The sequence below is a fragment of the Wolffia australiana genome, chromosome 11, assembly GCF_029677425.1.
Source record: "Wolffia australiana isolate 7733 chromosome 11, ASM2967742v1".
Classification (NCBI taxonomy): Eukaryota; Viridiplantae; Streptophyta; class Magnoliopsida; order Alismatales; family Araceae; genus Wolffia; species Wolffia australiana.
The window spans coordinates 1,395,724-1,467,812 of NC_135845.1; the positions used below are offsets into that span (position 1 = coordinate 1,395,724).

Sequence of the window (72,089 nt, forward strand, 5' to 3'; positions counted from 1 at the left end):
TCTTTTGTTAAAAATTTTAAATATTTTCCTCGAAAATTCTTGAATTTTCCAACATTAAAAACATCCACTTACCCAATTAGTATTATACATATTTTAAATTTGCCCTTAATTCACTAATATAGATATTAGGTATATAAACCATGTTAAAGAACCAACTCGTGTGGGCATCTTTTTTTAATAATTTTAAAAAAATTCCTATAAATTTCTTCAATTTTCCAACATTAAAAACATTCACTTACCCAATTAGCAATATGCATATCTTATATTTTCACTTAATTCACTAATATAAATATTATGTATACGAACCATGTTAAAGAACCAAATAGTCTGGGCATCTTTTGTTAAAAATTTTAAACATTTTCCTCTAAATTTCTTGAATTTTCCAATATTAAAAAATTCCCTTATCTAATTAGTAATATACATATTTTAAATTGGCACTTAATTCACTGGTATAAATATTATGTATGTAAACCATATTAAAGAACCAAATACTGTGGGCATCTTTTGTTAAAATTTTTAAATATTTTCCTCTAAATTTATTGAATTTTCCAATATTAAAATTATTCACTTACCCAATTAGTAAGATGCATATTTTAAATTGGCACTTAATTCACTGATATACATATTAGTTAAATATTTTAGATATTCCTTAGTCCCCATAAAAAAATATAGGTTAAATGTTTCCCAATTAAGGATCAAAATAAATTATTTATGTGGGCTTAATCTATAAATTTTTATTCTCGTATAGTTCTCGTACACAAATTTGGACAATATAAAGTAATAGGGGCATTTCTCTAATATTTTCACACACAGGCTTCTTTTGCGCGTGCAACGTAATACAAGCCTTTGTAAGTAAAACGGCTGGACTGATTTTAGAAATCTACCATATGGGATTGCGACGGATTTCTAAAAAAGTAGCCGGATATCAGCTACCGATATCCGGATATCGAAACCGATATCCGGATATCAAAACCGATATCTGGATATCGATAACCGATATCTAGTATCCGAGATCCCCCTCGTCCGTAGATCACCAGTATCCGTCACCGATATCCATCCAATCTTCAAATGATGGATATCGGTCAATATCCAATATCAGGCTCTATCCCAATTTTATTGCGGATATCGGATATCGGTTGTCCCATTTCGGATATCGGACAGATATCGATTGGGCGAACACTACTCTGAAAGCCCATTTAAATATCCTTAAGACCCAGGTCAACTAAAGGCAACAATTGTGGAGTTAACCCTTAAAGGCAAGAATTGTGGAGTTAGCCCTCAATTTGAATTGGAAAGGGCTATTTTCGAATCTGGAAAGAAGGGAACATGGATCGAGGTTGTAAATCAAGTAATCTTAGCCCTCCAAACCCTTGGAATTAAATCCAATGGCTGGGAGAGTTAGGCCACTTCTATTTAATTGCTTCTCCCCTCTCTTTGTCTCTCATCTTGGATTTTTTTCTCCCACATTTTTTTTGGAGGCCTAGTGCATCATATTTCTTTGGCCTATTCTTGTTATACAAGAGAGAGAGAGAGTTCAAGGGTGATCAAGATTCTTGGGGAAAGAGCACCACTTGGCCCTTGGGGGAAGTGACAATAAGTTTCATGTGATCTCTTGAATGTTCGATTTGAATTTTCACACATTTTTATCTAGGTGAACATTCCAGAAGACTTTAAGCACTCCAACATGTCAAATGTCACTGAAACACTTGTCCTCTATCAAACGTCATAGTGTTTTTTTATCCGCTACTCATTTCTGTTGGAATTTCACATGCGGCCTAAGGTTCTAGTAGTCCTTAAAGGTTGTTTATTTCCCCAAAAAAAATACAATTTTTTTTTGTAAAAATGATAATAAATTACTAGAACTTATTTTAAATAATATAAATATTTATTTCCATTATTTAGTTGATTTTCTGTTTGGAAATAGTTTTAAAAATCATGTAAAAAATTATTTTAAAATATATTTGAATTGTAGTTCACTCTCCCATTACCTGATCCTTGTGGATTCAACCCTTACTTACCCTATTCAAAGTAAGGAAAATTTTATAAATATTCTTGCATAAATCAGATCCTTAAAACATCTTATTTAATGCAAATTCTGGTTTATCCCCTTAGCATCTGCAGCTATTCTTGAAATCACAACACCCCTAGTTGATGTAATGGACAGAGTGTGAGTGGGGGTGAGAGAGGTAGGAGTGGGTTACAGAAAATGTATCTATGCATCTAGATTTGACAACTAATTGCCATTTGTTGCAAGCCTCATGCACCATAATTCGACCCACATTGCTAGAAATCTGCCCATCAACCCTATCATCTTCATCTTCGAATGTTCTGCATATTGACAAATGGTAATGAAATATGAAGGGATAGATGATAATTTTCATCTATCCAGAAGACCTGCTTTGTATTACTCATACAAAGTTTCTCTAACCTGTCCTTAAAGTCAATATTTTGTATCACATCTATTTTTATGCATATTTTTTAGCAAAAAATTGCATTTTATAATGGGGAACATCTTTAACACGTCTGGGGATTGAGAACTGAACATAACATTTTACAGAAAGAGTTGATGAGAAGAGTTGTTTTTTGGCAAAAATGATGCCAAAAAATATTTTTTATCTTAGATTATCTTGATAACATTTTATTATCATAGTAACATATTTCATCTTAGATTAATTCCAGTTAAATATTTTATTTTATTAATAATTTATAAAATAATCATTTTATCTGTGTGAGGAAACAAAGATCATTACATAGGGAAATGTGATTTTTTTGAACAATTTTGGGTACAACTATTTGTAGATAAATAGGGAGAAATCCAAATCATCATATAAAGCTTGGATGATTCTTGAAGGTCTTTAAAAACCTTTGCACATTAAATTTTGAGCATCAAAAATGAAGAATTTAGATAATTTTGGACTAATCCAGTTGGCTATAACTATAGTATTTACAGAAAGATGATCTTTTGACTAACATGGTTCCCAAGGCTGTATTCTTACTTGCATTATATTCAAGGATTTATACTTATGAGAACTAAATGACAGAACAATTTGCTGTGTCTGCAGTATCTTCCAACAATACTAACATGTAAATTAATAATAAAGGCTGCATAAATATGGGATATAAACTCATTTTATTATTATCAAAGCAGAAGATAAGTCTGTACATGTGCTTAAATAATCTTGTTATCAATGATATTATAAATTTAATTAAATCACAGCCTTAGTAGGTTTTGTGATGAATCTATTTGATGAATGTGTATTGGTTTTAGTGGGAGTAGACAAATGGTAATTTTTAGCTTAGACAACTGCAAGAAACTCTTTGCCAAGTACTTTGATTTGAAATATTTTAAAAATTACATATCGATTATTAGGCACTAAGATATACTGTGATTATAGAATAATATTTTGTTTCTACCTCTGTGGTTTCTAATGATTTAAATAATTTAAGATGCTTGATACCCATAAGTTCATAACACAAATAGGTTTTCTCAAAAAATAGTTCTCATTGAATAATTTGAAACTTAAAAAATATGTAAATCATTCTATAAGAATAAACTATATGAATATTTATAGGAACCATATGACTTGAAAGTCTCAAACTGTAAATTTGCTTCACATTTTTAATGCAACCATATACATTATTATCCATTTGTTGTTTTAGAGGGACCAACCAGCAAGAAATGATCATGATGGTTTCATATTTTCCCCTGTTTTATTGAGAATAACTTTTTAAAAATTTTCCAGTGCAAATATTATTAGGATGTAAATGATTGGTGGATCGAACAGCCTTCTGCATGCCCACCCAATTATCACATAGATTGCAAGTGCACTCAACCTACCGTCGAGAAATATATGTATGAATCAGTCACAATCAGAAATGAGAATCTTAATAACATTGTAAATATAAATGGATACATGCTCACATCATGTTCAGATCATTGTGAATTGAAATTCTGATTTTAGATGATCCTCTAAAACAATTAAATCATTGTTAGTTTTTTTGGATTAGCTGAAATGAGAATTTATATCATCAATAAGTGATCACAAAGTAGTTGTAACATCTTCGATCATTGAAAAAAACTTATAGCATACTGTGATGCATAAATGAGGACATTTCTAAAAAGCTTGATAATTGTTGATGAAAACAGTGTAATAAAAATCTAAAGTGTAAAAGATATGTTATATAAGGGACATTTCATCAAGGATTTTCAGAAAAACTCCATGATACCATATTTTTCTTATAAACCGACTGTCATTAAATAGTTTTCCAGGAGCTGACTGTTCATATGGATTTAATGAATTACAGTTTAGTGCTCAAGTGTAACAATTTGCACCTTTAAAGCGGGCGTTTGGAGGACTAAATTTTAAGTGATCATTTTTTCATCACTTATCATGTAGTTTCCATGGTACTCTGGCATACTTGATGCATGTTGTTCCTTGGATGGGTGCATGCAACCATTATTGGATTTGTAAAAATATTATGTGACAAAATTCCATTTGGTTATATACTAATTGATAAAACACATTTTTAAACAATGATATAAAAAAAATGAATCCTATTTGGAAATGCTATTCAATAACAGGTAAACACACACACACATTCTTATAGTCGAAGATTTTTGGGTTAAATTTCCTTCATGGAAATGGTATATTTAGTTATGCATTAGAAGTTATATTTTTTCTTCCCGTGGTTTATTCAAGTTCCCTTCCACTTATATGATGGGACTGGTTTGAATAAGATTAAAGAAGTTAAATTTTTTATTTAGGGGCACATACTCAGAGTCTTAATATGTTGTCCCATTGTGTTTTGACCAAGGCTTGGAGGCAGAAATCCAACAATGCATCTGTTCAATTTTGATCCTAATCTCTCCTCTCTGGTTTTAAAAGGTTGAGATGGCATCCCATATGAAGTGATTTATCCTTATGTATTTGTGTTTGGATCTTCCATGATTGATGTATGAGACAATATCACTTAGAAAGAGATAAAATAAATGAAACCAGACTTTTTAAAGATAAATACATCAATAAATTCCATGACCTTTGTATGAGATGTTTCAATGATTTAGATGCCATAATTCTAAACGTATCTGCATTTTATTCAACACACCATATCTCCTTGTCTTCTCCTCAATCAGCATAACTAGATATTTGTGAGCTTCTTCTCATCATTCCAGTCTCTAAAATGGGGAGGGTATCAAGGAGAATGGTGATGAAGGGAGAACCAAGGAGAAAACTGTGCTGTTGTATCTCACCTAAAACTCAGTATGCTTTTATACAATGTTTTTTTATTCAATATTTATTTTTTAAAGATATATCTAAATTTATAAGTAACCCAGGAGGCCTATGTACCAAACTAGTTAATTACTTCACTATACAGTAACTCATTAGCTTTCCCAACTAATTAACTACATGAAACATATACATTAACTAATCTTGGATTTATTTTCCCTATGAATGAGTGTAAATTTCTGAAACTTTGAGAACCCAAAATAAATCTAATATTCTAAGACATACAATGAGTTAGGAAAACTGTTTCATGAAGTCTATTTGTCACTCCTTACCCTATACATGTAATCCCTCAATACTTGACACTCATAGAATTAGTACGGGAAAGATTAACTCCCAAAGCTTAATCAATCATCTTATGTTGGACTGATCATTTTTCTAATATTTATACTTTCATGGAAAATAAATTCATCAAAACAGCTTCCTCAAATTTGTCTCTTAATATATTGAGAGAAGATGATTTCATGTCGACCGGACACTTTCCTCACTAGACTTGTCGTAACCTAATAGTACTGTTTGTGGTTCCATGATCAGGGTCTCATAGGTCATAGTGAAAACACAACCATTTATCCACATGATGTCCTGGGTGTATTACGTCTAAAGACCTCTTTCACAATTTTCATGTAAATTGACTTTGTTGGCATTAAAGAAAAAATTGCATTAAAGGATTTAACCAGATTAGTTTAGAGCATGATTTCTCCCAATGGGCACCCTGGATCCCTTAGTGTCTCGACACCAATGGCTGCAAGTTGAATATCTGTGACCATATAAGGAAGAGTATATAATGTTATTGTGTTGGGGAATTTGATTGTCCCTGAATATCATAAAACTAGGAATCTCTATGGGTTATAAGTTAAGAGTAGTGATGGAAATCTCAAATCAAATCCTAACTGCACATGCCCTTGGGAATCATTGCAAAATCCCAACGGACTAATAATGAATATGATTTATATGAAATAATGTGATGGAATTACTAGGTATATGATTAATTGAACATCTATGCTGTTGTAGTTTTTAAGTGGTGTAAAATGATTCACCTGACTGAGACATTTTTTACTCTAAGATTTGCTATTTCACTATACTGATATGATGATTTGGCTCAAGGTCTTCTCCTTTAGGGACTATCTCCTCTTTTATCCTCGCTCTCTATAATATGGGATCTTATTATGAACCATATATGATTATCTATCTGGTAATCTTAATCTTAGAGGCCCCATTCAGATCCCCTAAAGTTTCCCTCAATATCATGTCTCCCAAATATCATCATTTGACATAAGCAGTTCGTAATTTGATCACGTATTTGGTCAAAACAACATACTTCCTGATTCTTTAATGCACAAAATCAATTTGACAAGTAATTTTTGTGATGGAGGAAGTAATCGTGCTCTGATATGATACATAAGTATTATATTATTAATGTTGGTCAACAGGTTCCAATAAACTGTGATTTCAGTTCCTGTAAGACCATACACATCTTAAATAATTATGAAAAATATGATTAATTAGACCAGTTTCATCTCATCAATAACATAAAAAATAGATAATTTTTTTCTCAACCAACCGTGAAAACAAAAATGATCATCATGATGAATAAAAAATAATTTCACTCAGTTCCCTTATGGTTGATCTATATTTAACATTTTTAACCATTACAAGATCTTTGTCACATCCTCAAGGTCAACCTTCCAAGCATCTGTGATCCTCAATTTTTCATAAAATCCATTTTCTTTCCTTCCAAATTTTTTATCCTTTGTCATACAAGTACTCACCGTTAATATTTTATTCATACATTTCAAAAAGACATCATCATGACTCTGAATGAAATAATGATATGAAACATCCTCTCATTCTGTGAAAATCATATGATTTTTAAAATAGTCAAGGTCATTCACAGAAATATAAGTTTAAATGTCCAAAGATACTATGAGAGTATTAGAAATCATCTCATATCCGTTATAGCTGCAGAAATACCAGTCACAAATAACATATTTATAATTTGAGATAATTTCTTAAAAGATTTCAACATTAAGGATTTCCTTCACAAATAAATGTCATTTACAGACCATAGACTCATGTTAATATCACAATTTTCCAAAATTTCTTCGTTGTCATCTACATATATAATGTGTTTTAAAGAATCATATTTAGTAATACAATCACTTGAATAATATTTTGAATTTCCATAAAAGAAGGGCTCTTGCAAGAAGAATATGACATGATGTTTGGGATGTGGATTTCCTTCAACTTTTTGTTCGACCAGAATTCATAATGTTCTTTGTAATCTCTTTCAATGGCATCATCAGGAACTTTGATAAAAAGGACAGATGATTCCATTGGCAATGAAAAGGACTGTTTGTTCTAGGCATGAAATTACTGGATTCTGTATTTTTCTCATCAATTGAAGGCAAAGAAGATGAAGCATGTGGCTCAACATGAGGTCTATGACAATAATAACATCTATTGTGAGTCGAGGATAGACCTTGATTTGGACACATGTTGCTTTGTTAGTGTTCCATGAAGTTGAAAACATGATTCTCTAGCTCATCTTTCTCCAGTACAATATTTTATATCCTATCTAGAATTCTTGCATGCTTCTCCATCATCGTCTCCATCATCTGCATCATGTTATCATAATATATTTGATTACTTACAGGCACATGCTAAAATTTTGATTGAGATTGGAAGTGGGAATGCATGGGTCTCTACAGGAATGGAGGTCTATATTCATCGTTTAAAATTTTGCTTCCTTGACTTCTTTCATGCCCCTTTGGTGTTGACATTGGTAAAAATGGATTACCGTACCTTCTCCATAGGTTGGTATTCTCCATTTGTATGGCCACCTTTAAAGCAACCGGTACAAAGATAATTCTGATATTGATGATCAAGGTCTAATTTCAGATTATGCACATTTTTATAGTTATCATTCTTTGGACTATCCATACCAAAGATTTCTTTTGACAAAATTTTAAACTCATTTAACTATGTTCAATAATTAAAGGATTCATCCTATACGCAAAAATAAGTTACAATGAATAATAATAAAATTACTATCTTGATGACAACTATACCCCCAAAATGACACATATTGGTAAATCCAAAATTGGGTAAAATTGTGTTAAATTTATGCTATGATTAATGAAATGTTAAGTATAGAATTCCCTTAAATTGTTCAAGGCAATTATGGGTAAAATCCATAGCTTTAGGTAATTAGAGATTAATTATTGGTAAAAGTTTATGTTAACAATATGTTTAGGTGTGTTTTATACTATTTGGGATTTGAAATAGTTTCTGATGATTTATAAAAAAATCACATTTTTTGGGTTTTATAGAGCATAAAAGCACTTAAATTAAATTTAATAATCTTTGCCAGCATTACAGTGGCATAATTTGCAGGTGGTTCACTAGTAGAGGCAGAATTTATAGCCGGCAACCAACCATTGAGCAACATTGAGCAGTGGACAAACAAGTTTGTAACTATTTCATCAGAAGGAACTATTTCAGTGGTGTTTGATGTGTTGGAAAGAGTATTGTCTAAGTTATAAAATGGAATGTTTTCCTAGAACAAAAGGTCAAAACCCTAAACATACCCAAGATTACTCAAAGATTGCTGTTAATTCTTTCAAGGTTTGACACCCTTTTCTCTAAAAATCTTGATCAAACTTAAAATTTATCTTCCACACAATTTTATAACAAGAATAAATCAGGGAAATATGATGTGCTAGGCCACAAACAACAAGTTGGGAGTAGAAATACAAGATGACCAACAAAGTGAAGGGAGAAGAGTTTAATTTGAAATACCCTACCTCTCTTAGCCTTAAAATTTGATTTCTAGCTTACATCCATGTCATTTCATTCCCAACACTTTAAAAAAAAGCTTTCAAATTAAAATAATGGTTTAGTTCGACAATTATTGCCTTTATTCAACCAGGTATAAAAAAGGGCTTAACTAGACTTGAAGAAAGAGCTTCTAATGTATTTTGCCTTTTTTATTGATCGTGGCTATGATTTATGTTTCTTTTTCTGCTCTAGGGATTGGCTTCAGCATCTCCTTTCTCCTGCTTGTATCTAAATTTCACTATTTTATTCACCTAAGTTCTATATTTCAGATAAATGTACAATTAAACGTGAGAAAAATCCACTTAAGTCTAAGAACTGCAATGGGGTTTAGTCTTGAAAATCAATAAAATACATAAAAAATAAACTATAATGTCTGATAGGAAAAAAAAAGATAAAAATATAACATTGGTAAATAAACTATACTTTTCTTATTTAAACCATAAATGGTGAATTATGTGCATCCATAATTAAAAAAGCATAAAACGTTTATTATAAAATCACACTTTTATTGACCTAATTTGATGTTATCAGTAACATAAGGTTCATTGTACCCAGAGTGGTTGTTGCATTATTTTCATTCTTTATCAACCTCACCGCTAAAGGACCTTCTCTAATTGTCTTTTGACTAGTCAACACTAAAAAACATCAACAAATAACTGAAAGCACTGATATCAATTACCCTTGACGTCGAATATCTTGTGGAAAAGTATTCATATATCATACAAATACCTGAAACATCTCCACGCTTCTCATTTTTTGAGCTATCTCATTGTGTTGCTTCTTGTGATTCCCCCTCTCATGAACCTTCTAATACAATGAAAGTGTTCACTTTGATCATGTATGTCCGCCTTCCATGGATCTAGCTTAACATTATTTTTTGGTTATCCCTCTATAAGACATGCATCACTTTTCTCTTCTTTAGGGTTATTCATTTTGAAGGTTCCTCTCAGAATTCCTGATCATATTAAATAGTTCAACTGGAGTAACTCAATTCTTGCTTATTTTATACTATTGAATTAGATATTGTTATACTATTGTACATATTAAAGACATTCCTATTGAATTCTTGATGATGAATCTTTTTGATAGATTAGAAATTGTTATTCATACCTAGATTTCATTTAGTATCTCTTGGATAAATTTTTTCCAAATTATATTGTAGCAATCTACTTTATTACGTCTATGATATTAGATCCTGAGTTATTGCAAAGAAAAAAAATTAAGTTAATAATTTTGCATTTATTGCTACTTCCATGTTCATTCTAGTTCGTACTACTATCTTTCTGATCATTTATGTGAAGAAAGTGAGCCAAAAATGAAAATTTTAACTGAGACTTTGATTTCTTATCTTTCATTGAAGAAAGACACTTAAACTCCAAGTATTAAATAGAATGACTGGATTAGAGTTAACACTAGTAGAGATAGTATGGTAGGAAGAAATACGTCTAATAAAATCCTTGAATATCATGATATAAGTTAAACTATATGATGACATAGTTAATTAATTTAAAAGGCCAATAAAGGTTATTTGGGCACTAGAGTCATTAAATTTTCTGATACATGGGACTAGAGGGTCACCTGAAAATGGTCTTTTGGACGTCGAAAGTTATACTTAAGTTTGGGGGTTTATGAAAAATACCCACTTAGTATAAATAGGGGAAGAATTTTTCGAGGGTCTTCCCCTTCTTCTCCCTTCTCCCCACACCACCACTCCACTCGTGATATGATCGGGACAGCGCAATAGAGGGTGAATGGAGCTCGTCAAGGCAAAGGAGGAGATTTGATGTACCATGGATTGAGGAGATTTGACTTGTCTTGCTCCAGGATTCAATAAATCATGGATGCGATCTGTGCATATGTGATTCCTTTCATGTTTTAATGATATTGTCACAATCCCGTAATAAGTTTTCAGCTACATGGAATTCTTATGTTCACCTAGATAGGGGCCTCTAGAACCTGACACCACTTAGGCTGGCCTCTAGGAAAGGTTGCTCGACCTGAGGTAGACTCACTACCATAAATTAAAGCTTTGTAACTCCATTGTCTAAAATATTGGTGCCGCTTCCCAAGAATAAAATCTTGTTATAAACTTTCATAACCATAAGTCAAATGCTAATTTTGCTAATCCTTTCATGTAATTTATGTTGTATTTTCATTGAAATGATTAGAGAAGCATGTTATAAATGCTTAAAATGATTTATTTCATTTTTAGGATTAACTTCAGATTTTACTAAATTTTATGGTATTTTAATGAATTTTTTAACATGAACTTCATAAAAAATTATGATTAAAAAATGAATATTTAGATAAACCTAAATATTTCTAGTGTTTTCTTGTTTTTATTGTGAAATTATGATTTTTTAAAATTTTGTTATATTTTTATGGATTATTCTGACATTAAATAGTTAAAATATAATTTGGATTTATGTAAAAATTTTACAGTTTAATTTTATTTTAGAATAAAATTCTCATTTTCCCAATTTTCTAGTATTTTTATAAAGAATTTTTATGCATTAGAGATGATTTTGGATTTAGGTAAATACTATAAGGGTTTATTACCTATTTATGTAATTATCTAACATTTAATTCATTATGAAGATAATTTTATAATTTATAAAAATTAATTTGAAATTTATTATAGAAAATTTTAAGGAGTTTGTGGGTTTTTAAGTTTGGATATGAAAATTTGATAGTTGTTCTCTTTTTACCTTCTCATCCATAATATAGCTTAGATCTATAGTTAGATCCCTTATCCTTATAAACACACCCTTGGATTATGATTGGCAGAGTGATTTTCTCATTCATAATCAAGTTTGTGTCCATTCGTCCAGGCTAAGAGTGAAACATTGAACTAGTGATGTTCATATCAAGACTCATAAACAAAAGGACCACTGAACATGTTAAGTATTGGAAGATGAGGTTAGTGTGATATGTGTTTTTGTATTTATCATCTTCGTCCTCAATCTCTGTCACCATTGGTGATGATAAAATATACATCAGTTGTGTTGCTCTACCATTTTTTAGCATCTACCATAGCCCTCCCCCCCACAATCCGAGACAGGACCTTCTACATTGGGGACTAATCCAGCGCTCAACATGCCCCTACTCTTGTCCATTCCTCATGAAGAAGAATGATGGAGAGTGGCATTTTGACGTGGACTTTTACACCTTCAAAAAAAACCAACGTATGTGGCAAGTTCTGGATACCCGCATAGACAATCTCTTAGACAAACTCCATGGGATGGGCAGATGTGAATGACTTGACCTAATGTCAAGTTATCATCAGATTCTCATGGAGGCTAATGACGTGGATAAGACAATTTTTTTTTGCATGTCAGGCATTATGATTTTTTTCTCATGCCCTTTGTTCTCAAGAATTGCATCCTCAAGTACTGCTTCTAGCGGCTTATTGTAATATTCTTTGACAACATTTTGGTGTACAACAGGATGCACTTCTCCACAAGGTTTTGAACAATCTCAAGTGACATCAATTATCCCCCAACGTCAAAAACTGCACATTCAATCAAAGGTGAGTGGCCTTCTTGGGCCATTACATATCTGCAAAGCACATAGAGGTAGGTCCAAAGAAAAAAATCCCATTATTATCCATTGGCCACAACTGACCAATCTCGAAGAGTTGTGGGAGTTTTTAGAACTCGTGGACTACTATCATTTGTTTGTGGAAGGCGTTAACAAGTGGCCGTACCGGTTAAAAGAGGAATTGAAGAAACGCACATTGGGGTGGAAGGATATCAACAACAGACTCAATGCTTTGAAGACCAATATTCAGTGAACTGGTTTCGCTCTTCCCTAATATTGGTTACCCTGTAGCATGGAGCTCGCTACATTGTTGATACACAGTTCTCCTCTGGCCAAAAATTTCCTCTAGCAAATTAATGAGTGGGAGCTCATGGCAATTGTGTTAGCAATTAAAAAATCAATTGTTATCTGTCGGGGAATCATTTCACAATCTAGAAAGGCCAAATTAACCGTTGACATATTTTTAGGCAGAGGTGGATTCACCATTAATATCAACATTGGTGGCCAAAATTATGGGATACAACTTCTATATCATCAATGAAATGGGAAACAGAATCAAGCAGGTGAAGTGCTATCTTGAGTGCAACACAAAGTGACCATGTGTATTCTTGCCATCTCATTTGGTTATATTATGTAACTATTAATGGTGGACGGAGAAATTGCGTGACACCCCTTTCCAAGTAAAGTCACAAAAGTCTTAGCAGATCAACTAGGGAACTTTCCAAAGTTGTGGGTTTCAATATCGTGGCCACAACACCCTAATTGTCATCATCAGCTTTGATCCCCAATTTCATGCATATTATCACTTTGTGGTGGAGACCATTTCGAAGAATTATGATCATACAAAATATTTGTCCAGGACTATTACTAGAGATGCACCAAGACCAAAGTTCACAAAGAAATACAAGCATGCAAAACATGCAAATGAACAAAGTATCTTTGCCTATCACCAGCAGGGTTGTTATAAATATTTCTAGTCCCATTACATATTTTTATGAAATATATGGATCTTTGAAGTGGGGTATGCCATTAAAAATGTGCCAACACTATCATAGTGCCCATGAATCACATAACTAAGAACACTTTGTACCCCGTATATCACCCCTTTTCTTTGTAAGATGAGGCAGCTCACATCATCATCTCCCATTGCCAAACTTCAAGGGTTTCTATGATGCAACATCATAAAATATGAAAAAAATGTTCACCTGCCACTTATAAGAACAAACTTTCAAGCTCCAAGGGACTTAGTTGCGTCATAGAAAAAATATTCACCTGCCACTTATAAGAACAAACTTTCAAGCTCCAATGGACTTAGTTGAAATGGAACACGTGTACCACCTCCTGATGGATAAGCAGACAATGGTGGCTAATTGATGTCACAAAGTGTAACTACAGTGTTTTATAGGGGACTGGGTGAGCATTTGGTTTTGTTTCGTTCCTTGGAGTGATTTTGGTAAAACACTACTTTCATTGTCTCCACTGGAACTACCATATTTCATGCACTCTACGAGCAAGATTCCCCACATTAATTTTTTGGGGCTCAAATTAAGGCCAAAAGACCACTAGCCACCAAGCTGAAGTAGTGGGATCATGTTTTGGAGGAGTTGAAAGTAATGTAGTGTTGCATGAAGGATCAAGAAGAAGAGCACCATCATAACTTGTAACTCTACGAAAGCAATGTATTGTTTGTAAGGCTTTAACCATATTATATGATCACTATGTGGTCCTCTCCCATCCCATTCTCTCTCTTGGATGTTTGCACCTTGCTCAGGGATCCCATCACTCTGACAGTTCCGTAGCACGAGGACTTGACAAGATGTGCCTCTTTTGGGCCATTGAAATTGTTTTAGACCTTCTCATCTCTTTGGCTGATTAAGGCATATCAGATACCTTTATTGATATAGACTTAGAAGGAGAACTAATATGCGTACACCATGTTAATTCCATAACTCTTGTAATAATGGATTGGGTGGGGGGAGCTTCAATTACATATTTGAACTTTCCTTTCCATGAAAAGCCTAAATAGAATTTTCCATTATGGATTTTTTCATCAAAATATGCAAGCAATCCCTTGATGGATGGGGTGGTGTCCACCACCACTTTTAAGAGGAAGAAATGTAAGCTTTTGTGTGAAGTTTGAATGTGGGTTTTATATAGAAAACAAGACCAAATAATGAACAAAACATGTATGTTGACACCCGCTTCAGGATAGGAATGAAGGTTGCAATCCATTAGTTCCTCTCTTTTCTGTCTCTCTTAATTTCTCCCTCTTTCCCTTCTCCATCTTACTTTCTCTCTCTCTCTCTCTCTTCTCTCTTCTATCCCTCTCTCCCCCTTCCCCCTTTGGTTGCCTTATAATTTTCTATCTCTCTTCCCCCCCCTCTCCCTTCCCCCCTTAGTGCCCTTTTAATTCTCTCTATCTCTATCTATCTATCTCTTTTGTAACCATCTTGTCGCTCTTCATCATTTTGCCCTCTTAGATCTTGTGCATCTGTTACATCTTGTGCGTCTGACTCAAGGGAAGAATGTTAAGGAAGAAGTACCTCTTCAAACATATAACTTCAGCCTGAATCATCAAAAGTACTTTCATTAAATAATTATGACTGCAATTTGGCATCTAAATTATTACATGGATAACTTGATATCCTTCAAATCTATAATTTACTATAAATGTGTGTTTTTTATTAAAAGAATTGCTACCTGGTGATAAGATTGGATCAGTCAAAATCTGACAGGTCAAAGGTAGCCCATTTTGCCATTATTTACGTGACCCGTAATGGATTGGCCTATTAATGAGTTCATCAGACCATCTACGCGATACATCATCAATCAAGCATCTGTCATGTCTATGGCTTGTCGACAAAAGCCTTACTGCCCCTGACTATCAGTAGTCATCTGTCTTGACCTTGAAACAAAAAAAGGGAACAACAGCTTTCATGACTTAAATTCTTTTATGTTACCTGATTTAGTGACTTACTCCAGCTTTATAACCATGCTACATCCCCTTCGTCATCTGTCCCATCATCTCTTCCATCTACCCCTCAAAAAGGGAACAAAACTGTGGACTTGGTGAGGTAGGGTGCTACTGACAATCCATGTTTGATATCTGTTTTCGGATGTGACCTGTTATCTAGACGGAAAAAAAATCATATATGTGTCCAATAACTATAACAGATATCGATAACTGATAACAGGCTGGGGAAGGAAAACGTATGACAATAATGATGTAATTAAGCAGGTTATAATATCAGATACCGATATCATTAAGTTTGATAACAATACTGATTAGGATACAACAGGGGGTCTGATAAATGATAACAACAGTCGGCCCCTCTCTCTCTCCCTCTCCATTTCTCTCTAATCTCTCGTTATCGTATCACAGATAATATATCATTCATCAGATAGACATGTATCATACATCAGATAATATAAAGGATGTTATATTATTAAATATGTTTCAATATCCAATATCCATTCTTGATATCGGATATCTAATTAGTAAAATCTCAAAAAAATGAGGAACACAAACGATGTAGATGAATTCGATTAAGGATAACATATATAAACTTATGAGTTATCGGATAACAATATCGGATGACGGATTACGGAAACGGATTCCCCAATTATGAAAGAAAGCTGAACAAAACTGTTGAGATATCATCATCCAACACTACATCCAGTTTAGTGTTCATCAACCGAACGGTAGCACCCTACGGTGATGTTACTCACCGAAATGCTGTCCCGTCTTATAACATCATCCGTCATCCATGATCCATGATCCGTCATCCGCGATCCATGATCCGTCATCGTCATCCGTCATCGTCATCCGTATCCGTCATCCGTCATCCTTCGAAGAAATCGGCACAAATTTCGAAGAGAAGTTCATCGAAATTTGATCTTCAGATCGTTAATGGCGATCGTCGATCTCGCCGCAGCTCGCGGATAATCACAATAAGACAGCGAAAATTCGTTTTTGGTTGTAGAAATTTGTCCGGATCGAGCTCCGGCCTCGTCAGGATAAGCTCGACTCTTCGATCGTCACCTTAGTTTACACCCTAGTCTCTCATTTGAAGCAATCTGGCTGTCAACCTTCAACTTTAGGTAGTCGATTTCTTCTCATTTCCGGTTATTAATCCTCTGTTTTGTCTTTTGATCATCATCGCTGCTGCAGTGGCGTTTTGTGCGGATCCGAGGATGGAGGCAGCGAGGATTCTAGCGTGTGTTTTCGTTCTTACGATCACATCGAGATATCTTGTGAGTCTTAGGTCACTGAAATCGAAGATCGCGCTTCATTTTGTTTGTAGAATCCCTCGGTGTTCATTCATTGGATTTTAGGTCCATGGAGGAGGCGATCAAACGTGCCCTGCTGATCTGAGCGTAGAATGCGACGGTCCTTCGAGCGATTCGGATGAGTTCTTCCCGGGAATCCCCAGGATCAAGTACGAGGTGAGATCATCAACGCTGATTTCTCTTTGATTGTTCGTCTACTAATCCAGATTGTTAAAACCTTCCTCAGGGTCCGCAGAGCAGAAACCCGCTATCCTTCAAATGGTACAATGCAGAAGAGGAGATCCTTGGAAAGAAGATGAAGGTCTGATCAAGGATTGGATGAAAAATCTACCATTGATCTTTGTTTTTATTCGGAGTTCGTCTGTGTAGTATTGGATGAAAATTCTACCATTTATCTTCGTTTTTACTCAGAGTTCGTCTGTGCAGATTGGATGAAAATTCTACCATTTATCTTCGTTTTTACTCAGAGTTCGTCTGTGTAGTATCGGATGAAAATTCTACGATTTATCTTCGTTTTTACTCAGAGTTCGTCTGTGTAGTAGTGGATGAAATTTCTACGATTTATCTTTGTTTTTACCCAGAGTTCGTCTGTGTAGTATTGGATGAAAATTCTACCATTTATCTTCGTTTTTACTCAGAGTTCGTCTGTGTAGTATTGGATGAAAATTCTACCATTTATCTTCGTTTTTACTCAGAGTTCGTCTGTGTAGTATTGGATGAAAATTCTACCATTTATCTTCGTTTTTACTCAGAGTTCGTCTTTGTAGGATTGGATGAAAAGTCCATTGTTCTTCGTTTTGATATAGAGTTCTTTTGTGTAGGATTGAATGAAAAATCCACCATTTTTCTTCGTTTTAGTTCAGAGTTCTTTTGTGTAGGATTGGATGAAAAATCACCATGGATCTTCAATTTTATTCAGAGTTTTTTGTGTAGGATTGGATGAAAAATCCACCATTTTTCTTCGATTTTATTCAGAGTTCTTTTGTGTAGGATTGGATGAAAAATCACCATGGACCTTCAATTTTATTCAGAGTTTTTGTGTAGGATTGGATGAGATTCAGTGTCGCATTTTGGCACACGTTTCGAGGGACAGGAGCTGATCCTTTTGGAGCCCCCACCAAGGTTTGGCCATGGGAAGATGGCACTAACTCAATATCCATGGCCAAGAAGAGGAGTAAGAAGCGACAAAGCCATCAAGTTTATCACCTTTGGTTCTTTTTCAAGATGATGATTTTGATTTCTTATCCATGTCGAACAGTGAAGGCGAACTTTGAATTCATTGAGAAATTGGGCGTTGATTGGTGGTGCTTCCATGATAGAGATATTGCCCCTGAGGGCAAAACTCTAGCTGTAAGCTCGTCAACCTTGTTTGTTCTTCTTGTTCTTCATTGATTATTCAGTAATCAACTGGATGGATTCCATCAGGAAACGAATGCCAACTTGGATGAAATCGCTTCATTCGCCAAAGAACTTCAGGTTAGATAGATTGATCAAGAACTTTTTTACGACTTTTTATAGCATAGATCTTTAATTTCTGTTTTTCCAAATATGTTGACTGTTCTGCAGGGAACAAAGATCCGACCTTTGTGGGGGACGGCTCAGCTCTTTATGCACCCTCGTTATATGCATGGAGCTGCGACTAGGTATTTTATATTCTTCGATATCTAGTGACAGTCTTAAACGTTATGTAGGTTTTTGTTGAGGACAGTCGTTTGAGTGGAAGAGAGAGAAGGATAGAACCAAAGAACAAGAAAATCAGAAGATAACAGAGGAACAGTGGCAGCTAGAGGCCAGCATTGCTCAACATTGTATTGTTCACTGTCCTCGATATCAGGTGGATGATAATGAGTCACCCTCGTCCTCATTTGTCAATGCCACTATGATGATGGCAATGATGAAGTCATCATCATCAAGGTCATTTGTCCAGAAATGAGATAATGTTGAAAAAATCGTTTTTGTTACTGTCGTCTTTAAGACAGATGATGAGGATGTTTATGAAGTGACTAATTCACTTCCCCCACCGCCCCCTCCTGCCATTGCTGATCTGCCGCCGCCAGAGGCCTTCTCACTGGTCTGCCGACAACATGACTGCCACCATTGTTACGACCTCCTTGCAGTCTCCTCCTTCATTCGTCTGGGCCAGGATGACAATGACAAAATCGTCATTGTGACAATGATGATGATGATGCAGATTTCTGGATAATGATGGCTTTGTTTGCCTGGGATGGCAAACTCTACTTTCTAGGGAGCATCTCCTGTGCCAAAAATGGGCCTTTTCCCACTGCATCTCCTGCTTCCTTCCTCCTCACCTAATCTGCTAAATGTATAAATCTTATTGTCTGCCTTCCTTAGGGGAGGGCTGCATCTATATAAAGGAAAACTGTCTTAATTGCAAATGACGAAACTACCCCTGACATGGTATTTGTAGTAATTTCGTAATATCTTCTTTTATTGATATCTTTCCTCTGGCGTTTGCAGTCCCGAGTTAGGGGTTTATGCATATGCTGCTGCTCAGGTCAAAAAAGCCATGGAGGTTAGTGTTTGGTGATCGCAGGGCTTATATTCTTGAGTTAATGGGAAAATATTTGTGCACCTGACCATGCTCAGATTACCCACTTTCTTGGAGGCGAAAATTTTGTCTTTTGGGGTGGTCGGGAAGGCTATCAGACTTTGCTCAACACAGACATGAAGAGAGAGTTGGATCACATGGTTTGATCTGACATCTGCATCTGATTTCACTTTCTTTGTTTTCAACTTCAGAATGTGACAAAAATGAGAATTCCTTTGTCCACTGTAGGCTGCATTTCTTAGAGGTGCCGTAGACTGGAAGAAGAAGCTCGGGTTCAATGGTAATAGTTTTAGTTTATAATTTTCTGCCTTGCTGGATGATATGGCTGGAATCGTTGCTTTTATTATTTTCATGTCTTGATGAGTACACTAATTTATTTTCAGGGACGCTTCTTATAGAACCCAAACCCCAGGAGCCCACAAAGCATCAGTAAGCTTTTCTTGATTCTCGTTTTCTCTTAATTTCATCCTTATATTTTCTTTTTCATATTTAAGTTTTATGGATTTTTTAATGTTTTTTTGCAGGTATGACTGGGATGCTGCCACAACTATGTCGTTTCTCAGGAAATATGACCTCATAGGTGTTGCGCTTTTCTCTTTAATGAACTGCGTGATGTAGGAAAAAAAGAGAATATTATAATTAGACGTTTCCTTCTCAACTCAGATGAGTTCAAGCTCAACATCGAGTGCAACCATGCCACATTATCTGGCCATAGGTATTATAACTATACGATTATTTATTACCATACGAAGTAACATTAATTCCTATTAATTATTTTTCTATTTTTCAAGCTGCCACCATGAGCTGGAGACTGCCCGGATTAATGGTTTATTAGGCAACATCGATGCAAACACAGGAGATCCTCAGATTGGTAATGCTCACATTCATATCGATTATTAGTATCATCATCGTCATTCGTTGGTATTATGAAGCTAAATGCTGATTTTACAGGGTGGGACACCGACCAGTTCCTCACAGACATTGGGGAGGCGACACTTGTTATGCTCAGTGTCATCAGAAATGTAAGAAGAAAAAGATGGTAGAGAGAGAGACAGTGATGATGAACATTGGAGTTCATGTCTTCTCATTAAATGCATTATCTTATTTTTAAATAATTTTATGGGCTCTTATATGGACAGGGAGGGCTTGCGCCGGGTGGTTTCAACTTCGACGCCAAGCTGTTAGAACTCTTTGTGATTTTTCAATGATTTCTTGAGGAAATATCCCCTTTTGTGACTCATGAAATTTCTCCTTCCTTTCAACAGGAGGAGAGAGAGCACAGATGTGGAGGATCTGTTCCTGGCTCACATCTCTGGGATGGACACCCTGGCACGCGGTCTTCGTAATGCAGCCAACTTGATCAATGTATGTTCTTTGTATGAAACGGAGTATTCCTTTTCTTCTGAATTATTTGATTTTCAGGATGAATTATCAAATTCTATTTTTTTGGTATATAATATATCATTTCAATTTTTCAAAATTCATTTTTGGAAGAACATGAGTATTATTTTGATACTTTGGGAAAAAGTTCTACCATACCTGATTCTTTGGGGATTCCTCAGGATGGGTCTCTAGAGGGGATCGCCAAGAAGCGGTACCGGAGCTTTGACTCAGAATTTGGAGCCCAGATAGAGGTAATGGATCTTATAAGTGGGTTGAGTCTTTTATTCCGTTGACTTTTGTGTGTTGACTTTTATGGGCTGGCTGACCAGGCGGGGAAGGTAGACTTCGAGACCCTCGAAAAGAAGGCTATGGAATGGGGTGAGCCAGTTGTCGCTTCTGGGAAGCAGGTACAGAAGAAAATTATCCTTTTCTCTTGATGGAACTACGGTCAAACTTTAGAAAAATGGGAGATAATAATATAGCAACATTCTTCTCCTCACAGGAACTAGCAGAGATGGTGTTCCAGTCTGCACTCTAATGTTCTGGGTCAACTCCTCTCTGTGCCCCTAAACAGACAAGGTTTGTAGGATGTCTCCAATAGTTGAGGAACTTTCACAAGGCTTCTCCTAGTAGATAAGCATTGCAGTTTTTTTGTTAATCATACCTTTTGATTATTGCGACTTTTTGTAGTGGTTAACAAGATAGCTTGGAGAGATAGATAGATGAAGGGAGAAAGTGAGAGGATACTAAGCTTTTGTTATGGATATCCTCAAGATCCTATCAAGAAAACTCTGGGAGCACTCAGTGTTCTTTATAGATGGACAAGAATTTATTAACGGTTTTTCTCTTGTAGTATGGTTTCAAATCCCTTAATTCCTGCTTCAGGGAAAAAATTGGCCCAGAGGAAAAGTAAGCGGTCAATGTTTGATTTCAAGGTCAAATGGTGATAGTAGAATAAATATTCACAGAGCCAACTGTCATTGCACATTTGGGTGATTTCAAGATAGTGTGTGTAGAAGTTTTGAAATAAACTTTCATTGCACTTTCGGTTACTTCGAATATTTTGCATTTTTACAAATTTTGAAGAAGACCCTTAAAACGCCTCAGACTTAACCATTGATTAAGTCAGAAGAGACAGGTGGTCTACTTATTTTGACTGTTCAAGCTCCAATTAAAAAACCGATGGTGTCCTCGAAATAATTCAAACAAATGTACATAGGAGATGACGTTTGAGATCCTTGTTCAAGGAAAAGATTGACTTTAAAGTATGTGTTCTCAATTTTGGAAACAAATTACAATGAAATACGAAAAATCAGTTTGTCTGGTTCACGTTCTACTTTAGGAATAATTAAATATTGATTAAAAAGCTGTTAAAGGTGAAAAAACAATAACCAATTGTGCATGAATTTTCCAGTCATGAAGCATTATATAGTTCAAATGAATTATTGCATCCTGAGAATTTATAGTTTCCATTAGCCAGATATTTGATATAGTTATTTAATGTTCCATTTTGACGAAACGATGATATTTATCTTTTCTATATAGTTTTTATTTATCCACGATCATCTTTGGATTCCACATGGATTCTGCAGAACATGCCCATACACTCAATATCACATCTCACAAATAATACGACCATATGATTTTTATTTTATTTTACTGATACTTTTTACGCTGTTTATTAGAGGGTTAGCACATTCTCTCACCATTATAAATTGAGTTGATTTGATACGACCAGCAAGTGTCTCAGCAAATAAATTGATATTCTGACACGTTAGAGAATAACAATTGAAATTATAAACAAATATGATTCAGATATTAACAGCTTTCATGACAATATTGTCTTATTCTAATAAACTAAACCCATTGTATGATGGATTCTGTCTAATATTTTATGGGCGTAAACTAAATTAAGGTAAAACCAAATATCTAGAGGGTGTTTATATCCATGATCTGATTTGGCTGAAAATTGTATCATACTTCATAAATAAATTGTCGTTTGTTTTCACTGAGAGATGAGGGAGAATCTCTATCTTGGTCCGGTGTTGAGCAAGGTGCATCAGCTCAAAATACAAAACTCGGTGAACTACCTGTGTACCTAATCCAAATGTTAAAAACTCCTTGAGATACCATTATGTTAAACAATTATAACACAAACTTTTCCTCATAGTATAACTCATTTATATTTGACATCATTTTGAGAAAAGTTACCAAGCTGGTAAAATTAATCAAATATTATGATATCAAAAGTATCAATGAACACATTATAAAGATGTCTATTTTTTGTCACAACTAAAGATTGATCTAAAGTTATTAAGGACCTCTTCTTTTAGGAGAGATAAAATGCCAGAACCAGAATTATATAAAAAGTCATTGTCTGCATCTGTTTAAAGGGAGACAGTTAACTTGCTACTGTCTCACATTCCGTCATACGTGCTTCTGTTTAATTCTTTGTATTCCAAACACTATTTTTCACATTAATATGTCTAAAAGGGATAGGTGAAAAAAACTCATTCGAAAAGCATATCCATACCATAGGTAAATGTTAAATTATTTATTTAATTCATCAATTTTAATTACAACAGAAGTTTTATTTAAAATCAATGGCATATGCAGTTGTAATGATAGAATAAAGTACCAGCTTCTACTTACTATGAGGGTGGGCGAATTAAATATTTATAATTTATATACTTGTAAGAATACTAATTAAGGTCATACTAAAAATTTAGTTTAAGCTAAAAAATTGGGTTACAAGAAGAACTGTACCACTAAATGTATTCCATTTGAAATAACGTTAAGCTTTATTTTTACCTCTATATGTTAGATGTTTAATAAACTTCATGTAAGTTCCCAATACAATTGAAAAATTAAGAGGCTTAATAATATTAAATAAAATACAACAATCAGATGTTCATTTAAATTATGATTTATATTTGAATAGACCCAGCTCGCTCTTACTCAATATTTTACCTCAACCACCTATACTTCATACTCTCTTTCTATTTCAATATGAATATGAATCTTTGAACTTTATTGATATCTTTTTATTATTTGCACTGGAGTGTGTTAAACTTTAACCAAGTTTAGATAAATTGATATAAATAATCAAGTGTCTTGTGTCTTATTCAGTTAAATAATTATGTGGAATCCAAGTAATAAATACCAAATTACCCTTTTATTTACGCTTGACGAAGTGCTCCATATTAATAAATTATTTATACTCATATTAATATTGTTATCTCATTTCACTAATGTATTTCTAGATATCATTTAATATTTTAATGTCATATTAATGTAAAGACAAAAAGGAATCACATCTAAAAACCTGTATTTTTAGTTAGGACTATTTTTATGCAGGCATAGAATAGTTTTGAAATATCGGAGTGTTTTTTCCCCTCTGCTTGATTGGGTACGTGATTTTTTAATGAAGTTTCCCACCCCTTCTGCAAGAAAAGAAATTATGAGGTATGCATAATAAGGAGTGATGCCTAATATTCTCCGGGTTTTTACTGTGGTCAGAGTTCCCAAGTTATTATGGCCTATGACCTCTGCCTGCCTGTAGTCAGAGTTGGATCAGATAAATATATCATTGAGTTCTGTGTCCAATTTCGTTTGGCCCTGGGAGAAATATTCTTGATACCAGTGTGGTAGTGTGTTAGTCCCCGATCTCATGATCACTTGGAGGAGTAGGGTGGAGCAGAGTCCTCCAGTAAAGAAGTGTCATGCAACTATCCTAAAGCCGATGCATATCTGCATTCATGATTATTTCAATGAAAAGAAGCACATACAGTGCATTAAAGTGCTATTTACAATTGTATGTTATTTATGAGTACAGGGTTAATTTTTCAACCATTGGGTGTAAGATAATATTTCAACCATTGATGGAAATAATGGTTTCTTTAAAAATAAAACTGATAATTTATCATATGAGGGTTAATTTTCTTTCATGAATTTAATCTTTCTTAAAATCTTAGAAATATTTTTAGTAACATCCCTTTTTCTCACCTTATGAAAAAATGTTTCAAGGTACCATCACCTCTTTCATCAACTTTTAAAAAAGAAGGAAAAAATTAGACTATTTAAACATGTTTTAAAATGAATTTGGGATACAATGCATCATTATATAGAAATATTTATACACATCTTGTTATCTGTTATATTTATTTAGTCAAATATTATATGTTTCTATCATTTCCCTTAAAACAGAATCTAATTATGCATCTTTATTACTTAAAATATTATAATTACTGATTAATTAGTATTAAATACTGCCTAATTCACCTATAAATCTACTAATGTATGCTTAAGTTAAACGACCCTGCTACGCGGGCAACCGGTTGCCCCCGTGGAATCTCGGGCAACCAGTACACGTCAGATAAAAAAAAAATGGCCTCTCATTTCTCAATTTTGAAAAAAATTTTGACGTGTACCGTGGAATCTCGGGGTATTCTACCTCCATTTTTTTCTCGAGGGAGGGAGGCGACCAGAGGGCGAGGGAGGGAGGGAGGGAGGCGAGGCGTCTTCTCATTGCCGCCAGAGGGCGAGGCGGGATGGAGGTCCCTTCCTCTCGTCATCCGGTCGAGGGCGCCGGCGCCATGACCGACGAGGAGCTCTTCGCCGTTGACGCCGCCGACGAGAGGGCGGCGGTAGACGGCTTCGACGACGTCTTGACTCCGGAGGAGAAGCTCCAGCTCGACTCTGCTCTGAGTTTGGAGAATTCCGATGATGAGCCGGAGAAGAGGCAGGCCTGGTTCGGGTGGAGCGGCAGGAAGAACTCCAAGGCCAAGGGAGAAGAGGTTGAGAAGACGAAGAGGTTGGTCGGGTGGCTCTCTCTCTCTCGATCTTTGACTCTCACTGGCTCTCTCTCTCTCTTTGACTTTCACTGGCTTTCTCTCTTTCTCTCGCTCTGTGACTCTCACTGGGTCTCTCTCTGTCTCTCGGTCTTTGACTCTCACTAGCTCTCTCTCTCGCTCTCTCTCTCTCTCTCACTCTGAGTGGCTTTCCCACTCTCTTTGACTGTCTTCGGCTTCCCCTCTCACTCTCTCCCTCGACTATCTCAGGATCTCCCCCTCCCTCACTCCTTGACTCTCTGTGGCTCACTTTCTCTTTCTCTTTAACTCTCTTGACTCTCTGTGGCTCACATGTCCATTTTTCTCTTTCTCTTTAACTCTCTTTTTCACAGTCGATGCTGTCTGTCCAAATCACACGTCAATTTGGAAGAAGCAGCGCTCGACAGAGCTTTCTACGTGTGTTCCCAGATCGGTTGAGGAAGAATCAGGAATTGGATTCGTGCTTGAGTTCAAGAAAAATGGACGTGTGATTTGGAGAGACAGCCTCAACTGTGAACTTGAAATGAAACCCATGAGGCACGCAAATGTCTGTGCAGATGCCCAACACCAGACGAGCGAGCGTTCATTCTTTTTGTACACCAAAAATTCATTGCTGTGTCTTTGTACGCGATAAAATAACATCTTCTTGGCCAATTTTATTACATCTTCAAAGGGTATTAAGTTACGCAAAGATAATAGAGTACTCTTCTAGACTCTTGTGAATACTAAGTTTCCAATGCGGTTGAGAGTAATTACGTTCCTGAGGGACCTCATATCCGAGGGACCTCATATCCAATTGGAAGGACACGATAAGAGCTCCAGTGTTGTCCCTTACGCTGTTGAAGGGATTGGAATTTTGAGATCACTAACCTCTATGTTGAGCATCTCCTCTCCGCTCTCCGCTCTCAAGCAGAGCCGATAGAGACCACGGCTCAAATTCATTTTATAAATCGATGCCAGCATGTGGGGCTAATCTTGTTATCTCTGTAAATATTTTTTCTTTATACAAGTCTCCATTCTCCCCTCAACAAGTCCCACTCAAAAAGAGAAAGATGAAGCAATATTTGATCTCATCAACAGCCAAACATATAGAACATACAATTGTTACAACGATGGTGGTAGAGCTAGTGGGAGAAGGAGACTTGGTGTGCTATCTTGGCTCCTCTTCCTTCGGCGATGTAGAGACCCACATGGTGCATTAGATCCTGAAAATTCCAAGAGACGATGTCCTCGAGGGGCGCCGCCAGATGGATGTTGTGCGCTGCCAGCGTCGTTGCGATAAAATCCAGCACGCAAATGTCTGTGCAGATGCCCAATGCCAGTATCTGCGAAATCCAACATATAAATAACTGACACCTTATATTAGGGTAATCTAAATAAATGACACCCTTATCGAGAAGAAAGATAGATATCTCACCACTTTAATCTGCTTAGTTTTCACACATTCCGCGAATGCGTTCGAGTCGTCCTCCCTATTCAATCCGAGGAACCCATCGATGCATGATTTTCGCCTCAACGACACATTCTCTGCCTCTTCTAGCCACGTCAACTCTGCGCGTTTCCATGGTTGTTTACTAAGATGCATACATAGATGGATAATTTCAAAGATGCATGGATGGATAGTTTCAAAGATGCATGGATGGATGGCTAGATTGTTTCAATGATGACTGTCCAGTCTCTCTGGTTTTAAGTTGTAAATAGAAGAATAAGATGAATTCATTGTAGAATTTCAGAGTATTTATGCAATAAGATGGATGCATAAATAGAAAAATAACAAAGATTACCTCTCTCTATTCGACGGAGTTCACCAAAAGACAATCAAATTTTTTACACGTTCTGGCATTGTGCCCTTGCTGCCCGCAGCTAGAGCACGTGACACCCCTCTGCTTCTTTTTACTTTGCAGCTGTTGTGCCATGCTTATGTAGCGCTTGTTCCCTACTTTCGGTCGTCCTTTGCAGCGAGCTGTCAACGGATTTCTAACAATATCTTCCTCTAAATCAGATAATGCACGGTGCGATGTCTGTAGGTTTCTTTCAATAGTTTCACCTAAAACAATCAGTGATGCCTTGTACAACTGGAATGTGCTCTCGGTTCCAATTGAACGTTGTAAAATAGGCTTCGTCAGAGTCGTTAGTTCAGACAGTCGTTGATCTTCGGTCATACCTTGTGTAACCCTGACTTCAGAACTGGGTCGCGTAGCCAGTGCAGTATCGATGAAGACAGACTGAATATCCACAGTTTCACAGACCTTTTTCCAGCGACGGTTAAACATTGAGACAGGGCATGAAAATATGTTATTGTGGCGAAAACAACACAGCATGTGTCTGCATACAATACCGAGCCAAATCGCCTTCCTACAAGAGCACGTACTTTGCTCAATGGAGCCAATGGATATCTTGACGACACGAATTTGTTTGGAAAATCTTTGTGACTGATCAGGAAATATCCCTCATCTTTGGAATCATCTGCAACACAGGTATATAAAAGCGACATTCCTGATTCAGCTTTGGAAAGAACCTGGGCATAATTTGTCAGTATATGAAGAGCGTCATTAATTAGAGGATCCATTGATGTAGGGGCGAACTTGGTGGAAAGCCTAGCTTGGGACAACTTCTCTCGCGATCGTGTTTCGACAGCATCAAAACCATCAATAATGCGCAGTAGAGAGGAATTCGACAATAACGCGGATTTGATCTGACAGTTGACCATTTCCTGGCGTTGCGTAGAAGACACACCTACGACGAAGTTGTTATGGGTGTAGGCGAATGCCCGCAGCTTCTTTTTTCCCTCGAGAACTCGAAGATACGATTTTGCCGCTTGCCATTTTGACTTCAATGTCGAAAACTCCATCTCAAATTCGTCAATTTCTTCAATGGAGCCAAACCTCCAGAATTCTTTCATGAATTCACTGAGATTGGCCCTCAAAGAGCCAGCTAGAGCACATGTGATGTTCTGGGAAATGTGGAATCTGCACAATAGATGGATTGCATTGGGCCAAATGTCCTTAATAGCTCGGGCCAATTCCATATCGCCATCTGTAAACAAGACGATGGGATCGAGATGCGTATAGGATTGAAATTGATGAAGAGCCCACGAGTAGGACTCAAACTGCTCATTGGACAAAAGACAACCAGCAGTCAGTACTGTTAAACCGTGATTATCGATCACTGTGAACCAGACCAGACGCATGCCAAAGCGATTCGTCTTGTATGTAGCATCGATTTGTAAAACATAGTTGAACTGCACATACTTCTCTTTGCCATTAGGTGAAATCCATAAAACTCTCTCTAGGCGAAGTGTGTCATCGTTCAATTGGAAATTGAAGGACCAACCGTGATTGGACTTCTCTTTCAATAATTTGACAAAGTGGTTAGTCTCGCGAGCTCTGCTAGAGGATTTCTGTAACAAATTCTGAACGTCTCTTATTGTCCACGTAACTGCAACATCTGGGAAATGCTCCTGCTCTACCAATGTCTTGATTTGAGAGCAACTGAGCATGCCAATTTCATTTAACTCCAGCATTTTTGTTTTCACTTTGTCCGGAATGAAGCAATTTTGCGGCATTTGAGCCAACTCAGCTTCAGTAAATAGATCGTGATTGTGCTGATTATTCATCTAATACACTTGATAGACGCCCGAGGCTTGATTTAACCGCAGCTTAATTACGAATGGACATTGGCATTTCAATGTCCTCTTCTCTCTTTGGAACTCTGTAGAAACTGAGGACTGCTTCGTCAATGCCTGACCATCGCGAAAACAAAGAAACCTAATGAATTGCAAGTGCTTGGAACTCTTATGCCCAAGGGGGCAGTTGGCGTACTTGGTACACTTCTCACGTGCTTCATCGAGTGTTTCAAAGATATCTCCAACGGATACTTTCTGAGTAATTGGAACACCACTAGACGATGCAGGCCAAGCATGAGCAATTGATGATTCGTCGACGGGAGCAACATCTAACACTCCCGTGCCAGTACTTGCGTCTTCTGATGTCGTAGCAACCCCAACTACAACACCCTTCATGCTGTAAGTTTATGTACTCAGTTTTAATCATGTTGGCCTAAGATTGTAGCCCCATTTCATCAAATTATTGCTTTCCACATATATATTCTTCTACTTGAAGAAAAAGGCGAGCAGGGTAAAGATACGAAGGCAGGAAAATCAAATTTTCAGATAAAGAATAAAATGCAGGCGATTACCCAATCATCAAAGTATAAAACTATTCATTAAATTGCCTTTGTCGCCAGATACTTATCCAGGATCATGGGACTCGGGCGATCACTTAATCATCAGAGTATAAAATCATTCATTTAAATGAATAAAAAACCTCTGATTGTACAAAACTGAATGAAAACGAAGATATCATACTGATACGAATCTTCCTTTAGTATATAAGAGAAGAACTAAATCACTAGTGAGCATGAAAAATGACAGTTATCTGAAGAGGAGCTCACATATACCGTTGGAAGGCTGGGCGACTAAGTCACATGAAGAGAAACTACTGCAAGCACCTTTTGAAGAAGAAACCGAGAGGGGTGATCAAGAGACAGCATATTTGGATATGTTCGCAGGGGCAAACTAAAGAGGCAGTATAACTACCTAAATATGACAATATATAAATGTATAATTATGATTGTATAGCCAGGAAAAAAACATTCAAGAGAAGGAGTGATTCCTAAAGCTCTTAAGAAGTACTTAAGAGAGTGGGGGCGAGTGATCGCTTAGTAGTTAAGTCCAGAGAGAGTTTGTGATAGTGTAACCTCTTCTCTGATCAATAAACTTGTATATTCTCTTTTGGGAATTCTAGTGTGTTAACTATTTCCAAGAAGTTTTTATCATTGGTATCAGAGCCGTCAAATCCTTGGAATTCGGCTTTCATTTGCCGAGTATGGGGAACACTATAATGATGGTCAAAAGGAAGGCGCCAATTTGCAGTTACCACAGACAAGATCGAACAGCAACTTGATTCAAGCAATGATGGAGCAACTTGCTGAACTAAAGACTGAAATCTAGGATCTGAAGAAGCAAAAGGCACCAGGAGCATCATCAGTGTCACTGGTCGACAATGTGAAGTCAGTCCCAAACTCGGAAACTCTACGTTCTTCAGCATTATTCGATAGCAAGTTTAAAAGAGGTGATATGCCTATTTTTCAGGACACAACATCATTGATAGTAAACAACACCTCCGGAAATTGCAAGAATGCTGCAACACTGGCTCAGTTCAGGTATTTTCTCTTACTTCTAGTTCTGGTGTTTTCTCGGAATATCAACAAAAATATCCCACAGTCTTCTCTTCGGTTGTAACCTTGCCGCCAACCAGAACAGTAGATCACGGCATTGTCCTAGACCCAATGGCAAGACCAATCAACCAAAAACCCTATAGATATTCACATCAACATAAATCGTCATTTGAGAAACTCATTAATGAATTACTGGAATGTCGCTATATACGGCACTTGGAGGCTTTGTGTGGATTACAGGGCTTTGAACAAAATAACGATACCTAATAGGTACCCAATTCCATTGGTGGATGACCTTTTTGATGAGCTAGAAGGAGCCATCATATTCTCCAAACTGGACCTGAAATCTGGCTATTATCAAATAAGAATGCACGAAGCTGATGTAGAAAAAACTGCTTTTAAAACTCATCATGGACATTATGAATTCCTGGTAATGCCATTTGGGTTGACTAATGCTCCAACAACCTTTCAAGAATTGATGAAAACTATCTTCGAACACCAACTCCGGTGTTTTGTTTTAGTTTTCTTTGACGATATATTGGTGTATAGCAAAAGTAAAGAAGAGCATCAACAGCATTTGGACGCTGTATTCCAAATCTTAGAGCGACATCATTTAAAGATCAATGCTAACAAATGTACCTTATTCACTGATCATGTGGAATATCTGGGACATTGGATTTCAGATAAGGGAGTAGAAACTGTTGAAAGCAAGATTAAGGCTGTCAAAGAATGGCCAAAACCAGGAACGCTGAAACAGCTACGTGGATTTCTTTGGACTCACCAATTACTACCGACGATTTGTGAAAAATTATGCGGAAAAGGCAAGCCCTCTGACTGCATTGTTAAAGAAAGGCAACTTCCACTGGACTCATGAGGCAGAGACCGCATTTCTTAATTTAAAATTGGCACTATCTTCACCTCCTATACTACAATTACCTGATTTTTCTAAACCATTCATCTTAGAAACGGATGCTTCAGGGACTGGAATTGGTGCTCTGTTAATCCAGGAATCTCATCCTATTGCGTATTTTAGCAAGATGTTGGGCTAAAAGCTCAGTCCAAATTAACTTATGAAAGGGAGTTCATGGCTGTCGTGTTAGCAGTCCAACATTGGAAGCACTATCTACTACTCGATAAATTCCTGATACTTACGGACCAGTTCAGTTTGAAATATTTAAATGGTCAAGCCGAAGTGCCTCCTCAGTACCATAAATGGTTAACTAAGCTTATGGGATTCAGTTTTGAGATCAAATACAAAGCTGGACAAAACAACATCATTGCCGACTCCTTATCCAGGTCTCATCCTCCCGTCCTTCCTCAATGCAACGCTATTACCTTGACACATTGGTTGGATAGGCAACAATTGGAGAAGGAATTGTTACAAGATATTTCCTTATCTGATCTTATTGCGAGTATCAAAAATCAAGATACAGCCCCTGTACACTATTCTTACAAACACGGGTTACTATTCTATAAAAATCGAATTGTTTTGCCAAAACAATCGACCTAAATATGACACTATATAAATGTATAATTATGATTGTATAGCCAGGAAAAACACTCAAGAGGAGTGATTCCTAAGGCTCTTAAGAAGTACTTAAGAGAGTGGGGGCGAGTGATCGCTTAGTAGTTAAGTCCAGAGAGAGTTTGTGATAGTGTAACCTCTTCTCTGATCAATAAACTTGTACATTCTCCTTTGGGAATTCTAGTGTGTTAACTATTTTCAAGAAGTTTGTGTCACATACCGTGTAAAATGTGAATCTCAGTTATTATGTCTATCAAATGAGAACGTTAGATTTGAGTCAGAACACCTGAGTGAACATTAAAGTATGATACTCCACGTGTATCGCAAGAAAATAAAAACCAGCTAAATATTTTCTAAAATCATAAAAAAAGATTGAACATGAACTTCGTCCAAACTAGCATCATCTAAAAATTGCCTAACTGAAGCTTACTCCGAGACCCACATAGATCACATATTTTTAGCAAGCCACTGAATCAGAATACATGGATGAATGAACAACCAAAAAGGAAGAACTCCAGTTTCTCAAGACACATAACTTACCATTCAAAGAATTTTGTGTTTCCACAAATATGAAATAATGCACAGTCGGTAAGAACAAACCACAGTTCTTTGGTCAAATATCTATCAATCATTAACTCCAAAAGATCAGAGAAATTTAAAGTCTGACCTGGGGATGGAATTATTCTGCAAATGTTCACCAATAGTCCCCACAGGAACATAAACCCTGGCTAAAATGATGGAATCTGCTCGCATCCCTAATTACAATATGTCTTCCTGTAGAAAAGTAAGCACGATTCGTTATGTGTCTAGTGAATTTCGGCAGAAAAGTAAGCACGATTCGAGAAGAGAAGAAATTAGGCAGTGTTTTTCAAAGGGAACTACATCGGTTTTTCAAAGGGGATCGCCGGAGGTTGCCGGGGAGAGAGTACGTGGGCAAAAACGGCGAGAGGGAGCTCGAAGGAGCGCCAAATTTTTTTTTTCAAATAAGAGAAATGAGGGGCCGTTTTTTTTTTAGTCTGACGTGTACCGGTTGCCCGAGATTCCACAGGGGCAACCAGTTGCCTGCGTAGCGGTGTCCTAAGTTAAATATGAAACTATAGAATTTCATAATTATACTGTTATCAATAATATTCTTATGATATAAATATCCTCTTATTCTCTAATCCTATCTCCAAATCCTATCATATCACTAATATCCAGTCACTGAGGATACAACTTTCCCCATCACTTGACATGTAAATTCGGTTAAAACCAAACTGAAATTACATCCCAGTAAAGCATGCATAACATTTTCTTGACGAGAATGATGAGAGAGCAATGATGCCAATGATGGGATGATGAATATAATTTTATATCAATTATTATTTTCCTAAATATATTAATATATCTATGCTTCATATATTAAGTTTATTTCTTCCATGTGAAACCATTAATTTTCATATCTCTATCTATATGTACACATCTTATATTTTTATCCTCCATAAAACTTTTTTTCAATTTTTCCTTCTCCTTCCACCATCCTTCATCTCACTACACATGCAATTAACATCAGGAACATACACAATATCCTAAAATAAATTTACTTTTGTGGTTTTTCTAAGACTTTTGAATTTTTAATTTCATAACAAGTTGGATATTAAAAAATTATGTCTTATTAATTTTTTAGTAACATTTAAATTTACTGATTCTCTAAATTTTTTATATTTCTATCTTCCTTTCTCCATAGCATTATTTGATATTTTTAACCTCTATGTGTACATCATATCCACTTTTTCATGCAGTTATATAATCATTTTATCTCTAAATTTTTCTGATCTTTATGTCTCCTATCCTAATTCTTTCTGATCTTATTTAATTTTATTGTTTAAAAACATGTCTTTTCAGTTATTCATAAATTTCATATGAAGTTTCTTTCTGTTTTGTTTTGTGATTATAAAGTCTCGTTTATTTTTTGTCTATGTAATATATATCTTTCTCTCTCTTTCCTATTTTTGAGCACATATGTGTTAAGAGGATACTAATACCAATTTAATTAGAATATAATTATTCATTTTACATATTTATGTGCATAAAAAATGACAATATGCATATGTTATAATGGCTTAAAAAGATTAAATTTACTTTTACTGTCATTTATTTATTATTCTTTATTTTCTGGTTTCTTACATTATTTTCTGACATCAGATCAATAGAGAGATTAATTTTATACGTCACCATATATTTTATGAGATTTATTTGAACACTTTTAATGGAGTGAAGTGGCCTTCATCAGGATTCAATCCCTAGACATTAGTGTCACACTGGCTTTTGCCTATTTTGGGCAAATGATTGGTGGTGCCTACCACTAAAAAAGGCTTTACTATGGCATTGTGATTCACAATATCATAATGACTCAATTTTTGGCTTAATGATATCACTTTAAGTGCAATGAGATATGTTGAAAACATGACAAATATGGGGATTAAAAAATACAAGAAATGCATTTGAATATATGGATACAGGGCAGAAAAAAACAGTCATCCAATTTTTTTCCTATGAATGGTGTTTATAGGTTGGCACAATAAACTAGAATCGATTAAACCAAACTTCCTGTAGCTTTTATCTTTACGGTTATTTGTTTATTAATGGCATACCATCATCTTATTCTAGTATGTATACTTTATTGTATTTTCTGACATTTCAATAAATTTCCTAAATGATAACTCCTTTTGTTAGTTTATAATGTCTAGGTCATGCCTAAGAGGGGGTTGACTTAGGCATTTTAAAATTTTCTAATTTAAGTTACGTCTAGCTATGTGATTTTATCTCAATCTAGTGTTAGATAGTTGAAGGAGATCAACACACAGATTTTGATACAGGTTAATGCTTGGTCCTTACTGCTGTCCTAGAGACATCCGACCCAGAGTTATCAAGGGAAGCTGAAGGTAAACAAAGCCAGGATGAAGATCATCAAGTAGCTACCTCTATCTATAGAGGATCAATCCGAGCCAACTGAAATTGCTTCTATCTATAGGAATCGACTACAAGAACGCTACATACAGAGTCCTATATCTTGGATTCGAGGCCATTGAATACCTGAGGTAAGTTTTTTAATCCAAATTTTAAATTGCCACTATCTTATGATTAAGATGAGATAATTATGCCAAATTAATACTTAAAATACTCGTCTTGACTAGATGCATCTATCCATATAATTTTTCTTTTATGATTCTCTTTGTTTAATCTTTTTTTGTTAAATTTTTAAGCCTATTTGCCGTTAAAATTTTTTGCAGCCCACAATCCAATGCAGGCTGCTGCATCAGCTAGGTGCCAGGACTGCCCCCCTGATGTGGATGCCACGTCGATGGGGTCAGCCTCCTTGGCAGCCTAGCTGGCGGAGAATAGGGTCTCGTGAAGTTTTGATGGACCCTATCTCCCCCATGTCAACAGTCAAAAGCACCCAAGCCATCCGATCTGACAAGCTGGTCGTATCTAACGGCTCGATTAAAAGGAAAACAAATACAAAAAATCAATTTTTTTTTTAAAAAGCCAACGGGCATTTGGGGGCCCCCGACAGCATTAAATGCTGTCGGGGATGAGATCCACAAGCCCATCTAGACCATCGCGACATCCACGTGTCGTGATCTCCACGATCCAAATGATGGACCCATGGACTCTCATCTACCCGTTCAAAAAATATAGTCATTGGCATTAAATGCCAATGGCTAAATAAATGAACCTTTTCACCTCGGGCAAGACGAGCTGACTCCGCTAGATCCGAGGGCTGAAAACACACCTCGATGTGAGATCAATTGCCTCCCAGCCATCGGATGCAACACGTCATCGTCGCTGACTCACTTACCCTACAATGCATTAAATGCGTGTTCGGCTGCCATGCCACCTGTGCCAGCCGCTATTGTTGACCATTCCACTCTTTGTTCACCGTCCGATCCATCGGTGGATCACTGATCGAACAACAGAGATCCGCTGGAGCCTATGCCAGCACAATAGTGGGGACCACCTTCTGAGTCACCTGAGTCTGACAAAATCGACTCGACTAACTCGGATGGCTTTGGCCGAGTTGACTTGACCTTTACAGGCTAAGTTCACTCGGTCGATCCAAGCCGATTCAACTTGGCTAGGTCTGCCCGAGTTGACGCAGTCGGGTCTATCCAGGTCAACTCAGATAGTCTTGTGGGTCAAACCAACGGACTCGGCCGGATTCAATTCGATCAAACCAGTTGAGTCCGACCTGGTCGCCTTGGCTGATTCCGACCGAGTTGACCCAGTCGGCCTGATAGGGTCCGACCCAGTCTATCCAGCCAAGTCTGACTAGGTCAACCCGGTCGAACCGGTCGGGCTCAACCTGGTCGAATCAGTCGGTCTAGGCCAGGTCGACCCAGTCAAACTTGCCATGTTTGACCGGTTTAACTGAGTGGACTTGGCAGAGTTTGACTAGTATGATAGGGTTGACTCAACTGAGTCAACCCATGTCAACCTGGTTGACTTGATCCACACGGCCAATTCTGTTCTAGTTGACCTGATTGATTCGGCCGAGAATAGTTGAGTGAATTTGGTCAACTAGGTCAACTCAGCCGAATCGACTTGGTTGACTCAGCTGAGTCCAAACAAGTTGAATCATATGCATTGACCAACACTAGCTGAGTCAACCTACATGACTCGGCTGACAGAAACCGAGTAGGCTTGGCCGAGACTGGTCGAGTCAGCCTTGTTGCCTCGGTCACACGTGACTATTCTGATAGGGTTATCTCACGAGGTACAAGCGGACTGTAGTCAGCTAGCCCAACCCCTATAGACTCGAACGACATTGGGCGAGTAGGTTCTGCTGACCCGTGTCACGTTGACTCAATTGATTTAGGTTGCGTTGACCCGACAACACAAGATGCAAGCAAAGCGAAGGGAGGATCCGAACTGAATGGGCCACTAATTGACCATACACCTGAGATGACATGGGTAGCGAGAGTGGCTGAACCCTCACAGATGACTATCATCCAATTGATCTCAAAGATTACACTCCCCCCCCCTTACGATGCAACTACCTTGATACGAGGCTATGCGAGGCTTACGAAGAAGTGAAAGCAAGGATTCCGTCAAAAGGCTAAGGGGGCTAAGGTTATTCTTGTTTTTCAATTTCTAGATAGGAGGTATCCGTGTATCCCTATTACCAGGCTGTTTTAGCTTGGGGGGCTATAAACTTGGTTAGGGACATATTATAACTCCGGTTGGATACCCCGGGACAGGAGTAAGGGATTAGCCCTAACCTGTATAAAAATTCTGGGTGTCCACCTCTTCCCTGTATATAATTAGATAATAAGTATAGATATTAGGAAAAATAATAATATAATAAGTAAAATAAAAATATGGATTGGTCTAATTCACCCCCCCTCTTAGACCATTCGTAGGATATTAATCCAACAGTGGTATCCTCCGTGATCATACATGGAGTATTCTCTTCGCTTTTTCCTCTTTCTATGGCATACAAACTAATACAATAGCCTAAGCTATGGCGATACGTGATGGTTTACTCCTTTGCGAGGGAGTGCGATTGGTTGCTTTCTCCAAGGAGGAGATCATGTGAATGGCAGCACCATTTGCCTAGTCTTTGATCGGGCGATTTGCTATGAAGTGTCCCCTCATTGATGACATCATGAGGGTATACTTAACGCCACAAAATTTCCTTTGTTCGGTGGTTATTGGGGCACGCAACCATTGGAGTGTTTTTATATGCTTCCAATTGGAAGCCAACTTCAGAAAGGCTTATACCCACACCACATGGACGATTAATGGCCCTAGTATGCACACCTATTGATGGGAGGCCGAGCAGACGAGCAACTCAATAGATCCTTGCCCTCACTCTGTCCTGGTATGGATAGGCTTTCCTGGCTTACGACCACATATCTTCACGCCCACTGCTTTGGAATCCTTAGCTAGTGTTGTTGGCACATTTATACGTCTCGACAACGACGTACATCGGTTCAATCGCCCAAGATATGCTAGGCTATGTGTAGAGATAGATCTACTTGAGCCCATCCATCGTATGATACTCATTTGCAATGGCTATGAGTTGATTTGCCAGCCCATCGTGTACGAGAACCTCCCACAATTATGTATACACTATATCCTCTTAGGTCACACTCTTCACATGTGTCACCAGATGGCTACACAGGCTGCCTCACCCTCCTCAAAGAAGTACCTCCCCCCTTTGCCCTATGATGAATGCATCGTAGGGACCAAGCCCACTCCCCAAGGGCGTCGACCTAACTAGAAACCGCCTCCACCTACACAGCCCATCCCCACACAACAGAGTGTGACTCCTCGAGATCCTATGCCGGCTAAGCCTATCCCGACCAAGTCTATGCCCACTACTACACAGTGGGTGAAGAAGGGTGCTGATAAGTGCCCCGAAACCTTACCCTGGGCTAAGGATGTTCCTTCCATTAGCCCTCGATCGGGGAAGTGCAATAAGGTTACAACACCCACCCTCACCTCAAATACATTTTCCCTTTTGAACATACTAGACGGACCCAATATGCGGGATTGCACGGAGGTCGGGTGCTCCTCTGGAACTACCCTCACCCCTCCCGTTCCATCCCCTTGGCATACATTCCCCCGCCCCTCATCTTCCTCTTGGCCTACACCCTCTTGCCTCTCATCATCCCCTCGGCCTACATCCCCCCCCTCAGTTCTTCCATCACACTAATCCCCTCCACCACCTCCTCATCGCCCCTCATCATCCTGCTCATCCCCCCTTAGGCGCTTCACCTCCATCGCCACCACCACCTCCACCCTCCCAAAGCCATACCCCGCCATCCCATCCTAGCCATATACACACCCCCACCTAATATACTCACCTCCCTACCCGACCTCCATCCATCCCATATCCCGTTCGATCGAGAGGAATGCTTGACTAATCATCACACTTTACTCACCAGCTCTGAGGATACTTGTGGAGCTACTAGCGGTCATGCTTCCATGGGAGAGGAGGACGATGGCTCCATCACTGAGGAGTCAGACACGGACATGAACACCTCCCCTCCTTCAGGACATCATTCGGATGCCCCTCATACACGTCGCATATATAACACCCGATTGAGGGTGCATCACATGAGCCGATAGCTTTATGATCCCAAGTCATGTTTGGAACTAGTGAGGGATCGACAACCCTCAAACCCAGTCATATCTCCTTTCTCTAATCAAAAAGCATAACCTTGGGATAGTTGGACTTATTGAGCCGATGACTACATCGGATCACTCCCATACCATTGCGAGGAAACTCGAAATGGATCAAGTTTACTTCCACTGCTCTAGCTTTTTTGGAAGAGATTATTCGTTGGAATTACTTGCGGAAAGGACGCAGTATGTTACTTTTGACGTACCGTACCCCCCAAAGCCATACACGCTCACGGTAGCCTACACCTCGCATAGGCATCTAATACGGGAGGCCCTCTGGGAGGAATCCACTCTACATATTCAGGCCCACCCACGACTTGTTGACCTCCCTTGGTTTAGAGCTGGGCATTTCAACTACATACAGGCAGCCAGAAAATGCCAGGGAGGCCGACCACCTAGGTTATGATCTATTCAAACATTTAATGGTTTCATTCATCAGGCATCCGTCATGGAGCCTCCCACCATAGGTGAGAAGTGGACATGATGTAATGAGCTCCAGGCATATATACCATGATGTAATGGTGTAATAGCACTGCACTAATGCACTGCAGTATCACGATTGAGATCCTACCTAGATATTACTCGGACCACTCACCAGTCCTCCTTCCAAACTTGAGTACTTGAGTACGCCGCCCCCCATTCCGATTCAAGCTATGTGCTTAGAGCATGATGACTTTCATCATTTTGTACACAACCATTAGAATGGAACGATCTCTACATTGTCTATGGAGAACTTCAGCTATAGACTGAGGAACCTCAAGGTCCACTTGAAATGGTGGAATGGACATGTACTTGGAGATGTACACACACTAGTCGAGGCACTCAAGATGGAGCTAGCTGTTATCGAGCGACAACTACAGGATGGTTGGACAGACGAAGCGGGAGAGCGCAAGCTTCGGCTTAATGAATAGCTTGAGGGAGCTATGCGACAACATGAGATTTTCTATTTCCAGAAATTGTGTATCTAATGGCTGGGCGAAGGTGACAGAAATACAAGTTTCTTTCACGCCTCAATCGGCCATAGAGCCGGTCCTTATTATACAACCCTATTAGGGATGTATAACTAGGATCCTGTACAACTAGCTACAGCTGGAGTGGAGTACTATCGCTCCCTCCTATCCTCACAACCGACTGTCTTGAGTGAGGACCTACTCGCCTCCATCCCTCATTTGGTGACCGACCAAGAAAATACACAACTCACAGCCCTTCCTACATTGGCAGAGATCAAGGAGGTAGTCTTTTCCTTGTGTCGGAACAAGGCTCCGGGACCGGATGGATTCTCAACAGAATTCTTGATAGCATGTTGGGATATCGTAGGCACACACTTGGTGCTCTCTATCAAAAAGATCTTCACACGTAAAGTCTTACCTCGAAGCTGGAAATCCATTTTCTTGGCACTTATACCAAAAGTGGACGATCTAGCATCATTTAGAGACTTTCGTCCTATCAATCTTTGTAATGTATGCTATGAAGTTGCATCTAAGATCATTACAAATCAACTAGGGACCTTCCTTGATAGACTTATCTCACCTGAATAGTGCAGTTTTGTCAAGGGATGACAGATCCATGACAACATCATGCTAATTCATGAGTTAGTCCAGTCTTTAAGCACTCATATTTGAGGTTCGAATGTCATCATCAAATTGGATATGGAAAAGGCTTTTGATCGAGTTGAGTGGAGTTTCCTTACCGAAGTATTACGTTGCTTTGGATTCACTGATGCATTCATTGCTCTCGTCGATGCCTGCATTAGAGAGAACCACTTATCTACCTGGTGGACGAAAACTCAATCGGCTTCTTCATGGCCACAAGGGGTCAACGACAAGGTGATCCCATCTCACCAACCCTTTTCACATTGATGGAGGAGGTCTTCAGCCGATCACTCACACGAGCGATCACCCGCGGCCTAATTGAACCATATTTTATGAAAAGGGATGTCCGATCCTCTCACACTCCTTATTTGTAGATGACGCCATCCTTTTCCTTAACGTATATTAAAAAACAATTAAGTAATTCATGAGTGTTCTCACTACCTTCGAGCGGGCTTCTAGCCAGCTCGTCAATGCCTGAAAGAGCAGCTTTATGGTTGGTCCGTCTACCACTGTAAAGCATTCTCAAATTATCCAACACTCTACTCGATACACACGAGGATGTCTCCCTTTTGAGTATTTTGGATGCCCTATCTTTCTCGGACGCGCTAAGCATCATTTTTTTGATGCCTTGTTGGCCAAAATGAGAAAGAAACTAGAGGGATGGAAACTTTGTTTTCTATCCCCTAGAGGACACATCCAACTTATTCGACATGTTCTCAAGGGTATCCTGCTACATACCCTAGCGGTTCATTCACTATCGTTCATAGTCCTCCGCTCTGTGGAGTGACTTTGTGGACGTTTCTTATGGTCAAGTCACCTCTAGGGAGAGAGTCGCCACCACTGCGTTTCTTGGGAGAAAGCTTGTTGGCCGACGGAAGAGGGGGGGTCTAAGGATTAGGCGCCTTTAGGATTTTTAAGACATGCTTTAGAAGAAGCTCGTGTGGTATATACGTACAACGCACTCCCCATTGGGGAGTTTTATCTTAGTCAAGTATGGCGAGTGGGCTCACAGAGAGATGGATATCCGGAGCCATTGCAAATGGCAGACTTGGTAGCAACATTGGCTAGAGATAGCTAAGGTCACACGTTGGCATTTTGGCCGAGGTGCGGTTAGCGCCTAGTATGACACATAGCTTGCAGACGAGCCCTTAGCCCATCAGCCCTACTTTGTACCACATCACCTGCGACTGACAGTTGCGCAGTTGCTCATGGGCAACACACACCACCTTTGGAAGCAGCATGGCCTCCCAATAGACATGTCATCCCAAGCTCAACGTACCCCCATTGGTACCACTCACGATAGTGCTATTTGGATGCTTACCCTTGATAGATCCTACTCTTGTAGAGCTTCTTGGGAGCATTTCCGTGAGAAATCTCCCATCCAGCCCTATGGTCGCCGCATCTGGCCTTCGACGATCATTACTCGTGTCTCCTTCTTTCTTAGGAGACTCCTGCATCACGGCCTCTCAATTGATGATCGAGTGACCTGTATCGGTCACTCTCTCAGTTTGCGTTGTCATTGTTGCCCCTCATCTCCCCAAGCCGAAACTATGGAGCACCTTTTCTTCCATAGTGAGACACCCCTAGATTGTTGGAGCCAAATCACACAGCATTGGCGTCCACTCCTTGGAACATCCTCTACTTTGACACTGTTAGTTGACATGCTTCATGCAAGCACATGCTCCCAATGGCGGCTTGAGCATGTATGGCATGACATCATGCGGTGCCGCCCTCGCACAACTAGCGTTCATCACCAGCTATGTGAGGGAAATCAGACAGCAGATGCCCATGCCAATCACACGGTACACACACAAGCCCCTACCTCATTTTTTCTTTCTTGGCAAGAACTCCCTCCAACCGCTTGTGGATGTTACCGCGTTGAACGCCTTGGCTTGTCGGCTCTTCGCATGCGTCACACGCATCGCACGCTATCGAAGGAGGGGCCGAGGGAGTGGTGGATTTCATGGAGCACTAGAGGCGGGAGAGCTCATCCTCTCGCTTGATAGTTTGACTTGCCGCACACCTCAACGTTGCCATTAGCGGACGACGGGTTAGACTGTGCACACTCCAAGCATCGCATCTGCTACGCTGGCTCCACACACTCTTGTTGGCATGAATGATCATCTTTCGGCTATTGGCCTCGCGATTGTTGTATTGCATGAAGCACGAGAGGTGAGAGCGCTCGCTCTCTCGCCTGATTGATGTCTTCCCCACGCACCTCATTGATGCCACCTGTCGACGGCCAGGAGGTCTCCGCACACTGTATGCATCATCACCTTCACGAGGGGATCTGGAGAGACGCTGGCATGAGCGACCTTCTCCGAGCACCTACCATGTATCACTTTATGTATCTTCTCTTTTTCCTACACATGGGTGTGGACGTGTGGGATCTGAGTGTAATTGGGATATTTATGCTCGCTACACACCTATAAACGTTGATAAAAAATCTACTCATATATAAAATCCCCCTGGGTGGCATCCAGGGCACTGCTGGATCGGACTACGGGCACAACCGCAAGGTTGGACGTACTCGGTACTGTGTTTTTTGCCAATAAAAAAAACCCAGAGTTTTTGAAGTCCCTAGCCCAATATTAATTCCCTCCAAGTAAAAACTCTTGGTAAAAGGGAGCACACTAGATATAAAAAAATAGAAGATTTGATGAAGAGCTCAATGTTTTTAGCCCCCTTAGCTTTGTCAGATGTGCAAGTCCTCCACCTCCTCACAAACCACACAGGTTGATCTTTCCTTGTCCCACTTAGGCTGGTATAGATGGGGTCCACAATCCTCTAAATTTATTAAGAGTTCATATAATAATCAAACAACTTCACAGAGAGATATCAACGATTTTCAAGTGTTAAGTACAATTATTTGACAGATAATCTGTTTTGAAGATAATATGTTATGTATGGAAGACAATATATATTCAGGAAACCATGTCCTCAACAATATAAGAAATATAGATATCACGTTAATGTATCTTTCTTATTCAGTAACATTTCTTTCTATTTTCTATTTTCTTTCTATTTTCTCTTTATGACATATTTGCTTCTCAATCTCTTCTATCTTTTCTCAATCTATATCCAAGAAAATTTCCTTTCCTCTAAGTCCTATCATACCTAAGAACTGCAATGTGCACCTTTTGATGATTAAAACCTCATATCTTTGCCTCTTCTCTTTTCCCTACAATTTTTGTTATTTCTCTTATTCTTTCAACTTCCATATTCCTCTTAGTAAACCTGAATCAGTTCACCAAGAGAAAACAAACCCAGTCGTACAAGGAATAGAGAATGAATCCTTGATTCTTCCTCTTCCCTTGGTTGTCTTACGAGATATAATCACAATGGTACCAAAATCTTGAAGGCCTTCTCTATCTTTCTTGGGAGATATTTCACCTAATCCAAACATTAAATATATCTTTAGACATCCAAAAGACAATTTCTATGTGACCATATAGGCCCGTGTATCATTCCAGTTAATGAATCTAGTGGCCCAAGAACCTTTTTTTTTGGCCTTCTAAATTAATTAACTATATCATTAAATATATTAATCAATGTCAGATTGATTTAACCCAATTGACATCTTGAGTCGCTAACTCGTGGGTTTCCAAGCTACATCTTGTGCTCTAAAATATACAAAGGAGTGTGTATCTACTCACACATGGAACATGTCTGCCATTGGTTACTGTGTATGTATAGTCCCTCATCCACTTAGTGCTTGATACGTCGAAATTTAGGTGATTAACCTAGTCGATGTGTAATTTGGAGACTTATGCAATACAATTTATAATTAACCTTAATTCACTTATTATTGTTGTAAATTGGTGAGGAAGGGGTCGAACCACAAAGAAGGTTGAGTGATTAAGATTGATTTTGAAGCAAATTAATCGTTGAGAAAGTGGATTAGGTGTAAAGAGTTTGACAGAAGAGATAATTAATCTTATATGATCATTTAATGTAAAAAATTCGTATGTATAAATTCTTAATTCTTACTCATAATAATTATGAACTTATAACAGAGATTAGAATGGTATTAAAATCATGGAATGAGGAGAGGATGAGAGGAATGAATGGATGTGATGAAGAAATCCTAATTAAGGGTTTCGTATGAAAACCCTAATTAGGAATGGGTGGTATAAGCTATTAATCCTTACTCATAGGTTTTAATAACTTATAACAGAGAGTGAAGTGATATGAGAATGTGTAATGGATAGAAATATGGGGGAAATTGAATAAAAAACCTAATGAAATGTTTAGGACTTACCTCTTCCCTTAGTGATGCTCCCAAGCATTAATCTCCCTTCATGGACCCGTATATTTCGCCCGGTGCCTAGGTGTGTTGCAATAGACATGAAGACAGATCAAGAGAAGGAAGAAAATCATTTTTGGAAAGAGGAAAAACCCTGAATTGGCACTCATACACCATTGTTTCACAAGGTCTTCCACACGGAGAAAGGCAAAATAAAGTACAGGATGAGCGTAATTTGGAAACTATTTATAGGCTCAACCATAGGTCATGAAAAGAGAAATAAGAGGTGGGTCTCCCCACAAAATTTCAGCCAACACTACCCATGGGATCAGCAGTTATGGCCATTTGAATTTTGAGCATTTATTTACCATTCATTTATTTGACTAGATCCAACAGAATAGGGAGCCAACAGAGCATGCCACATCATCTATCATTGTAGGGCACAAATTTGACATGTTCCACAAGAGAAGAGAGCCACCAGGTTGTTCCACATCATCCCTCCTTAATGGGCCTCGATTTTGCCTTTTTACCCTAAAGCAATACTTAGAAAATATCAAGTATAATCCAAAAACTTCTCTAAAATTCAAAATTAAATATCTCTTTATCTAAAACTCATTTTTGAATGAATTTTTTGCCAAATTAATTCTTATAAAATATACTATGCATTTAAAATTTTATAAACATCAAAATATACTGAATTTAATACAATAGTAATTATTTAGTGGACATAAGTATTTTTGGTGAAAATTACATAAAATTCATGATAATATGCATATAATTAGCTTAATTATGCTCTAAAATTCATGAGATGAACATGAATTATCATGCTTATTTGCATGTTATCTGCGCTCGTAGGATGTCATTGGTCAATTGTCAAACCTTAATCAGGCATTTAAGTTAGTATTTATGCATTTGAAAATCATTAGAGAACTCTTATCTAATATTATAATATATTGGCCAAGGACTATATTGCATCATCTTCCTTAATATGTCTCCTCTTATACCGAGGGCAAATGATCCCAGCTTTATCAATTAATTTTCTTGAGTTTAAATGTAAATGCATCAATTTTTAATGAACCCCGAAATGTAACTCACCAGCCTAAACGGCGAACTACTCTACATGCTTATTCGGGCGGCTGCTCTAACTGTTTCACTTCGGCCCTTCTACTCCTGCTTTGCCGATTGAGAACACCTTAGTGAGGCCTCGCCAATTGAGAACACCTCAGTCCTTGCGTGTGAGGGCTTTCTTGTTTGGAAGGGCTACCTTGAGCTCGTTTACTCGGGGTTTAGCATTATAAAATAATTATAGAATATGATTTTGCTCCTCGCGCCTACTTAATTTATTTCATAACCGCTCCTTGATTATCAAAAATAATTATAGAATAATTAATTTATCTCATGAATTTCTTGATGCACCCAAACCAAGATTGTTTAAAATCCCATGATTAGCAACTCATAGGGCATAGTCAAAGTTTAATTGTCCATCCACAATAGGTCTTCGGTGTCAGAACTCTAATCACCACATTTATTTTCATCATACTTCATGAGGTAAATTCATCAAAATCAATACACTTGACGTCAATGGCCTTCAATTTTCACATTGTTATCCTCTCCTCTCTAAAGTGTACTCTTTTATCTTAAGAAACATAATACTTGACTATATTAAATAATGTCATGATATTTTTAATTTGATCTTTCTATGAAGATTGTTATGTATATCTGAAATATGTATAAAATAATCCTATATTAATAATATTTCTAATATAATTTTAGCATACACCCAGCACAACAATGACATGAATTTAGATTTAATTCATGTGTATATTTATCATTTCAGTTCACCAATTGAAACCCAAGACGGATAACATGCAATATTTCTGTAGAATCCCTTATTTTTTGAAAAACTATTGTGTCATGAATATGAATTACAGCAAGAACGCACATCGAAGATAAATATAATCATAAGTGATGGACAGAGAGATTGATACCTAGATAAATATATAGCTAGAAAGTGATGGAAATATATATTAGAGATATTTAAAGAGATAGATATGTACATAAGAAGAGAGATTTATGCAGATATATAAGTTCATTAAATCATAAACACAAAGGTACATATATTGTGATACACACATATGAGTTAAATATAAAGTGACATGTAGAAGGAGAGAGAATGATAGAGACATAAAGGAAGGGATTCATATAATAGCAGATATAAATAAAGAAATATCTAGGAATAGGGTGTAAAACTTTCAATTTAAATCGACTGATAGAGGAGAGAAAAAATATATGAAGAAACATAGTGTGAAAGAAAAAAATCATGAATTGTACAAACTCAAATTTGAGGTATTAAGATATAATTTATTTAAGTTAATCAACAAAAATAATAAACGTCAAATTTTAAATGAATTTAACTAGGAAGTGATTAGCAAGGGTCATCACTAATCCATACATTTAACTTTAATTTGTTGATGAGGTGACGAGACAATATATTTATAAATTAAGAATAGAAAGAGATCAGGAATATGATAACTCAAAACAGATCTACGGAATAATGAAGATATATAATTCATGAAATAAGTGGATGCGACAAAGGACCATAACAGATAGGTAGACATTGTGTAAGAATATTGATTGAGATGGATGTGGATTGGTAGAAGGAGGTGGATTCATGTGAATGGGTGAATGTGAATGGATGGATTATGATGATAAGAAGACAAGGAAGTAAGTGAAACAAGACTCATCATTGATCCTAATACTCCAAAAGGATCAAGTCACTTTACGATAGTGAGAGAGCTCCTCTGCTTCTCATTCAATTATAAGCTTCAATCGACGATGAAAATGAAGAAACCTATATTTATCTTGAAATCAATTTATGTCACTTGGTCTAATAAGATAGTAGTGATGCCAAAATGAATTCTATATGAATAGAGGGGTCTATTTATAGATCCAACCATAAATATGGAAGAGGAGAGAGAGAATAGGACAAAGCAGGGCTCCAAATTTTCACCTAAAACTCCATTTGAATTTTCAGATATCTTGATTTGAAGCTGAATCTTTTTCAGTCGATGGATTTTCTCTCCTACACATTGGACTACAAGCGTAACATGGAATCATTGAAGAACCAAAATATTGTGTGTTGATTTATGCTCAAATCATCAGTTAAATCCACAAATGATGTGTGTCCTTTATTTTTCCAAAAGGTCAGTGATGTTATCTACATTATTCTCTTTATGAGAACAAAATGATGCCACTGTTAAGTGTTTTAAATCATTGGCTGACTTATTTGAAAACCTCCTCCCTGATTTATTGCCTCAAAATATGAAGTATTCCTTCTTCATGAATAACAAATCATCATGTGTATGCCCTTTTTCAATGAATGAACATATTTAGTGCAGTTTTCGGCATTCCTTTGTTATTGGGCCACATCGCCTCCTTTTTTAAATTCCAAAATTGTGCTGATTCCAATTGAAATGGACCCTTTTTTTGCATTCGTCCATATCCTCTTGTGGAATTAAAAAATACAGAACCTTTGTCAGAAATTATGGGTCATTATGACATTGTAATTTATGATGCCATCATGACACCTTTTTAAGAATGTCTTCATGTGAATCATCCGTTGCCATCATTATTGGCTGCCGCCAATAATAAGCCACAATCTATATGCATGGGATTGTAACATGTGGAAATGTGTGAATCAATATGGAATATGTGTATGTATATATACACATATTAAATATCCTTAAATAATTCAAGAAAGTAGTTTTAACTTATAAAATTATTCAAAATATGTATTCAGGCAGAAAAAATATTTTCTACATGTTAATGTTATAAAATTTTAAATAATTCATATTCTGATTGGAAACATCATCAACTTTACAAATCTAATATAGGAAAACTCAATAGCATTGCCCAAAAATTTAGAAAAATTGAAATATTATTTCAAGAATAGATTGAATCATTTTAAGATTCACACCTAGCATATATAATTATTTAAGTAAAAAAAATAAAAACCAATAATATTAATGTAATACCTAGTGTATTAAAAGATACAATTGAATGTTAGACCCTTATAATTCTCTTTCAATTATGCTTGGATTTTACATTCACCTTGAGAACCTAAACTATGAGCATAAAACATTAAGGTCCTGAAATACTTGAACACCCATGATGAACTCATGGTTTTGAGAACAAGTGGTATTCATGGGGGAATGCTACTCATTGGGTATGACACAATTAAGGAGGTACTTTCATATTTTTCTTACCTAGGTAAATTACTCACATGTGACTGCTACTTAGTGTTTGGGGTTCCCCACTAACCTTCCTCCTAACTGAAAGTAAAGATGGGCATTCTTATCCTCCTGTTAAATCACATAATATAAACTATTAATCAATGAAATAGGAATGATAAGGATCCAATCTAACTATGGGTAATGAATGAAGAGAATGTTTAATTGCTCATAATAATGTGTTAGTGAAGGTAAAAGATAACTGGTAGATCAATAATATTTTGATAGCTTGATGCCAAGGTTAGACAAATGAGCATAATATACCATAAAGGTATCGAGAAGAATGAGAAACTAAATTACCTTTTAAAAATTGTGGATAGTTTAGGCGTATGCCCACCTAGAAAAATGGATTCAATACATCCCAAGAAAACCACATAATAACAAGGAAGTGTTGATAAAAAAATACCCCGGATAAAATTCATCCCATATTCTTGAGAAAAGATGAAATAAATAAAATGAGGATAAAAAAGGAGGACGAAGGAAAATCCAGTATCAAATAATGATATCTCAAATGGGAGGAGCAGAAAATTGTGTGATTAAAGTATATCGTAAGTAGTTGTGAATGATGGATTGTAGAGGGGTTCCAATAAGGATGAACAATAATAGATTGGGAAAACAAGTGAAGTGGATACATCTGTAGGTTTCAAATATTGCTTTAGATGGCACAAATAAACATGATTTTGCGCTTAAGACTAGAAGAATGAGGAAGGCGGTTTGATGAGGTAGTTCACTCAGCATCCAAAACAACTAAGTTGGTTTGTCTGGTGGAATTCGGTAAGATAGAGTTCACTCAGCATCCAACCTACGACAAAATAGTATTTAAATACTTTAATTTTCATGTTTGCTCCTCACCCTACCAGATATCTTATCCATTTGGAAGCTGACCAAGTGAGTCTAGATCCATACCTCATACCATCAAGAGTTGCACTTGATACGCAACCAGAGCCTACCTTCTATACACATGCTTTTAGGACTACAAAAAATGCATTTTTAAGGGTAGGGTTAGATTAAATTCATGAATTTAGAAAAAATAGACATACATATTAATGAATCCATTAAATTAATAGATTTTTATTGGGTACCCAATTAATTAATTTTATCCATGATTTATATTAATTAATTATGAACCGATTTCACATGAACAAATCAGGTCCCAAGCAACTTAGTATGTTGCAAAAGGTTAAAAGGAGAACAACAAATCTTTTATGGAACCAATCTATCAACATTTTTTTTACATGAAATCCCTCATATACCATCAACTCCACCACCATGACTTAGGCAATGGTCAAAACTCTCAATCATCATCCTTGTCAGGACATGTATCAGAAAATCATCAGAAAACTCATTTTCTAATATTTCTACTACCTTAGCAGATAATTTCTTTGCAGCATCTTCTTTGACAATGTTTATTGTTGTACCAAGATTGGATGATCCCATTTTGGCTCACAATCGCCTTCATGGACATGTTTTTGGAGTCCCATGACTAAGGACTTCTATACATCCATAAGATGATCATGATGTCACAGGTATAAGGATCACTTACATAACCATGACAAGAATCAACTTCTTGATAATTATATGTACAACTGTCCAGATATTCAGATGAATCAATTCAATACAAAGAATGGCTGTTATCTTTTCTTAGATTCTTTGCACAAATGCAAACTGGATCAACCATCCTCATCACATGAGCTGGAGTAGATAGCACCATTATATCCATATATTTCAATATCCTTCTTGAATATCCTACGAATAAAAAATCTTAGGATGTGTATCAACATAAGTAACAAATATAGTGTGATCTAATCATAAATAGCATATCCTTGGACTTCATTATAAACAGTGCACATGATTTATAATGAATGTGATTTGTTTGATTGAGTTTTAGCGACATGTGTAACATTGTGTAGAAGGCCACATAAATTTATCCCAAATTACATGTATGAATACTATCTTATTCACTCTCTCTCTCTCTCTTCGCTTTCTGTTATTACCCCACAAGTTTAGCTGGATGAGCCAAAAACTCCTACATTCTTGGGTATTATCTCTTTTATATGAATGTTTGATTTCCCTGAGACATGATAGGTTATTGTGTCATAAAAAGTTAGAGTAGTTTGTAATAAAATGTTTGAAGTCATCTGGATGAATATCTGAAGCAAGGAAATGTCACATCCTCAAGTTTTTTTATTTGCATATAAAATATATTTTGTTTTATGATTTATGAAAAATGGAATAATTTTGATTGAACTGAAACTTATTTTATTTTCTTCCATGATTTTGACATCGATAAGATAAAATTATAACATTTCATTTTCAAATTTTCATATCACTTTTTTTATAGAGGAAAATAGATAATTTTATCATGGCCAAATTTAAGTAAGACTGTTGTGATGGAGCATGTTCATCTAAACCTCATTATAAATCTAAATAAAATTTAATATTAGTCTATAATAGTATTCATATATATTTATACGTATGTTTAATAATACATATATCTTTATATGTATGTTTTTTTCGTGGACTTGGTTTTACCAAGTGTAAGCTATCGTTCCTACCTCTCTATCTTAACCCTTCTAATATCTATATAGCTCACATCAATTTGTGAGACCTAAAACCTAAATATAATCCAATTTGTGAGACCTAAAATCTATTTATTGAATTTACTGCATTATAGTAGGATTATAAACCACATTTATTGATTTATATCAAGGAATTAAGTTCCCCGCGTACTAATATTAGAAACTGGTCTTTAATTATATAGACCCCTATATTTGTTTTCTGATAAATGGATATGGATATCAGGATACAATTTACATCACTTACTTCAATATCCTCTAATTTATTTACCACTTATCTTGGTAACCTATTTTATCGTAGGTGACCTAAACTTGATATTGTATTTTGGTGATACATACATTGGTAAGACATCTTGCTATATATTTTTACAACATCCTCTATGGTATGTTGTGTTCAACCATGATCAAAAATCCACCATGAAATCAATGCAACAGAATAAATATGAACAAAAAAACACATTGATGGTCAACCACCTTGTTCCGAGTTAAATCCATTACCATGGGTCCTCAAATCAATGTCTCAAGCTGCACGTGTCTGGCTTCTACATGTATCCATGTGGTCCTATGCACATTAGATCTCCTAGTAATCTTCTCACTGTCTAGTAACAATGGGTTGAGAGAGTGCTCATGGAGAGGGAGATGGGGTTCCCAGAAAGACACTCGCATGGGTGTGTCTCAAATCCATATATCTTCTCACATCTACTTTGATACTTTTGATACTTTTTTTGTACTTCTCACAACCATCAACCCATTTGATGGAGAGGGAGATGGAATTTTGATACTTTGTTACGTCATATAGTTTTTTCAATAAAACTATTTCACTCTACATATATCTTCTCACATCTAACTGAACATTATGTGTCTGGCCCTTGATAACATCAAATTAGATCAATAAAATTATGCTCTTATATTTATTTTTTACTACATGTTTTTAGATTTCCACAAGCATTATTCACCATTTAGGGATAAAATTAAAAATTCATGATTGTTTTACTAAGCTCTATTTTTTTACATTTTATCTAGTTTGAGTGATGTCGGACGTCATCTAGGATGTCATCGGTCTGCGCCGAATATGATGGTTCTGTGCCAATAAGGGATGATGGTATCGAACGTCGACGGCCTCATCGTCCGACGGATGTAACCCTAACGGGTTATGCGACTATGATGCAATAAATGAATGCCCTACGTGTCGTACGTGAAAACTCCGACTTGAGGGAGGCGCTGGGTGACGGTGACAGTGGCCTCTCGAACCTCATCAGAGCGACGTAGGCATCTACGGCTGAACGGAATCAATCTGTAGGGCTCGCACGTAACCAACGTACTCATCCATACCGATAAGACACTCAGTTTGTTGTAGTTCTCTCAATGAGTCCTCTCTCACCTACCTAGCCCCAGCGCAGTGGAGTCAAGACGAAGACATACTGCAAAAGGTAAATAACGAGTGATGGGAGAGGATGGTGTACCTCGTCGGCGGTGGCTCGTCGTGCAGTGTCGTCGACGGTCAACGACAATCGGAGCAGGTGCGGCAGAGAGTCGCTGGAGAGATCACGACGGCTCGACAAGCGACGATGCTGGAGCTCTATGTTAAGGTCGGAGGAGGAGAATCGACGGAGGACAAGCGGCGAGCCGTCAGCATGACCCGACTAATGGGACATGCCCCGAGGGTGTGACCTCGAGGTGGTTCGATACCAGCGGGGGCTGAGTCAAACAGCCAACCACAAGGCCAAAGGGTGCCATCACTGCGTGGTGCGGCACACAGGGGTTACACGCGTGGGTGTTCACAGCTCCGTTGTCTTGGTAGGGCGCATGCGACTCTATGTTCCCAACCCCTTCCCGCAGCACAAAGGGTCGTGGTACAAGGGCACGATGCGTGTAGTAGCTGATCCCACTGGCCGACTGGAACACGTCGTCGAGCAGGCGGTGGTCACCTTTGGCGGGTAACGGCTGTGGTTTGCCGAGACACGAAAAGCCAGGTCGTTGGTGAAGACGTGGCAATCGTAGTGTGCCTCGCCGTCGGGGCAAGTTGTGATCCGTTTGGCTGGCTGCTGGGGAGGGCCACGTCCGGTGAGAGACGGGCCAATGTCTTGAGTCAAATGGGGGCCGCACGATTCGTGCAATCACCACACCACCCAAGGAATTGGCGATTGACCGTGGACCCTTGGGAAGATCGCGTCGAATCCGTGGAGGAAGTCGACGTCGCGACATTCCGGTTGTGCTGATCTGACATGGTCAACCTCCCAAGTCGCAGAATGCGATGCAGGAAATTGGTCTTGCATACGACCGCAGGAAGTCGGTGGTGCACCAACCTGTTGACGGTCGTCGGGTACCGTTCGCCGTAGAAACCTCCCACAGTGCCGAAGTCTGATCTGAGAATGGAAGGACCACCTGCGAAGAGAGAGAGGACGTGCGATCACCTCTCGGACCGTCCTCTGTTTTTCCTGGTAGACTTGTTCCTCCCCTTCCCTCCTTAGTCTCTCCCTCTTCTTCCATCTACTTCCTCTCACGGTGAGACCAAGCTTGAACGAGAAACTCTCTTATGAAAATTAAACCTGGTCTGAATTTTCTTGGGCGCCCTCTCTTCCCTTATAAAGGGGGAAGAGATGGGCCCTTACATGGGCCAATAAGAGGGGAGTCCATTAGGGAAGCTCTTATAAATGGGCTCCCCCCATTACAAAAAAGAAAGAACATAAGGCAACCAGGGAGAAAATGAAGGAAACGGGGAAAAGAGAAGGGAGAGAGGGACAAGGGGAAAGGGTAAAAGGAAGGCCCCTCCCCTTGATGGTAAAACGGCGGACGGACGAACACGTCGCAAACATGACAAAACACGACGACGCGAGAGGGAAAAATGCAAAGACACGACAGAGAGAAAGACGAAAAACAGAAATGGTAACTCGAGCTGCTTCACAAGATCTTCAACATCGAGGGCGCGCGGCGCGGATGACGTCGTTGGTGAATTTTGATAGTGTGCGCCATCATTGAGACTAACCCCACTTGACCCCTTCGACTTAAGTGGATTTATCAAATATTCTTGGAATTTTATTTGAAGTACAGGACATAGGTAAATAAAATGGTAAATTTGGGGTGCAAATGGGAGGAAAGGAGAAACCTAATTCATACAATAGATAATACGAAGAGGCACGATACGAAAGAAGCCCTCTCTAGAAGCACATTTGAAGCTCCTTAAAGACTAGGTCAATTAAAGGCAAGAATTATGGAAGTAACCCAAAATTTGAATTTCAAAGGCATGTTTGCAAATTTGGGAAGGAGAGAACGTGAAGCTAGGCTGGAAACAAATAACCCTAGCCCTCCAAACTCTTGGAATTAAATCTAATGGCTAGGAACATGTGCAGTATCAAGCTACCCCCTATATTCCAAAATTTACAAAGTGTTGGTTTCTAGAGGCCTTGACATTGATAAAGAAATCAAAACATTCAGCAGCGGAGGACTTAAATAGAATGGACCAACATCGATAAAACCATTGAAACGAAGTACCTTTGCACAGATTGTATCCCCAATTTCTTAGATTCCAGAGTGAGATGAGTCGAACTGCTCAAGTGTGCAGCCTTGAGATGTATCCATGTGGTTCTTAGCACATTGTATCTCCTCCTTCTCTTGACCAGCCCATTCTACCTTCATCGTCATTAGACTGTCCTGATTGCATCGGGCATGGAGAAGAGTCATGGGGAGAAGGGAGAAGAAGGGGAAGGCCCTTGAATAATTCTGGCCTGGGTGAATTTCATTTAAGGCCTTTTCCTATTTATATTAAGTGAGTAATTTTCATAAAAACCCCCAATCCTTAAGTATATCTTCCGACGTCCAAAAGACCATTTGTATGTGACCCTCTAGGCACATATATCTGTTTAGTTAACAACTCGAGTGGCCCAATAACTTTTATTGGCATTCTAAATTAATTAACTATATCATTATATAGATTAATGAACGTCGTATTGACTTAACCCAAGCGATAGGTTGAGTCTCCATTACGTGGGGTGCAAAGACACACTCGGTGCTCTAAAATATACAAAGGAGTATGTATAGACTCACTCATGGAATCTGTTAGTCATCGGTTACCGTGTATGTATAATCCCTCATCCACTTGATACTCCGTGGAAAACTTAGGATATGGTCAACTATCAAACCATAATTGGTCATCTAAATTAGAAATCATCAGAAATCATTAGAGAACTCTTCTCCAATATTTCATAGCCTTGGCCACGGACTTCATCACATCATCTTCCTTGAGCTGTCACCTCTTATACAGAGGGTGGATGATCCCATCTTGACCACTCAATCATCTTCGTGAACTTCTTGATGTACCCGAACTGTGACCGTTTAGAATCCCAAGAATAAAAACTCGTAGGCCATAGTCAAAGTACAATTGTCCGTCCACAAGACATCTTTGGTGTCTTAGGTCTAAGAACTACTTACACAACCGTGATGTGAATCAACCTGATTTACAGTTTGGTATAATACGATTCAGGGATTTGTACGGATCAATTCAATGAACTCTTTCCACTAAAGAGCACCCACTATCTTTCCTTAGTGTGTCCACACTAATGACTATGACACCGTCACTCATTCTATGAGTGAGGCTAGATAGTGCTATTTTATGTGGATACTTTGATGTCCTTCTTGAGTATCCTTTGAATATGAATATTTAGAACACATGCTTAAAGACCGGTGATCTCCGTATTGTGATCTCATCATTATCATTTATCATGTATGTATAATTTATCATTTGCATGGCACTCCAATAATGACTTAAGGAATGGTTATCTGTCATACTCTCACTGGTCTTCCAAGCTAGCTCTTCTACATTAGGAAATATCATAAAAATTGTTTTCTAAAATTTCTACTGCCTTAGCCAATGACTTCATTGCAGCACTTTTTTGTAACAAGAGCGGATGGTTCCATCTTGGCAAAATAAATACCTTCGTACACATTTTTGCATCAAATCAAAGAATTTTTGGATTTCCATGGCTAAGGACTTGTAGATCATAGTCAAAACTTAACAATAAATCCATAAGATTTTCATGACGTCTCAGGTCAAAGGATCACATACATATTCATGAAATGAATCAACTTTCTCGAAAATTACTTATAGAAACATCCGTAGGATATATATTGCTGTATTAGTGAACCCTTTTCCTAGAGAGCATCTAATATATTTTCTTACTCTTCACACAAATAGAAACATGAGGTATCATTCTTGACGCATGAGCACTACTAGGTATTGTTATTCTATTTCACGATTTTGATATCCTTTACAAATATCATATTGATATGAATATTTTCATCGATTTAAAGATAAGATATCATCATAGTATGAACTCATTATTATTCACTTATTATTGCATATTTCCTTGGGCTTAGTTATAAACATTCAACTCGAGTAATAATGACTATGGTATGTATGAGTTAATTCTAAATAAGATTTAGAATGTATGATTGGGTTACATGCCTATAATTACTTGCCATATAATTTCTTGAACTGGAAATTATTTAACTATTTAAATATTCATGAAAGAATCATCTATTAGATGGAGTATTTTTCAGAGATACTTTATTCGGCAAATGGTCATGAAAGGGTCAAATTCTATTTTTGTCATTTCAAAAAAACATACGGCGACTTTGTGTCATGTGCTTGCCCATTCAACCCTCAAATAGTCTAAAAAAGACGGTAAACGAGATATTCATAATAACATGCTAGTTTGGATACTAATTTCATGTATTTTACATCTATTTGTGTTAAACCAATCATAAATGCATGTTATCTAGGCTTAAAACAATTTTCTGCAGTTATAGAATGAATTTCATATTTAACCTATATTTTATTGTATTTTAACAGAACTTTCTACCATTCATTTCATAAATGAAATATTAATAATTCAGAAATATATCATTGGATTTATTTAAATATTTCTAAGGCTGTATTTTTTAAAAATATATGATTATTTTACATTATAATATTTATGGAATTTTTAAAAATTAAATTCATAATTATTTAAACAATTAATGAGTCTGAATATATATGTGCATATTTATTTAAACATTTTTAGCATATAATTGTATTTTTAGAATGAAATTCATTAATGTGAATATTAATTAGTTTATATTATTTTAAGGGCACAAAATTTCTATCCTCATAGGTACCTAGAAGTTAAAGTTCAATTTCTTATTTTTCTCAAGGAGTTGATGGCTTGGGAATTCAATATTTTCCCATTTATTAGTTAGAGGATGACCGTGTTTGAAAATTACCTGATCATTATGAATAATTGTCCCCTAATACATAAAAATAATCAGAAGTAAATTGAAACCAAATGGACCTTTGGAAGAAAAAAAAAAATGCCTTGATGATTATATCACCTTGCAAGTGATTAAACGTGCTGACAGTTGGTGTAAAAAATATGTTTTGAAAACAAAATATTATTATTGAGGTATCAAAAATGTTTGAAAAATATTATTATCTAATCTAATTATAACACCTGGATTTATAGTAATTTAATAATATGCATTAAAATTATTAAAAAAACAATTTAGGGATCAGTTATATTTTCAAAATATAAAATTTAATGTTATTTGCCCATATATTCAATGATAAGCATTGCATTATAGACAGTAAAAAGGATAATAAGTTTACATTCTAAGATATAAGTTTATGTTCCATGATTTCATCAATGGGATAATCACTAGTTTTGAGAGATTAAAACTTAAAACTTATGAATCAGAAAAACAAATTATGGATCACATACTTTGCATAATATTAAAGATCTGAAGCTACATATTTTATGAAAATCCTTGATACAGTGAAATTCTTAAAAATACCCGATCAAAAAAATGTTAATTATCCATCTTTAGGTAATCTATAATAGATATTTTAAATGTAATTATTCAGTTTGATCCACTCATTCTTCAAAAAGATTATCCAGAAACAACAAAAATGATGTATCATAATAAATATTTGTGCTAAGTGACGAGATAATATAAAATAAACCATAATTTAAGCAAGTAAAATGTCAAAATTTCAAATCATAAACAAAAGATTGACGCATCAAAGGTCAGCTGCATAGTAGTTATGATATTATTTAATCCAAATAATTTTATAATTGATGATATCCCTATGATTATAAAAGCAAACAAAATCAAAATCAGAAACAACAACAATGTTGATGTATCCATGATTTTTGCATAGTCTTTGTTACCTAATTTATGGATATTACTGGGTTAGAGTAATTTTAGGTTAAAGATTACAAATCAAATCAACATGAATATTTTTTCATAATCTTCAATGTCTAGTTTTAGTTTTATCTGACCATAAAATCAAGATAATCTTCTACAAATGGTGTATCCAAACAAGAAAGCAATTTAAACAACATTAATATTTAATTAAAATAAACCTAAAGAGCACAAGGCTTTCATTCAGTTAGATTTAGTAAAACTTAAACACTCTGAGTTAAGAACAACAAAACTCGAAGCATCAAAGATATGTACAGAGTATTTAATAATTAATGTGGCTTTATAAAACCATATAATATAGAACGGTTCCTGGTTGAATGCAAGCAATTGTTAAAAAATCCAAATCAGTGACACAATAGATGTATTTTAGAAATTTACATAATCAAGAGTATTAAAATTTAAAGATATTTTTGAAAATCTAGTTTCAGAACAACCGCAGAGTTTGCATGAGTACAACATAAAAACTCCAGACTGAGAACAATTCAAATTATGCCCTTAAGTATCCTTGAATGATATTCAAAATTTAAATAAAACTCTTATGTTATAATGAAGGATAGTCTTTGGGATAGAGTGAATATTATAAGAAAATATCTAAAAGCTGAAACAAAAATAGTCATCAACTTAAATTTTTTTCCATAATCTTCAATATAGAACATTAAAAATGTCTCATCACCTTATAGTCAAGGATACTTTTTAGATGTAGTCATATTAATAATTTAAAACCAGAAACAACAGAAAAATATGAATCAGAGATAATTTGCGCAATACTCGAGATGTTTTTGAATGTTATACAAGATTATTCATCAATCATATGGTATAAATCATAAAAATCCCGGATGAAAACAATTTGAGGCTTCAAAGACCTTTGCATATTATTCAATATATTATTGTATAATCAAGGATCAAGGAAAATCCTCAAGGATTGTTGTATAATCCTCACACTCTAATTTATCCAAATTACAAAACCAATAATCAAGAATAACCCTTGGGCTATGGTTACTAAAACATAATAAAATTTGATACATCACGGGGTTTTGTATTACCTTCAAGATCTAATATATTTTATCACCTTACTATCTAATCATCTTTTAGTGTAGATATAAACTTAGCACAAAGATTAAACTCATGCACCCACATAAAAAATACACACCTGCCAATGTGATTAAGCTGTTCGAAAATAAAAATTAAAAAAACCTACTAATGTCGCTTTCATCTGAAGATTCATTGACTTCATGACCCGCACGTAAACCCGGACCCCAGGTTATGGAGTCGATTCAGAATATGTGAATGAAGAATATTCTAGCAGAAATTTGGTGTTGCGAAGAACACTTCATAACATTTGGTTGTGACAAAGGTTATCCATTCTTTCAAAAACTCCAGGTATAGTGCACGCACGTGCACGGGACGGTTATTTCGTCCATGGATGAAAAAATTGACCTGTCCTGTAAAACAGATGAATGACGAGACATAGAATTGTCAACCAGTCTCCGAATGGGACCTTTTTTCCCCCACAGGAGCCGAGGGGGAAAGCTGAGTGGGAGCCAAGGGCCCGAGACGAAAAGCTGAGTGTTCATAAGACATAGAATTGACCTGTCCTGTAAAACAATGCACATACGTGCACGGGACAGTTATTTCGTCCATGGATGAAAAAAATGACCTGTCCTGTAAAACAGACGAATGACGAGACATAGAACTGCCAATCAGTCTAAACGGGACCTTTTTTCCCCCGCAGGAGCCTTGAGGGGGAAAGCTGAGTGGGAGCCGAGAGCCCGAGATGGAAAGCTGAATGGGAGCCTCGAACCCGAGACGGAAAGCCGAGTGTTCATAAGGGTGACCTATTTTTCGACCAGATGAGAATGTCTCGGACAGAACGGTTTCGACAGGGTAGAGGAAGTAGACTAAAATATTTGTTACGGGACGGGACTAACTATGGACGGAACAGTTCAGACGAGCCTCTAAAAACTGTAATGTAGGATTATACCTCCAGGTTTTGACCAAGGTGATGCTAATCAACAATATCAGAAAGATAATTTTATGAAATAAACATTATCCATTTCTTAAGAATAAGAATTTCCCAATGTGGGACAATCATTATAAATATTGACATGATCAAACTGGAACAGTGAAGAAGAATTGTGCATCGATTTGCGGAGCTGCGCTGCCCAATCCCTCGATTTGATCGTCAAAAAGGAGTGTAATTGAAGCGAAATTCTCGATCGGGAAACTTGGAAGATTGATGGGTTCGTCGAACCAATCCGATTTAGTCAGAAAAATTCAGATCAAGCTACGCGAGGGAGCCGGCGTGCCAGAATACGATCCAGCAGACCCTGCCTTTCGATTTCGCCCTCTGCGTGTGGAAACATTCATCGGAGGGCTTGGTTTTAACGCCACGCAATTCCCCGATTTCATCTCCTTCAACACCACCGAGGCATATCGGAGGCTCTTGCGATCTTTGGATCTGAATGGCTCCGTGAGTGGGTCTCCTTTTTTTTTCTGTTTTTTTCCCTCGCTGCATTTTCCTCGGGCGCCTTCTTTGCCTTTCCTGATTATCATTTGGGGCGGAGTTCCGAAATTGAATTTTCCGTGGTGTTTGTTGGATGAATCTCAATCGAGCAGCCCGTTTTTTCAAATTTTCCGCAATTTTGGGCCAGATGATTGATGGGGAGACATATTTACTGGAATAAGAGCTTCTGTTGATCAGCACGCGTTTTTAAATCAAACTAATTTTCAGATATGTTGTACAGTTGTCATATTGTGCTCCCTCTACATTTTCATTCTCAGGCTCCGTCTTTACTTCTCCCGATTATCTTTTTGCGAAGGTTATTTTTTCTCGTGAGCTCTGTGGATGACAGACCTGTATTTTTGTTTCAGAATTGAAATTTCCGTGGTGTTTGTTGAACGAGTTTTTTTTCTTGCAAAAGTTCTCCTTGTATAATAATTGCTATTGTGAATGAACATTAGATTTTCAGAATCAAACTGACTCTCGGAATGTTGTATAGTTCTAAAAATGTTTAGAGTGATTGTATTATTAACCTCAAAGTTTAGACTGATAATAATATTATGCTCTCTCAATACTTTTTCGCGCTGCATTATTCTCAGGCGCCATTATTTGCTTGCTGATTATCGTTTTGTGGAGTTCTTTTCTCATGAGCGCAGCGAAAGGGAGACCTTTAACTTTGTTTCGGAATTGAATTTTCAGTGTTGTATGTTGTACAATTCTCAAGCAAAATTTTTTGAATAAAGTAAAATGTATAGGTCTTTTCGCTTTTTGGTGAGACAGATTCACTAGAATAAGAGCTCAGGTTGATGAAAATCTACTGTTTAAATCACAATTATGATATGGGACCTGTTTCTTTTTGGTATTTTAGAGTTTTATTAATTTTTAGACTGATTGTGATGCAACGTTTCCACAACTGTACCATCTCCGCTGAATAAATGATTGTCCTTCACTTATGGCTTCCTTGCTTGCAGGAAATTGTATCAACGAAAGCCAAACAAGAAAATTTGCGAAAAGTCGAGACAGTCGAGAATGACATGGCCTTGTCTGATTTTCTAAATATTGAATTAAAGTGCCAGACCGAAGTAGATGAAGAACCGAAAATCAAATCAGCCAATGAATCTGCCCAAAGCACTCATATTTTAAATGTCTCTGGCATTGATCTGGATGACTATTTCTCTGATACTAAAAAGGAAAACGAATCAACTGTAAAAAATGTTGACCTGGTTGAAAAGCCAAGTTCTTTAGAGAAATCTTTGTTCCCGGTTGAAAGCAAAAAAATTGACCCCTTTGACCTTATTGCTGATTCGAATGCCAGTACTGTGGATCCTTTTCAGATGGGGTTTACAGAGAATTTTCCCATTGTTACGGAGGAAGAACATATGACAACACTGGGCCAGATTCAATCTGCGAGTGACACGTGGCCTCAAGATGATCTGTGGCCCCCAACCAGTTCAATTATGCCTGTCAACGCTTCACAGTTGGAAGCCAAGGATGATTTATTTGACGACTGGCAAGATTTTTCGAGCTCAAGGAATGCCCGAGATTCTGAAATATCGTCTGCAAGAACCCCGGAGAAATCGGAAGAGGTTAATTTTGGTGGATTCTTCCAGTTTGATGAAGATCCAAGCATAGGCAATGTAATGCATCAGCCGGATTTATTTCCTGAGGGGTCAGTATAGTTATTTCATTCATTTAAGATTCCTTAATTGGCATACTGCGAGATTCTTCATTACAGGATTTATTCCCTTGTGGTCCGTACATTGAATTGATAGTGTTTAAAATGGACTTGATTTTGGATTAAGAGATTTTTTGGGATTGGAAAGAATGAACTCTGAAACATAACATTCTTTTGATTGAGAGAGATTTTGCATTAAATAACTAATCACGTGAGTTAAGAATGTTTGGATTGAAACAGTTTGGAGATGAGTTGAGATTATTTTAAGCGTGATATTGATTGAGATTGATTCATTAAGAACATCTGGTACTCTATCTATACGCATCATTTAAACTACTTTTTCTTTATGTTATTATAAGGCCATAATGTCATTGTGGTTAGAAATTTAAGCACTTAATGGTGTACAGAATAAGATATTTATCTTATAATACTGATCTCATACTGTTGTTTTATCATCATCTGATGGATGTTCTACACTCTCATAGGATGAATGGCTCGGATGAAACAAGGAAGGCGCAGCATTCAAAAGCCACGGTGGATGAGCTATTGTCTGAGATGCATGATCTGTCCTTCATGCTTGAGGATGGCCTTTCCGTCTTAGGAGAACCCCGGCCGTCCAGTCAAGCATCATAACATCCTATGAGACCCTTATTTTTCAGTTAGCAAAAATTATTTTTGTCGCATTATAGACCCGTTTCTTGTTTTTCTCATTTTTCCCATAATTGAGTTGCTCAGGAATTTGTTTTGAAAGGAAAAAGGAAGATTACCAGAGACTGGCAATCAACCCGATACTATAATTTTTTCAATTTGAAACAAAATATAAGCACCAAACTGGTCACCATCCAAGCAGTTATGCCCTTTTCAATCAACATGAAGCAAGGCCCTCTACTTTGTGAAGAACCCTGTTCATTGAAGCCGTCATCCCCTTGAAAACAAAATCATTATGCAGCTGTTAGATGACCCATAGGATGGCAAGGAGCCTTCCCCACTCTGCCTCTACTCAGGAATTCTTTTTGTCTTTTCACAATTTCAATAATCAAAACATTTTCAGCTCTGTATTTTTTCTTATTTACATAATTTCATGTCGAAAAAGGAGTCATCTTCTTCATATCTTCAAGGAAATTATTTTTTCTCTATTGCCCGAAATCAATGCAATTTTCCTTTTTTGGTTTGTCGTTTTGTTCTCTCTTCTGAACAATGTATTAGAATTTCATTAGTGATGTTTATCCTCTGAGACCATCAAAGTCCTAAATCTTTTCTGTCAACCTTGAATTCAATGAAATTTTGAGTTATTTTACATCAAAATGAGACATACTTGCATATATGGTATCTGAAGAGAATAAAGCTTTATCACGACTGTCTGCATCTCACTGGCCGTGATCAACACAAAAATTGTGCGACGGGCATCTTGAAGTCAAGGAGGGTCTATTCCAGGATGATCGAAAGGCTCTTGCAAAACTGCATCAGGGTGAGTTAACTTTCTTATAAATAGAAAAAATGTTGTGCTTTACTATTTTATACCTCCTCGTAGGGCTTTATCGCTCGTGTTGACTTATAGATCTCGATCATGCAGTGCATCGATGTCACCTCGATCACCTGCCACATAGCCCATCTGAGACAGTGTTGATTTTTCCAAGTGACGGCTCAGAACATGGTCACTCACCTCTACCGAGACCATGATGTGAGGGATGGACCTCGTAAGCTTCTCGGAGGCGTGGAGATTCACCTGCTGTCTACAGTCAGTCTCTCCCCGCATTTCTCTCTCAAGATGTCAAAATCCATCTCTCCAGATTTCCTTATCTATATTTGTAGAACTTTGTCTCACTTCAATTATTGCTGCTCACTCTTTCGAATTATATATTTTCAAATATTTTTGCGGTCAAATCCCTATCTCTCTGTGTATATTGATATGTTTTACTCTATCTCCATCACTTTATAAACCGTTGTATCAGTTCCCTAAATCTCTCTTTTGCTCTGTCATAGTGTATATTCAAACTTCTCCTTGCACATCCAGAGCTCTTTCATGAAGCTCTAAAAAGATCCAGGTCTCCCTCTCCACATGCTCTTTCATAACGCTCAAAGTTTACCTTAACCCTTCGTTTCACCTTCCTACAGCTCCAAGCCACCCCCTATCTCTCTCTCCCATATTTTCTCATCATTTACATCTCCTTACATATCTTCTTCTATGTGTTCGATCTCTCTATCCCTCAAGTTGTTATTTCTCTCACTGAAGCACGTATATATATGCATATCCTATTTTCCTCATTACATCTCTTTCCTTATTTTGATCACTTTATTCCTGAGTTCAAAGTTGTATGTTTCTCTCTAGGATCCTCAGATAAGGATGTAGTACCTTGGAGCCAATCATCCTCACAATGGAGAGGCTGGCGTCTTTGGCAGCAACATGTATCCTTTTCATAGTCTCGGTCTTGGAATACCTCGCGAAGAGCTTCGTCTTCTGGGGATTGCCCTCTGTGGTTAGATGAGAGAGAACGAGAGAGAGAGAGAGAGAGAGAGAGAGAGAGAGAGAGAGAGAGAGAGAGAGAGAGAGAGAGAGAGAGAGAGAGAGAGAGAGAGAGAGAGAGAGAAGGATGATGCAACATTGGAAAACAAAACTGGGAGAAGAAAATGAGAGCCGGAGAGAACTATTTATAGAAAGATGTATACAGGAACAGAAGGGAACTCAAAGAGAGAAAAAGATAACGGAAGCTGGAGATAGAAAGAGAGAGACCTAGACTGGCACAGGTAGAGAGCAAGAGAGGAAAACAAGTAAATGAAAGATAGGGAGAAAGACAAGTGGTATTGTCAGAGTGTGTCAGTCCGCCAAGTATGATATTCATCCCTCTCCCCTTTAGTTTTCAATTTTATTCTGTGATGCCCTCTACTCTATCTATTATCTTCTCCATAATGACATCATCCCCTCTTTATCTGGTTGTGTTTTAACCCTTCTATAAGTTGGGAATCAAGTTGGGTTTACATGAACAGAAAATGTCCGTTTTTCTTTCTTTCTTTTGAAAAAGATTGTTCCTCTTCTACTGTGTATGGCAAGGTCATTGACTAAGCTAGCCTATTTTCTCTATTAAAGTGCAATATTTTGGACAATTTTCACAATGGAATAACACTAGGTAATTGGTGCGTTTGATCTGTCTATTCTATCTTCCTTGCTGTGAGAGGGTGTCAGCCCCTAAAGTGGTATCAGAGAAAGTCTGATCCAAGGAGAGAGAAGAGAAGCAACCATGCATATGTGATATAGGGAGTCGAATGCTACGTCTGGAACGAGGATCTTGGTAGGCGGACTGGCGTTTCCAGGTCTGTTTGTCATTCTCACCAAGACAAATTGTTGTATTTGAGCAATGAGAATGGAGTGCTACCTGAAAGCATACGGCCTGTTGATGCCAGCAAGTGAGATGAGGTTCCAAAAAAGAAAGATCAATTGGCGTTATTAGTTATGATGGGGGCCGTTCTGAGAGCTTTTTGGGGTCAGTTCATAAGAAGACAGTGAAGGAGAATTGGGAGGCTCTTTGCTTATGGAACCTTGGATTCAATTGGGTTATTGAGTACAAATACTGAAATGTGATTACGAGAATCTTAATGTGGGAAAAGATGAGACGGCTGTTGATGTTGCAACCATGTTCACTGATGAGCTTTCAGAGCTAAGAAACCGATACGAGGATACTATAGAGAAGGAGGTCGTTTCAAAACTTTTGCCGGCTACGCCATCAAAGTTAGACTCCCTTATGCTAGCTATGGATCAGTATAGAGATCTGGGAAAGATTACTTTAGGTGAGATAATTGGGTCATTAAATGTCAGCAAGTAGAGGCTTCATGACCAAGACGAATATTTTATGGAGAAGGAGGCCGTTTGGAAGCTTTTGCAGGCTACACCATCAAAGTTTGATTCCCTTATGCTTGCTATGGATCAGTATAGAGATCTGGGAAAGATTACTTTGGGTGAGGTAATTGGGTCATTGAATTTAGCAAGTAGAGGCTTCATGACCTAGACAAATATATTATAGAGAAGGAGGCCGTTTGGAAGCTTTTGCAGGCTACACCATCAAAGTTTGACTCCCTTATGCTTGCTTTGGATCAGTATAGAGATCTAGGAAAGATTACTTTGGGTGAGATAATTGGCAAGTAGAGGCTTCATGACCAAGACAAATATTTTATGGAGAAGGAGGCCATATGGAAGCTTTTGCAGGCTACACCATCAAAGTTTGATTCCCTTATGCTTGCTATGGATCAGTATAGAGATCTGGGAAAATTACTTTGGGTGAGATAATTGGGTCATTGAATGTCAGCAAGTAGACGATTCATGACCGAGACAAATATTTTATAGAGAAGGAGGCCGTTTAGAAGCTTTTGCAGGCTACACCATCAAAGTTTGATTCCCTTATGCTTGCTATGGATCAGTACAGAGATCTGGGAAAATTACTTTGGGTGAGATAATTGGGTCATTGAATGTCAGCAAGTAGACGATTCATGACCGAGACAAATATTTTATAGAGAAGGAGGCCGTTTAGAAGCTTTTGCAGGCTACACCATCAAAGTTTGATTCCCTTATGCTTGCTATGGAGCAGTATAGAGATCTAGGAAAGATTACTTTGGATGAGATAATTGGCAAGTAGAGGCTTCATGACCAAGACGAATATTTTATGGAGAACGAGGCCGTTTGGAAGCTTTTGCAGGCTACACCATCAAAGTTTGATTCCCTTATGCTTGCTATGGATCAGTATAGAGATCTGGGAAAATTACTTTGGGTGAGATAATTGGGTCATTGAATGTCAGCAAATAGACGATTCATGACCGAGACAAATATTTTATAGAGAAGGAGGCCGTTTAGAAGCTTTTGCAGGCTACACCATCAAAGTTTGATTCCCTTATGCTTGCTATGGATCAGCATAGAGATCTAGGAAAGATTACTTTGGATGAGATAATTGGCAAGTAGAGGCTTCATGACCAAGACGAATATTTTATGGAGAACGAGGCCGTTTGGAAGCTTTTGCAGGCTACATCATCAAAGTTTGATTCCCTTATGCTTGCTATGGATCAGTATAGAGATCTAGGAAAGATTACTTTGGGTGAGATAATTGGGTCACTGAATGTCAACAAGTAGACGCTTCATGACCGAGACAAATATTTTATGGAGAAGGAGGCCGTTTGGAAGCTTTTGCAGGCTACACCATCAAAGTTTGATTCCCTTATGCTTGCTATGGAGCAGTATAGAGATCTAGGAAAGATTACTTTGGATGAGATAATTGGCAAGTAGAGGCTTCATGACCAAGACGAATATTTTATGGAGAAGGAGACCGTTTGGAAGCTTTTGCAGGCTACATCATCAAAGTTTGATTCCCTTATGCTTGCTATGGATCAGTATAGAGATCTAGGAAAGATTACTTTGGATGAGATAATTGGCAAGTAGAGGCTTCATGACCAAGACGAATATTTTATGGAGAACGAGGCCGTTTGGAAGCTTTTGCAGGCTACATCATCAAAGTTTGATTCCCTTATGCTTGCTATGGATCAGTATAGAGATCTAGGAAAGATTACTTTGGGTGAGATAATTGGGTCACTGAATGTCAACAAGTAGACGCTTCATGACCGAGACAAATATTTTATGGAGAAGGAGGCCGTATGGAAGCTTTTGCAGGCTACACCATCAAAGTTTGATTCCCTTATGCTTGCTATGGATCAGTATAGAGATCTGGGAAAATTACTTTGGGTGAGATAATTGGGTCATTGAATGTCAGCAAATAGACGATTCATGACCGAGACAAATATTTTATAGAGAAGGAGGCCGTTTAGAAGCTTTTGCAGGCTACACCATCAAAGTTTGATTCCCTTATGCTTGCTATGGATCAGTATAGAGATCTAGGAAAGATTACTTTGGATGAGATAATTGGCAAGTAGAGGCTTCATGACCAAGACGAATATTTTATGGAGAACGAGGCCGTTTGGAAGCTTTTGCAGGCTACATCATCAAAGTTTGATTCCCTTATGCTTGCTATGGATCAGTATAGAGATCTAGGAAAGATTACTTTGGGTGAGATAATTGGGTCACTGAATGTCAACAAGTAGACGCTTCATGACCGAGACAAATATTTTATGGAGAAGGAGGCCGTTTGGAAGCTTTTGCAGGCTACACCATCAAAGTTTGATTCCCTTATGCTTGCTATGGATCAGTATAGAGATCTAGGAAAGATTACTTTGGGTGAGGTAATTGGGTCATTGAATTTAGCAAGTAGAGGCTTCATGACCTAGACAAATATATTATAGAGAAGGAGGCCGTTTGGAAGCTTTTGCAGGGTACACCATCAAAGTTTGACTCCCTTATGCTAGCTGGGGAAGATTACTTTGGGTGAGATAATTGGGTCATTGAACATAAGCAAGAACAAGAGTCACAAGATGAAGAACAGGAACTCTTGGCTCGCGCCTTCGTGGAAGATAAAGGTTATGCATGACGAAGAATCATCATCTCGTGGCATCGTGGAGGACATGGCAGAAGTCATGGAAGAGGATCAAAGAGAGTCAACGTAGATGACGATAAAAATGGCTATTATAAACCCCGGGACAAGTCCATTATTCCTTGTTATAATTGTGATAAATTTGGACACTTTGTTTTTGAATGTCGTAGTGAAAAAAATGAGAAACATGTCAATCTGTCTATGATTAAATAGGAGGTTGTAGTCCCAAGTTTACTAATGGCTATAATGGAGGATGATAGCATTTATCTCAAGGTATTGATGAGAAAATGGAGGGCACTAATACATAGTATCTAAAAATTAAAGCCAGTAACCACATGACTGGATACAAGGAGTTATTCTATGAGATTGAAAGGAAATCTGTTTAAGTGAAGATCAGAGATGGATCAACAATGGAGATCCATGGAGATGAAGATCCAACACAAACATGGGGAATCATTGACTTTGGGTAATATTATCTACCATCCTAAAATTTTTTCTAACATCCAAAGTCTTGAACCACATAAAGAATATTGCCGCAATGGAAGATGGCGTGCTCAAGATTCACAATCAAGAATAAACACTTCTTGATTGAGTAATGAAGACATGGGATGCCATTAGAAGATGAGATTCTGCCACATAAGTAAAATTATGTTTCTGATCGATCATTATTTTTTTGAAGTACAGCATGAGAAGGAAGAGATGGCTGAGAGTGGAGGTACCAAGAGTGAAACCAAGCCAATCTGAATCACAGTGAGGATCTTCAATAAGAAAAAAAGAAAGATACATTATGAAGATTTTGAGTATAATGGCTTTCACTTCTAAAAAATTTATGATGAAGATGAGAAGAGGCTCTGGAAGGTCGCCAACTATAAAGAAGAGATCGGCAATGAAGTGGACAATCACATAAACAAGCTGGGACTTTTCGCACTTGGCCCTGAATGTGGAACTTGAGGGAGAGATTACTGGAATCAAGTTAGCCTTATATGAGCAGAAAAATGACAAACATAACTCCGATTGTTCTGTTTATTTATTTTGTAAAAGACTATTTTTTATCTGTTATGACCATTTTTTCTTCTGTAAAAGGGCAATCTCTTGGACTATTTTTAAACCGTAAGAAAGAGAGAGGGAGGGAGGGAGAGGTAAGGAAAGGGAGCGATAGAGAGAGAGAGCGAGTGAGAGAGAGGAAGAGAGAGAGAAGGGAGAGATAGATAGAGAGAAATATAGATATAGAGAGGGAGAGAGCAATATAGATATATAGAGAGAGAGGGAGAGAGGGAGAGAGAGATATAGAGAGGGAGATAGATATAGAGAGAGGGAGAGAGAGAGAGTGGCAGATAGAGAGGGAAGAGAGAGAGAGAGACAGATAGAGAGGGGAAGAGAGAGAGAGACAGATAGAGAAGGAGAGAGAGAGTGACAGATAGAGAGGGAGAGAGAGAGTGACAGATAGAGAGGGAGAGAGAGAGTGACAGATAGAGAGGGGAGAGAGAGATAGAGTGACAGATAGAGAGGGGGAGAGAGAGACAGAGAGAGAGAGATAGAGTGACAGATAGAGAGATGAAGAGATAGATAGATAGATAGATAGTGAGAGAGAGATAGAGTGACAGATAGAGAGATGGAGAGCGAGAGCGAGAGAGAGAGAGAGAGAGAGAGAGAGAGAGAGAGAGAGAGAGAGAGAGAGAGAGAGAGAGAGAGAGAGAGAGAGAGAGAGAGAGAGAGAGAGAGAGAGAGAGAGAGAGAGAGAGAGAGAGATAGAGAGAGAGAGATAGAGAGATAGAGAGAGAGAGAGAGAGAGAGAGAGAGAGAGAGAGAGAGAGAGAGAGAGAGAGAGAGAGAGAGAGAGAGAGAGAG

At 37.5% G+C, this 72,089-nt stretch overlaps 3 protein-coding genes across 4 annotated transcripts in view; 2 read left to right on the forward strand and 1 right to left on the reverse strand.

Annotated features, from left to right (window-relative positions):
• Positions 1 to 16,562: 16,562 nt before the first annotated feature.
• LOC144709485 (xylose isomerase family protein) lies at positions 16,563 to 21,756 on the forward strand. Of its 2 annotated transcripts, XM_078583058.1 has the most exons (22): positions 16,563 to 16,763; positions 16,834 to 16,916; positions 16,998 to 17,108; positions 17,179 to 17,253; positions 17,997 to 18,126; positions 18,211 to 18,302; positions 18,378 to 18,428; positions 18,519 to 18,595; positions 19,431 to 19,485; positions 19,560 to 19,661; positions 19,750 to 19,801; positions 19,905 to 19,950; positions 20,046 to 20,101; positions 20,185 to 20,236; positions 20,313 to 20,392; positions 20,473 to 20,543; positions 20,661 to 20,701; positions 20,787 to 20,886; positions 21,084 to 21,155; positions 21,234 to 21,311; positions 21,407 to 21,483; positions 21,595 to 21,756. In XM_078583058.1, the coding sequence occupies exons 2-21, from the start codon at positions 16,857 to 16,859 to the stop codon at positions 21,440 to 21,442; spliced, it is 1,437 nt and encodes a 478-aa protein (XP_078439184.1). In that variant the 5' UTR covers positions 16,563 to 16,763; positions 16,834 to 16,856; the 3' UTR covers positions 21,443 to 21,483; positions 21,595 to 21,756. The 2 variants fall into 2 exon arrangements, with proteins under 2 accessions (XP_078439184.1, XP_078439183.1); XM_078583057.1 differs by having other exon boundaries at positions 21,407 to 21,756.
• Positions 21,757 to 61,730: 39,974 nt separating this feature from the next.
• Positions 61,731 to 64,551, forward strand: LOC144709337 (uncharacterized). Its single transcript, XM_078582869.1, has 3 exons — positions 61,731 to 62,075; positions 63,077 to 63,774; positions 64,266 to 64,551. Exons 1-3 carry the CDS (start codon positions 61,842 to 61,844, stop codon positions 64,411 to 64,413), a joined length of 1,080 nt encoding a protein of 359 aa, XP_078438995.1. The 5' UTR covers positions 61,731 to 61,841; the 3' UTR covers positions 64,414 to 64,551.
• A 553-nt stretch (positions 64,552 to 65,104) lies between these two features.
• The window catches only part of CIPK21 (CBL-interacting protein kinase 21), a 14,422-nt gene continuing 7,437 nt past the window's right edge, over positions 65,105 to 72,089 (reverse strand). The window contains exons 11-14 of the mRNA XM_078582868.1: positions 66,134 to 66,238; positions 65,444 to 65,506; positions 65,302 to 65,376; positions 65,105 to 65,238 (exon numbers count right to left, since the gene is read on the reverse strand). Coding sequence (XP_078438994.1) covers positions 65,206 to 65,238; positions 65,302 to 65,376; positions 65,444 to 65,506; positions 66,134 to 66,238 — 276 coding nt within the window. The 3' untranslated portion in view covers positions 65,105 to 65,205. The remainder of the gene's footprint in view (positions 65,239 to 65,301; positions 65,377 to 65,443; positions 65,507 to 66,133; positions 66,239 to 72,089) is intronic.

Bases quoted from the DNA above. Each gene is read 5' to 3' on its own strand.
- LOC144709337 (XM_078582869.1), top strand. From the start codon at position 61,842: ATGGGTTCGTCGAACCAATCCGATTTAGTCAGAAAAATTCAGATCAAG. The intron at 62,076-63,076 runs GTGAGTGGGTCT...CCTTGCTTGCAG, and splicing joins CTTTGGATCTGAATGGCTCC to GAAATTGTATCAACGAAAGC. The intron at 63,775-64,265 runs GTCAGTATAGTT...ACACTCTCATAG, and splicing joins CCGGATTTATTTCCTGAGGG to GATGAATGGCTCGGATGAAA.
- LOC144709485 (XM_078583057.1), top strand. From the start codon at position 16,857: ATGGAGGCAGCGAGGATTCTAGCGTGTGTTTTCGTTCTTACGATCACA. The intron at 18,429-18,518 runs GTTAGATAGATT...ACTGTTCTGCAG, and splicing joins CATTCGCCAAAGAACTTCAG to GGAACAAAGATCCGACCTTT. The intron at 19,662-19,749 runs GTTTGATCTGAC...TGTCCACTGTAG, and splicing joins AGAGAGAGTTGGATCACATG to GCTGCATTTCTTAGAGGTGC.